Source organism: Etheostoma cragini, chromosome 7 (assembly GCF_013103735.1).
Source record: "Etheostoma cragini isolate CJK2018 chromosome 7, CSU_Ecrag_1.0, whole genome shotgun sequence".
Taxonomy (NCBI): Eukaryota; Metazoa; Chordata; class Actinopteri; order Perciformes; family Percidae; genus Etheostoma; species Etheostoma cragini.
The window spans coordinates 20,276,982-20,349,070 of record NC_048413.1 but is presented as its reverse complement, the minus strand read 5'-3'; the positions used below and the strand labels follow the sequence as shown (position 1 = coordinate 20,349,070).

The 72,089-nt window shown below is 39.8% G+C and overlaps 3 protein-coding genes across 6 annotated transcripts in view; 2 read left to right on the top strand and 1 right to left on the bottom strand.

The window, feature by feature from the left end:
- sema3h (sema domain, immunoglobulin domain (Ig), short basic domain, secreted, (semaphorin) 3H) overlaps positions 1 to 13,623 on the top strand; it is a 54,278-nt gene extending 40,655 nt beyond the window's left edge. The window contains exons 10-18 of one of the 2 annotated variants that reach the window (XM_034877266.1): positions 3,627 to 3,771; positions 3,931 to 4,020; positions 4,302 to 4,431; positions 4,508 to 4,596; positions 6,125 to 6,166; positions 6,873 to 7,027; positions 7,571 to 7,632; positions 8,648 to 8,790; positions 9,043 to 13,623. In XM_034877266.1, coding sequence (XP_034733157.1) covers positions 3,627 to 3,771; positions 3,931 to 4,020; positions 4,302 to 4,431; positions 4,508 to 4,596; positions 6,125 to 6,166; positions 6,873 to 7,027; positions 7,571 to 7,632; positions 8,648 to 8,790; positions 9,043 to 9,531 — 1,345 coding nt within the window. In that variant the 3' untranslated portion in view covers positions 9,532 to 13,623. Of the gene's footprint in view, positions 1 to 3,626; positions 3,772 to 3,930; positions 4,021 to 4,301; positions 4,432 to 4,507; positions 4,597 to 6,124; positions 6,167 to 6,869; positions 7,028 to 7,570; positions 7,633 to 8,647; positions 8,791 to 9,042 lie in introns of both variants that reach the window. The other variant, XM_034877265.1, reaches the window with a different exon arrangement.
- A 5,065-nt stretch (positions 13,624 to 18,688) lies between these two features.
- Positions 18,689 to 28,125, top strand: borcs6 (BLOC-1 related complex subunit 6). 3 transcript variants are annotated; one of them, XM_034876936.1, is made up of 7 exons: positions 18,689 to 18,944; positions 20,010 to 20,638; positions 21,066 to 21,252; positions 21,430 to 21,612; positions 24,718 to 24,881; positions 25,017 to 25,100; positions 25,478 to 28,125. In XM_034876936.1, exons 2-7 carry the CDS (start codon positions 20,024 to 20,026, stop codon positions 25,601 to 25,603), a joined length of 1,359 nt encoding a protein of 452 aa, XP_034732827.1. In that variant the 5' UTR covers positions 18,689 to 18,944; positions 20,010 to 20,023; the 3' UTR covers positions 25,604 to 28,125. The 3 variants fall into 3 exon arrangements, with proteins under 3 accessions (XP_034732827.1, XP_034732828.1, XP_034732829.1); XM_034876937.1 differs by having other exon boundaries at positions 18,721 to 18,944; positions 20,013 to 20,638; XM_034876938.1 differs by lacking the exon at positions 18,689 to 18,944 and adding an exon at positions 18,969 to 19,103 and having other exon boundaries at positions 20,013 to 20,638.
- Positions 28,126 to 30,818: 2,693 nt separating this feature from the next.
- si:dkey-72l14.3 (Glyco_hydro_56 domain-containing protein) lies at positions 30,819 to 43,842 on the bottom strand. The gene is made up of 8 exons (XM_034876935.1): positions 43,721 to 43,842; positions 43,294 to 43,496; positions 36,804 to 37,463; positions 34,941 to 35,189; positions 34,403 to 34,549; positions 33,989 to 34,075; positions 33,186 to 33,380; positions 30,819 to 31,346 (listed from the first exon to the last, which is right to left on the bottom strand). The coding sequence occupies exons 3-8, from the start codon at positions 37,404 to 37,406 to the stop codon at positions 30,939 to 30,941; spliced, it is 1,689 nt and encodes a 562-aa protein (XP_034732826.1). The 5' UTR covers positions 37,407 to 37,463; positions 43,294 to 43,496; positions 43,721 to 43,842; the 3' UTR covers positions 30,819 to 30,938.
- Between the last annotated feature and the right edge of the window lie 28,247 nt (positions 43,843 to 72,089).

The following is a 72,089-nucleotide window of genomic DNA, read 5'->3' as shown; positions in this document are numbered from 1 at the left end:
GGCCTCATGTAAGCCTCAGGTCAAAGGGATAAATGCATACTTTAAGATTTCCTGAAAATAAACACTCTTTGTTACAAATCAAACAAGGGAAAACTACTTAAATAAATGATTTAAATCAAACATTGATTGTGGGGGGTGAAATTCTAACTTTTTGGATAAAGCTGGATTAGGCAACTTTGCACTTTAGTGGCCCTAATTGGCAGCATTAGCTACTGTAGCTGTGTAAAGCTTAAAGGAACTTTATAAGCCAAAAACAAATGCTTTGAATTAAACTGCAGCTGACAGTGGAGGTGATTGTGACATTTTAGTTAGTGATGATTCATGCGGGGAGGATTTCCCACCACTGACCTGACACCTAGTCAATAATCCACAACAGACAGGTGGAATTTTTTCAGGATAAATACAACTGCTCTATGAAAGGACAATTTAAAACATGCTGTTTTGTGCACAAAATAGCAAACCTGATATTTTTATTTTACATGAAACAGGTGTATGTTAACCTATTTGGAGAATTAAGTAGCTATAAAAGTTAGTCTTCTGTCAGTAGAACTAGTGTCTTCTGTCACAGTGTGACTCATTATTGAAACACATTCATATCTGTTAACAAAATTGTGCTCTTTGAGCCTTCATCATCACATCAACATCATCATCAGTGCGCTGACTGTTTACCCGAAACTTATTCATTTACTTTCCTTTCAATCAGAGTTTCTCCCTGAGGTCTCATTTTGAGGAGGCCGCAAGAAACTTCAACGAACAAAAATTTTGAGAAAAGAATTAACTTAACTTATAACACAAATTGCAAAATACAATATGCATGGTCAAACCAGAACAACAAAAGCCTGTGAAACTACAGACTTTATTAAAAACCATGCTAAAACATGGAAAATATGAAGCAGCACTGAAAAGGGTTTGATTGGAGTCCATATGCTTTCTGTTGCTATCTCCAACATGGTAATTTGCCTGCATCTTGTAACGAGACAGTCATAACAGAGTCTCCTTTGGAGACAAAGCACTAACACAAACATAAAACTGCAAGACAGAAGGCAGACAGACAGACAGATGGATAGAAATAAAGTCTGGTACTCAAAAAGAGAGGCTCTCATTAAGACTGAAAGACGGAAAACAGGTGAATAGATACAATTCTACTGAAAAATAGGCACTGGCTGAAAAAAAATGCCTGCAGTTTCTCATTTCCTCCAAATTTACAGAGGGCACCACATGCTCTGAGAATAACCCAATTTCTGAGGCGCCAGAGCTTTACAGTTGGGGAGTTGCTCTGTTTCTGGGTTTTGGAAAGTGTCTGGAATCTCAGTGGGGAACGGACAGAAATCCAAAGCATCACCCAGGGTGGGGTCCCGACCACAGAACTGCAGTCTGCAGAAAGGTCATTCATTGAATGGAAACTTCTCTTTCTGGTTCACTGATGATTGCACACACAGAGGTTTGTGTCCCCTGTGATGAAGTGGAGTGAGTCTTGGCTCTGGATCTGATCTCTGTTATTTGCTTGTATCACTTAGTTTTTAATTGAATCATTTCTTACTTTAATTGACAATCTATTACATCTAAGACTTATTTTTTGTACATTGCTGATTTGGAGAAGCATGTGTTTATTAATTTGTTGGTTTGCGCAGTTTTTTTTTTCATGTACTGATACATATTTATGCTCATTAATTAACTTATTCATTCATACATCCCTTACTTTTTTGTTTGGGAATTTCATCTGAAATACTATGCATAACTGGTCCATTAATTACAAAATGTGAGGAATTGAAATTACACTGAATAAAAAGAATTTAGCAGCTATGCTTGATCACCTTCTGTCCACATATTTGGATTCTTGCCCATCACACATGCTATCTCAGACACCAGTGATAATATTTCCAGAGAAAATGAAGCTGCTCGCTGCTGCACGGTTTGGTTGTTTTTTTATTGGTTATCAGATTAGTTGAAGGGAACAGATAAGTTGTTTGTAAGTTTCTCCATATTATTAGAAAACACACTACATACATTCTAGAAAATGTGGCAGAAATAGGCATCTCAATGTTGTTTGGCATCTTTAAACAACCATATTTGAACATTGTTATGTGTGTTTCACTTAAAAAGTGCCTGGGTTTTAAGGTCATGCTCCTCCACAGCGCTGCAGAGGAGGGTCTGGCTAGTCCACACAGCATTCCAGGATGGGAGAAAACATGCTCTGGTTTATTGGGATTTCTTTAAACCATCACATTCCTCTTGGGCGGTAGACTGGGTAAACCCCATCTACTCTGCTGGCAATTGGAATTTGCCCTGCAGCTTGGACTTGAAACCTGCACGTTTATTTCTCCTGCTTCAGTTCACCATATAGCGGGAACCAAACATAAACTGGCTTATCTACTTGCTACGCTCTTGGCGGGTATACACGGTGACGATAGAGAAGCGACAAAGCAGCTTCTTGGTTACATTCAACATAGCGGCCACCGAAGCGCAGCAACCCCGTTGATGCTGCTGTCGCTTCTACGTCACCAGGATTGTTGGTCTGATTGGTTGAAGGACTTTCCAATTGTTATTGGAGTTGAGTTATTTGAACTATGCCCGTTTGTCACGCCTCTTGTGTAGAGAAAATACAGAGCAATTCTCAATCTCAAATCTATTTAGCATGGCTTTGTCTGGTGACAGCCAGACTGCTTGGGGGGTGCTAGTCACCAGGGGAAAAACGGTACCACTACAAAAAAGCCTCGGGAAGGAACTTGTTTTGGTGGAAAATGTGTACGTTCAAAGGTTGTTTTAGTCGTGCAACCCAAAAACTCATAAATTGAGACAGCTAGCTAGACTATCCGTCTCAATTTATCCTGCAGAGATCTGAGGAAAGGTTAAACCATAGTCCTAATAAATCGACCAGTGTTTAAAAGCCAGACACAAAGGAAGTCCAAAGCAAAGGATATCTGGCCTAAATGAGTGAAATATGGCGGAATTTCTATCTGCAACAGAGCAATCCCAGAAGTGGAACGTCAAGGATATAGGTCTAAAGTCTAAGAACTAAGTTCATGTTGAAAGACTTTATCCTTTCTGAAGTGCCATTGAGAAACTAAAATCCATACCAGCTACGGAGACCTCTGACCTTTCTGAGAATGGGAGAAAAGAAGCTTCACTCCAGAGAAAATTAGACTAAACATACTGCGATGTGTCAGCCATCTGAGCTGAAGGAAACCATCCTAAAACATTATAACACTGCCTTTTTATTTGTTCTGTTTCTGGCAGCTCTGCTTGTCAAACTCAACTGGAATCTGTAATTCAAATACACTTAGCCCAAATCTTAACCATGATCTTAAACACGGTGGATGGGATGTGTTGGGGTGGGGGCTGTAAGCAGCACATTCATCCAAGCTGGACTTTGGGTTGGACCACATTCAGTGAATTGATGCGTTCATGCTGAAAAGCCACAATGACTCACAGATCTTCATTCAGTACATACAGTACATCAATTCATTATTTAATTTGCTGCTTTAAGACTATTGCAACTCATAAAGTAAATTCATCAAAGACATACTCCGCGTTTATTCATGTACGCTGGAGGAATAACAAATGAAAAAATTATAAGTTTGACTGTGATGAATGACAGTTCTCGTTTCTTTGTTGTCTATCCACAGTGATATCCTGAATGGTTCAGCAGTGTGCGTTTACAGAATGGAGGATGTGGTTCGGGCTTTCAAGGGAAACTTCCTTCATAAGGAGGGGCCTCAGTATAAGTGGGCGCAGTTTACAGGCAAGGTGCCCTACCCGCGACCAGGAACTGTAAGTCACTCAAAACTCCTTCAGGCAATTATTTTTAAGGTGAACTACATCACACGAATATATCAAGTATTTATCAATGTCTTCCAAACATTCTTACCCTTTTCTTTTTCTCTCTGTTTCTTTACGTGTCTCTCTCTAATCTTATCTTATCTCTCTCAGTGTCCCAGCAGCACATATGGAAGTTACAGCTCGACCAGAGAATATCCTGACGACGTCATCTTTTTCAGCAGGACTCACCCGCTGCTGCAGGTTTGGCTGATATTTCACTTTTTATAAATGACACTATCTAATTTAATTAGACGGTGGATTATTTTACATAGAGTGCACTTAGTCAAGTGCACTTAGTCAAGTGCACTCTATTCATTCCAATTCTTAAGCAAGATTAAGATATTAAATCAGCAAAGGACACCAGTCACAACACTGACAAAAATTATTCAACAAAAACATAACAAAATAAATGTCATTTTTCATTCACATGTAATGCTTTCTAAATCTGAAAATTAGAAACTTAAACTGTCCCACTGTTTTAGGAAAATGTGCTGCCGCTGGGAGAGCGCCCCCTCCTGGTCAGAGTGGGTGTTCACTACAAATTCAGCAAGCTGTTGGTGGATAGAGTGGAGGCCGTGGACGGCACCTACGACGTCCTGTTTATCGGCACAGGTAGAGTGTGGGCTGTGGATCTTTACTTCCAATGTGTATGTTGAATGTTGTTTCACAATAATGGTTTATTCTGCAGACTCAGGCCTGGTGCTGAAGGCCATCCATCTGCCCAGAGAACACGGTCAGAGTCAGGAGGTCACTCTGGAGCAGCTGCAGGTCTTTCAGGTACAGCAATCTCTTTCTGTACAAAACACAATGCAATCTCTATACCAGGGATTTTGCATGGTTACCATATGTATCATATACTTGAGTACTGTGTACTTTGCATAACAGCTAATCATTCTGCAAATGTACAGTAGTTGTGGTGCTTAACATTTTTTTACGTATTTTATGCTGCCCTTCATGCCGCTATTGTGGTCACTGTCCATCCCTTTCCTTTATTGTAAGAAAATCAAACATTAGACTTTTCAAACTTGATCTAACAGTTTTTCAAACAAACCTAATGTTCACTAATACAAACTACAAATCCACTGTTCATAAAACATGAAAATGAATGGAAACCATTGGCTACACATGAAATGTAGCAAAATACTATTATCCAAGACTTGTTACTTACCAGGACTCAAAAATGTAGCATAAAATTCCACAGCTGCACATAGTTATTGTGTTTGACTGTAAAAAACGCTAATTTCCTGCATCCACAGTTCACAATATTCCCAGTTCAGCTCAAAATTAATTCTACTGAAGGCTCAAATTCATGAAAAACTCGGTGTTGACTCTTGAATTCTCTGATGTGGTTTAGACTTCTTTGTCTGAGGTCTGAGTTTGTTTTTTCTGCTCTCTATTGTAGAGTATGTGTGTTGTGATACCCATTGGAATGATATGGATGATTACCAGTCTATGAGACCAACTCTTCTAATTATTCAAACATGTTTAAAATGATTATGGTTTGCAGCAGCTGCCAAAGCTGTTTAAGGACCGTTCGGTATTTTTGGAATGGACCACCGGCAGAAACAGGGGAGGGTCATGTCTTTTTATTTTTTGTTGAGGGGAGGGTCATCCAACTTTTGTATTCATGAAAAAGAAAAATTTCAATGGCCACCATAACAGCGGAGCGTGATGTATAAGATGAGACAGCAGAGGTTAGTCAAGTATGTCATGGTTGTATAAAAACAATGGTTACCTGTCCTTTTTAGCCCAAGCACAAAACAGAACAGAAGTCATCAATAAATTGTTGGGGAGGGTCATAGAAAAATGTATTATTGCTGAAAGGAGGGTCAAGTTTTTTATGACTAAAGACCCCAAAACTCCTCCGGTAGCCCCTTACATAAAAAACAAACAATCCCTTAGACAAATTATTTTCTCAGTATAAATTAAGTAAATGTGTTAGTTATCCCTCTATCTATCTATCTATCTATCTGTAGTTCTGTCTGTCCGTCTGTCTGTCTGTCTGTCTGTATCTCCGTCTGTCTGTCTGTCTGTCTGTCTGTCTGTCTGTATCTCTGTCTGTCTGTCTGTATTTCCGTCTGTCTGTCTGTCTGTATCTCTGTCTGTCTGTCTGTATCTCTGTCTGTCTGTCTCTCTGTCTGTCTGTCTGTATCTCTGTCTGTCTGTCTCTCTGTCTGTCTGTCTGTATCTCTGTCTGTCTGTCTGTCTGTCTGTCTGTCTGTCTGTCTGTATGTATCTGAGTGCGACAGTTTCTTTTCTTGTTTGTCTCAATTGGAACTGGATTTCTTTTCTCTCTTCCTCACAGCACAAATCCCCTGTGACAGCCATGACACTCTCAAAGAAAAAGGTAACAAATGAGAGAGACAGACAGAAACTCACTTTCAAACTTCCAAACTCCCATACACACACACACACACACACACGAAAATGCACACACACGAACAGGCACAAAATCACACGTATCACTCATCTTTCCACCTTGTATCTCCAAGGACAGCTTCATCACCAGTTGCTATGGTTACACTACTTCAGTGGGTGCAGTAATGAAGAGATGCCACACACACATACATACACACACAGAAATACACCTTGCATTATTAAAATAGTCTGGGTTTCATGAAATAAAAATAAAAATGGTTCACACACATATACACACATCACAATTATGAAAAGCAAGCATCACCATGTTTCTCCCTCTCGCATAGACAGAAAGACACACAGACACACACACACACACACACATTCACTCCCTGTGGCCACACACTGACATTGTTACAGTGCGAGTTGGATGTGTGACTCAGAGAGTGAAGATGTATCTTGTTTAGCTGTTGATTGTCAATGTAGTTTTACAGGAGCAAACTAAATTACCTCTTTCTCTCTTGGCTCTACTTCATTGTTTTACTCTCCTCTTTCCTACTTCCATTCCTCCTTCGCTCTTTACTATCATTTACTATGTCTCCTCCTCCCCCCTGTTGTCCATTGTTTTCTCCTCTGTCTCTATATTTCATGCCCCTCTTCCCTTCCTCCTCCTTCTCGTCCTTCTCCTTTAGCAGTGGTTGTTTGTGGGCTCCAGGGAGGGTGTGTCCCAGCTGGCCCTGTACCAGTGTGAGCTGTATGGCCAGGCCTGTGCTGAGTGCTGCCTGGCCAGGGACCCATACTGTACCTGGGACGGACATGCCTGCAGCCCCTACATGCCCACCGTACGCAGGTAGGGACAATAAATTTGATCTGTTCATCCAAACAACATTGATCTGGCAACGTAGCATGTAGCTCTTACAAGTTAAAAAGACTCACTAAAGTCTGAATACGAAAGGACAAACACATGGAATTAATCTTCTCAAATCTGATTTTAACCACATTTGTTGATAGTTTGAAATGTGGCTGAAATTACATCTGAACTGAAATCTTTCTGATCAAGTTGTAAGCATTTTTTCCACCTGACCAACACTTCCCTATTACAAAGTATGACAAATGGACATATTTACATGAAACTTGCAAATGAGGATGTTTTTGGTGACGCCCTGACCTCTCCTCTAGTGCCAACATCATCATCAGCTAAAATTTCTACTTAGCACACACAAAATCGAATTATGTCCCAAGTGGATTAAACCTAATTATTACTATGTCTGCGTATTGTTCATTTAGTCAAACACTTCCACACCACAGGGTGTAATAAACATTGCAACCTCTTAAACGACAAGCAAGTTGTATTTTTTTTGTTTACTGTAATTTCATGTCTTTTTCTCTACAGAAGGAACGCTCGTCACTTAGGGGAGGATGAGGATCCTCTAACTCAGTGTGTCAGACAAGGAGGTGAGGAGCTAATTTACGAAGTATTTGTTTATTCAGCAGTACTTACTGATCACAATCACACAATCAGCTTAGTGCAACCTTTGGCAGGCAATTACTGTTGCACTTTATTAATGCCTCAGCTACAGTGAGAAACATTTATGGCCTTTTTACACTTCACGGTACCTACCTGACTTGCCTCGAATCTACTCGCCTTTTTTGGTTTTCCATTACAAAATAAAGTCCATAGTACATGCCAACCGGTACTTTTTTTAGTACCACCTCAGTCGAGGTTCCAAGCAAGCTGAGGTGATACCTAAAGGTTACGTGAAAACCTGCAGGCTACTGATTGGTCGGAGAGAACCGTCACTATTCACTGGGGCATCATTGCTAACAACAGACGGGGGTTGTCCTGAACAAACCCGCCGTGTTTAAATAGTTTAGCAAGCTTTTCTTTTGTTTGCTGCCTCAGCTTCTATTGAAACCAATTTGTCTTCTGGCTGTGGCAACAGCCCCATGCCGAGAATAAAAAACAACACACCTTCAACGTTCTGTGTGTGTTGCGTTAGGCCACGGTAGTTTCCTGCTATGGCCACCAGCCACGGCTCGCCTCAATCATGAGGCGGTACTAATCTGCAATGGAAAACAGAAGGACGGGCACCGTGGTCGAGCTGAGTTGAGCAGGTACCATTAATGGAAAAAACGCCATTACATGAATCTAGTTACAGCATCAGTTTTATTTATATGGCCCAAAATAATAAATATATGATTGAATATGTTATTAAGGAGCTTTACAGTCATCATTAATCAGCACAACATACAACCCTCCATTCTTAGAACCTTGATCCAGATAAACTCCTAAAATGAGTAAAACACACTGATAAAGGCATTTTGTAAATAGGCAAACATATAAAATATGTGATAATTTGATAAAAAATGAAAGAGACAGTTCTCGGGGGGAAAAGGAATTAAACTGAATTAAAACTAGACAAAAAACAAATTTATAATCAGTCATAATCTTTCCCTTGCTGTCATTCAGCCGGGCTGCAAGTGGAGGCGGAGCAGAGGATGATGATGGTTGCCGAGGGCAACAGCACCTACCTGGAGTGTCTGCCACGATCCAGACTCGCTGCTGTTACCTGGTACAAACAGGCTGGAGAGAACAGTCCGGAACTGAACCTGGTACACACACACACACACTAAGACATACACAAAATATAAATGCTGCGACTGTCAATAATTGCACAGAGCAGAGTACCTTACAAGTGTATAACTTTGTTTTTTTGTTTTGAGCATCAGTTTTCTCCACACATCCCTCATAACTAATTAATAGACATGTTTTGGACATTTATGTGCTCAGCATCTGATCTCCCGCTCTCTCTTTCTATCTCTCTCTCTTTCTCTCTTTCTTTCTCTCTCTCTCTTTCTCTCCAGGTGGTAACAGGTGACCAGCTGGTAGTGATTGAGCGGGGCGTCCTGATCCGTCAAGCGGAGCTGTCTCACGGCGGCGTCTACCACTGCCAGGTGGAAGAGCATGGCTACCACTGGACCGCCGTCACTGTCCGCCTCGCCGTCTGGAGCCCCTCGGCCAATCGCCTCCTCACTTCCTGGTCTGCCTCGTCTTATCAGAGCGCAGGGACCCAGCCATGGTACGAGGACGTGATGCCGTTGATTCACCCTGGAAACCTCAGCCAGCATTGCCGGAGGCTAGGATACCGCCCCTCACGCAACCACCGTCGCCACAGTGACATCATGGTGAAGCCAAACAAGGAGAAAGAGAGGGGAGAGAGGCACAAGCACGGTGGTGGAAGAGTAGGAGGAGGAGGGGGAGGGGGAGGGGGAGGGGGAGGGGGAGGAAGAGGAAGAGCAGCGGGGAGGAAGAGCAGGAGCAAGCCTCAGCAAAGGGCACCGAGGAGCGCTTGAATGTGTCGCAGAGCAGGAGGGCGGATTTTCAGTGACTTTTACACACACACACACACACACACACACACACACACACACACACACACACACACACACACACACACACCACACACTTATGGGAACGTCCACACTAAGACACACGTGTACACACACTTAACTTATACACTGAGACACACACATACTGTATGTACAGAGACTTTGATTTGCGCATGCACTTATCTACATACAAAAAAGACATCCTTTCATTATAGTGACAAACTTTCAAACTAAGTTACACACACAAACTGAAGTATGTACAGGAGGACAAAAGACTTGTGAATAAAAAGGAAAAAGTAGAACCTTAGGCTGCGTAGCATGTTGAATGAAGGATGAGCCGCACATCCAGATCACTCCGTTGAACTGAGTCTGTGTTGGGACAAGGACATGGCAAAGCATGTTTTGGATTTGGAGCCTCTACTGAGAAGCAAAAATTCCAAAAGTAGATATCCTGCATTTGAAAAATCATCCAACCCCTCTGAAGTGCTGCCTTAAAGGACCATACTGGTGGCTTGATTATAAATCACATACGCACTGCCAATTATTCTCCAAAGCAGAACAGATGTGTTTAGATTGATTTTGTACCTTCCAGGCAGACACTGGTTTCCATTAAATTCAGTATGCTTTGAAATGCATCTCACAGAAACATACAAAATGCTTGAGATTTTGAATATGTTTCTCAAAGTTATGGTATTGCAGTTGCAAGCAACATTTCCTAAACAAATGTTTAAATGTTCTCTGTGATGTGTGTGTTTTTGGGGGAAAATAATTAGCAGTGAGAATTATTTAAAGAGCTTTGAGAAGGTAATTATTTACTGTAGGTTGTGAATAGCAGTAAATAACACTGTATTATAGTAGCAATGCATTCTGCATCTTTTCCCCCCAATTAGATATATACCAACAGTTCACTTTCAGGGAGAGTTCTGCTGGTTTCTTCAGATAGGTGGAGTCTTACTGCAAAATGACTGACCGTGACCGCAAAGATGAAAGGAAGAGAAAAGCAGGGCGACAGCTTTGATGAGGTTACAGATCAGCTTACTCAGGACGGAGAAGCTGTAGACACACACACATTGAAGGAGATGTTGTCATTATGTTCTCCTTAGATTCACAAGTGTTAGCTGGTAAGGTTTACAGACATATCTGGCCGTGTCATGCAACAGAGAGCTTAGTGTAGGTGCTGGAAAAAGTAAACAGGCACCATGGATCTGATGTGTTTTATAATGTCCGAAACAAATGCTCTATCCTATTCTGATAGTCTTGAGTCCCTAATGAGTATAGTGTACAGATATAAGAATTATGATTATTGCTATGTAGAACAAATGTAACATCTCAACATCAGCTCCAGTTTGATCTACAAAATGTAATTTTGCTCTGTAATTTCTGAGAAAAAAAATATTTAGCTGCTATTAGGCGAGGCACAATCAAGCCTTTCCATTTACTTGTTTCAAAAAAGAACTTTTTCAAACAGACATTAAATGACTTTTAGTGTCAAATCCAGGATCATTACTACTAGACATTTTGGGCCAAACGCAGAGATATTTGAAATGATCAAAATCATATTTCCAATGCCTATCAACTGAAATGTAAGAGTCTCTCTATTCATTGGATAAAAAATGGGGTTTTACTGTCACTGGTTACTGATCATTAATTCAGCATATTGAACCATGTAGAATATCAAGATGTTTTTTATTTCATTTTTTTTCTTCAAATTAGTCGTGTTTGATACAAAATGGACACGGAAACAGGTTTCCTAGAGGACCAAAGGATGAACTGAGTTGGCAAGAGACTCTGTACAGAACATGCATGTGTTTTAACCCACGGCTCAGCACCCAAAATGGGCCATTGGTGACTATGAGTGGGTCCAGCCCAACTAAAGAACTGCAGTAATATATTGCTGGTCTTGTAGCTCCAGCTGACGATGACATCTGGCTGTAAATTTTGAAGTAGACTTGATGTATAATAAAAAAGCCTTTATTATTCAAAGTTGGAACTTGAGAAAGTGCTAAACAGGACTGGCGTCAAATGGACTCTGGTGTTTGTAATATGAGCAACTTCAGTAACTTTGCAAGGCAGTAAATTGTGATTTGTTCTTAATTTTAAAATGTTAAACGAACACAACTTGTTCCACCTCTATGTAACTTTCTTCTTAGTGGTATTTATTTTAGTCTGGAGTGTAACTGCTTGTTTCAGAAGTTGCAAGGTCAATTTTTTGGGAAAATACGTCAAGCTCCCAAATTAACCAATTCAACCATAATGTCTCACAAACTGGACGCTTTATCATTTATCATTTGTGTTGGTCTGTCTTTGTACGTATGTATGTTTGTGTGCCCACACATTCAAGTCTGCATGGTACTTGTTACCATCTGCTACTGTTGATGCACCTTCCCACTCCCACCTGTGGAAATTCAGAGCGGTAATGCCAACAACCCTGGTCATTTTAATTTGAGAATCTGGCCCGTCCCACAGGCATTTTAAAGTAAAAGTAACTACTTTGGCTCGGTGCAGAAAAATCTAAACTGTAATGGCTTTCTGTTTCTCTGAGAGTTTATATACTTTTCCCTCAACAAAAGATACAAACAAATCCTGAAACATCAGACATTAGTGCTGTGCTGTAGTTTACAGAGAAAATGGAGAGGGAGAAGGGGAAATCTCCCAACATTAAGACTTTACTTTATTTTGGATGGTTTACTTGAAGACGATGCATTTACATGCATGGTTTAGTTCAATAACAACAGCCTCTCATATTTTCATATATTTAATTTAGTTCCATAATAATGATGCTGAGCATGCAATTCTGTTTTTATTAGAGTAAAGATATCCCATGTTGGGTCCTTAAGGATCTCAATCCATTTGCTCTTCTGGTTGTATGTCTGTCTCTACAGAATGCATCTGTGTGTGCGTGTTTGACACAAGTGGAATCACAGTGAGAGGAGCTGAAACGAAGGTTTAGAGACCAAGCCAGTAAATCTTTCAAATGGGGAACTCAGCACTCGATCGGAGACACCTTTGATGCTGTAAGAAAAATAAACCAGACTCAGAGCAGGGAGAGCCTGCAAAAAAATGAACATGGGCTTGGCTCTTTGGCTTCTTGGCGTTGGCCACATGAAAGAGCCAACCAGTGCTGAGACCTACTTCTGAATGTGTGTGTTTGAGTAAAGACAGAGAGAGTTTGTATGAGCGTGTGTTGCTCTCAGTAACTGTTGAGCGTTGAAAGTGTCTGGTATAGCCACGTCTCAAAATGAATGGGTGTGTGGGTGAGTGTGAAGCTGGCAGAATGATTCAAATTAAATCAGGATCTGGTGTGTTCTCAGACATCTGCCAAATATGTCATTTAGGACACGACAAGTAAACAGTAATTTATGTGAGCATTCAAACAACATTGTATGAGTCGTAGCCACTGACATACTGTCTGTGGGTCTCATGGGGGCTGTTGAATGCCAACACAATCATTGTTATATTTTTGTTATTTCAATCTGGAGATACTTTGTTGCAGACATGCAAAGATTCATTGTACATAATCATATGAAATGTACAGAGTCTTTGGGGGTTGGAATCCATCGTTAAAAATATTTTAAAGGGGTAGAGAAGCCAAACATATCCCCCCTCCATTTCCCATTTAACAGGCTCTGTCTCTGCTCTCATAATTATGCATTAAATCCATCGACCTAGAGAACATGAAAATAATAAAGCTTTGGTCTGTGGCTTGTGGATATTGTGTGTATATGAGTGTGTGATGTGTTTAATGTGTCAGATTCAAACACCTGAGCAAAGAGAAGTAGGCTGAACTTCTACAAAACATTTTGATGGTGTACCATTTTAAACTTTTAGTGTTTCCTTTAAAGACGCTGGTGCAGAGCTGCTCCTTGTTCATTACAACGGCCTCTTGTGTTTCACTCTGTTTCTCTGTATTTACATTTCAGTGTCAATATTCGTCTCTTGTGATTTTCCAGAACGACTTCTTTGCGGAATGAAACTTTATTTGACCGGTTTCCTCTTATGTGCGTAGATTTTTTTTTTTTTTTTGTAAATATGTATAAATGTCTGCTTTCAAATGAGTATGTTTGTGTTTTGTGGTTTTTTGTGCCAATAACAAATATACAACTACGCAGAAAAACACAGACATACAGTAGACATAACAAGTGAAAACCATATTAATGATTTTTTAGTTCTCCTTCTTTTTAGCGCATACAAACGACACACCTTTAAAATCCCATTGGATTATTTTAACCTTGTATTCGTATAAATTTGAAAACTCCTCAACTTTTTTGTGCCCAAGCATGAAAATGACTGAAAATGAGTCCTGATATCCTCTGGATGGTAACTCTTTGGAGTTTTAGAGAATTAGTCTTAAAGCTACTGAACCAAATTCAAAAACATTTTTTTCTTGTGTCTTCTTCGTTTTCCCCCCGCCTTTTTATTTTAATGTTCTGTTTGTTTTACAAACTAAGTTGCTTTTGTTGTAGTGATTTTGGAATTATAAAAAACTTTGAAAGGCAGAGTTAGGAGACTTGTTGAGTCAAGATTAATCTGATATTGTAAACCTGTAGTCAGACCTCAATGCTGCTTCTCTCTGTTCTTATAAAGCAACTTATTTAATTTAGGCTTTTTTCTTCTGCATTTAAGGCCTTTATTTGACAGGCCAGCTGAAGACATGAAAGGGGAGAGAGAGGGGGAAAGACATTAAGCAAAGGGCCACAGGCCAGAGTTGGAGGAGTAAACCTCTAAACAAGGGCGCCTGGTTCACCAACTGAGCTCTCAGGGCGCCCACCATATTTAATCTAAATACATGTCTTTCAGTAAACTAGACCAGCATACATATTCAACATGCACACAAGCAGGTTTGGACACAAATCATTAGTTATTTTACAAGGATTCATTCCATTTCAGCTACGTTATTTCTCAGCCACACTGTCCATCACTGTCTTCACTACAAAACAGAAACATACCATACAACACCAAACCACCATCCATCCCTGCCAAAGTGACCCCACAGAGTACCGTCTCATATGACCAACAACTGATATGTTCTGATGAGCGGTCTTCTGGGTGAAAGATGCGTTCCAATCGAGCCCAACAAACCTTTACTTCCTTCACTGTTTCCAGACCCTTGTGGTTAACGAAGGGGTCAGCAGTACTTCATTCTTGTCTGCTGTTTGATTGTAATGTTATGTATGCACCCTACTTTTGAAAGTTGACAGGCTCTGGTCAACTATGTGCAACTGTGGCTTTACATCTATTTTACTGCTGCACTTTACTTTATAAGCATAATCATAGACAAGAATCTCCTTCAGGAAAATGATTGGCCTGATAGTGTTTCAGTCTGAGAAACAGGATATCACAGAAAAACAGACAACCATGCATTTAAAATAAATTAGTGTGTTGTATATACATTCCTTCTTCATTGTATCCTACAAGCCTCTACTCTCTAACAGAGTACCAATGTGATACCATAATTATCTTGTATATAATGTATGTTCCTATTATACTGTAATGTAGCCAAAGGGTAACACATAGTCTTGCAAACTAGACCCCTATTTCAATAAATACACTAATCGGTGTCAATTTAGCCAATGATTAATACTCTCTTTTTCTTTTGGCAAGTGAGGAGTGGAAATATGTTCTAATTGCTGACTAGTCGCTATTCAACTTCAGATGCTCATGACAGATACTTTTAGACAGAAACACGTTGATGTTTTTTTTGTGTACTGAGAAAATTGAGAAAATCCAACTGTTTATAAAGAAGAAATTGAGAAATAAGGCTGACTTTTCATTTTCTATACCTATTGAGTAAGTAATAATCAAAATCCTTCAAAAGTCATTTTTTGTTTCTCTTCACCAACCCGACCCCATGCCGTGTCAGTCCTCAGCAGTACCAGCTCTAAAAGAAACAGGTTTGGTTTCTTTTGGAGCTGCTACATGTTTTCTTGACTCTGGCAATGACAGTGCCGGTTGGTCATTTGGTACAGACATATTCAATTTAGCCCCGCCCACAACATTTGAGGTCTGGAAGTTCATATTCCAACCAGATTCTGAGTATGACGACGTCAGGGTAGACATTCGTAGTCTCAAGATGAAGAATTTTAATGACATTGGACTTGTTTTTCCAGCACTATCATTAGTTCAAAACCTTTCTTTGTATTTAGTGCAAGGAAGCAAAAGCATTCTAATCACCAGCAAGACACACATAAACAGACACACAAACACACACAAACAATCAGACAAAAGACATTGACAGAGAGACAGAGACACAAGCAGAGTTATCATTTCACACCAGAGTGAACAACAAACAGAGAACTCATGAATGATTTTAGTGACAATTTTTTCACCTTTTTCAATTTTACAAAAGATGATCATGATCAAACTGGGCAGATATTGTGTGATTTCCAAGCAGAGTCAACCCTATACTGCCTTAATACTAATCATGCAGGGCCAGTCATATGCCCCATGGTAAAAGTCTGAGGACAGCTGTGGTGGGTTTGTGCATAAATGTGACTGGAAACAGCAAAGGTAGTTTAACGTTTCTAAACCAATCTTACCCTTGTGAAGATGGTGAGGCGGTGACAGATTTGGAATAAAACCCAGTGCAGCCTGGCATTGTCACTGACGATTTCACAGCCACACTTTCAACCGCTATCTCCAGACATGTATTCCTGTTACAAAATGAAAGATTCACCTCATCAAACCACCAGGACCTGCACCTGGAGCTGAACTTATCAATGCCAAGTGACTACCAAAATAGAGGAAATTTAGTACCAACCTGATGCAAAGCTGTCAACAAAATGGATTTTACAGGCGTGGTTACTCAGGATAGAATTTTGTGTGTTTGCCCTTTTCCTTTCCCTCAAAGGACTTAATAAAAACCTACATCATGGTGGTATTCACCAAACAACACTTCAGTGTAGGAAAGATGCAGTCAAGAGGAGAGGCTTTTGGCATTTGCCACACAGAGTGACTCATCTACCCATTTTACGTTTTTTTCCCAGTGCTCATTCGACCACAAAGTCTTCATTTCACCCTTTTGCTCATAAAAGTGCCTTTTAGGTGTAATAACAGGTTTGTGCACTTCAGCGCCGTATTCCTTTCAGTGGGACAAAACTGTCTGCTCATGCTTAAGATTGAATTTTACAGCGAACTGGCTCTGACGGTTTTCTGTGACTCTCATACTAATTCCACTCGACATTTAAATAGTTCATGGTAGCTGAACATGCACACATTAGACATCTCTGTTTGACGATGTCCTTTCGTCTGACTTGTAACCACTAGATCTTCCGGTTGAGCATTCTTGATGAATATGTTTTCTTCTGCACCAGCAACGACAACTTTCACAAAGTCCTTGAAATTTCCTTTCCAGGCCACCATTTCCCCCATTGACATTTGGATAATAAAATGTAAATATAAAAAAATATTATGCCGAAGATTGCCTTGGTTTAGAAAACACCTGTGGGAGCATTCCTAGTGATTACACCAAGTGAATTTTCCTAAAACCTTGAGTTAACTTAGTTTACCACTGACACACGTCACTTAGAAGAAAGGTTAGAAGAAAACTAATTCTCCTGAACTGCTGATCCATAGCATTTCAAACGAAAAGATTGCATTGCAATTTAAGGTATGTGAACCCTTCTTTCTGTTCTATGCCCCTTTCTCAGCCATTTTAGGGCAACTTCCTGGTAATGTGAGTCGAAGAGGAGCATGTGAATGCAGCATTAGTTTGGGTCTTTGTGAGGATAAACTCTCATTTAAGGAGAAGCAGGTTCACCTCAGGTCCAACCTGCCCTTGAATTGGGATACGATTGATATTTGTGATTTATGGGAATATGATTTACAAGCCCTCACCGTCATTTCGGTTATCAATGTGCAACACGCAGTCTCCAGCTTTTATTTTGAAAAAATAAATATCTTTGAAGGAACGTGCTTTCAATTGACTTTATATGCCTCATTTCCCTAGATGTTGCCTTTCTTGTGGCAGTTACTTGTTTGTTAATTAAGCTTCTCTGAGACAGTGTTCTCCTCACAAAGAAAATCTGGTGAAGGTCATGGTGGTTATTGAGTGTTCTGTTGGGACACTCTGGAAACCATTGGCTTATTTCAGAAGTCTAATTGTCTTTAGGTAAATTCCTCAAGCTTTGATGTTTGGCACCAAAAGGAAAGGGAACGAATGGCATGAAACAGCCAAATCCCCATCAAGAGAGAGAGGGAGCAGCTGGCCTCAAAGGATGGGGTGGATGAGAGATTTTACAAGATCTTTAGATGTGGTGACATTGTGTTTTTTTAACTTCTCTCCTCCTCTGCAGCCGTGTTTGTCATTTCTGACCACATTCAAGGGTTTAAAAAGCCGCTGGCCTGGCTTCCACTGTGAAGCCAAAAATGCTTAACCTAGGCCATCACATTATTTAAATAATTTATAAAACGTTTCTCAAATTCAATAATGGGTTATCAAGCAAAGCAAGAACAACAGTTTTGCAGTTACACTAATTCAAATAGACACAACTGCGTGACATTTGTCCTGATTGTCCTTTTACTCAATGGACTGAAATTAGTAAAACACCTATTTGTAGGACTATACTGTGAGCATGACATCACAGGAAGGGACTATATGCATTTGTCTGATGAGAAGATGAACTATATACATTATATTATAATGAAAAGAGTCTGTTGAAGGCCAGTAACAGAAAATTAAATAGGCACCCTGTAAAAACAGGAAACGCTGATCCTTGTATTGTATGACATGGCTGCAAAGGGTATACAATAGCAGCAGCTGTGTTTTATATATCCTTAGAGACATAGTAATTCTTGAGGAAACAAACATTCTCATATATAACTGTTGAGTATATATATGTAAGGCCAGGTCAGGCCATCAGGATGCTCTACTGCTATACATTTTCATAATGAAATCACCAACTTGCAACTTGTCTTTTTGAGAAAAATTATTGTCTTAGGGGCTGCTGTGCATGGTGTTTGTCTCCATCTGTGGGAGAACAGAGATACGTGCAAGATGAACCGTGATAGTGTTGATAGAGACAAATAAACTCACACTGACAAAACGTGCGGGAGTGAAGTGTTGCTACAGACTGTACAGTCATTGGGTGTTGCTCAGCATGAAGCAGCACTGCTCTGGAAATATTCAGATCTGTTTTAAATACGAATTTACAACAGTAAAACAATTGTTTTAATCATTTCAATAAATATCGTACTCCACGATATACAGTTGTGTCAATAGAAACGAGCTGCCATACTAACAATAAAAAGGACACTATTATAGTCTTGCTTGAAACGATTTTATTTTAGCAAGGCGGAACTAATCTGTTGAGATTCGAGGGGAAGGGCTTTCTCATCGGACTCGGTTATTGCTTACATTTTTCTGAACAGGAACTACAGTGGTGAGTGTTTTCTTCATTAAATTAGGCTGTTACACTGTAGTATGACCTTATCAATAGCTACACTGATTTAACAATCACTTTCCCTTTGTCGAGTAATAGTGTGAGACAATAATAGACGAGCTGTGAACGCCTTGTGATTTAAAGGCCTGGACAGCTAACGTAACCCGTGCTGCGCTAACATTAACAACATTATCGTTAACAGCGAGCTAGCTAGGCGGCTAATGGCAGCAGTACATCAACTTCCTCAACGCTGACAGGCAGTCATTTATGACTTCTCATTTCTTTGTTCCTGTTTGTCTGTTATGCAACGTAGTCTATGGACTTCGTTCAATCTCCACGGTCGTTGTTTGTCTTAGGGTATGCAATGCAGGCTAGTGTGTTAACAGTTAGTTTAGTGTATAAGCTAATACTAAGCTAAGCCACCTAATATGACGTCATTTTACATTTGAAAATAGCAGCATAAGTGGCTCAGCTGTCCCATGCAACAGCTACTGTTATAATTCAATGGTGTTGTCCACGATACAAAAGGGATTCAAAGGTGTATAATGAGTCACAGTCTTCACTTACACACACACATAGGGTTAAGATCTCTGGATATCTGAAGGCTCAGAGTTAGCCAGTGGCATTGTTATGAACCAGTGAACAATACTGCTTTATGGCACACATGAATGTGCATTATGTTTTGCTTCAATGTGATTTTTTTTTTAACCTATATTTTGCATACATGTAATTTACTTGATCAAACCTTAACACAATGGCTGGGAACTGAAACTCAAAACTAATGAATAATGAAAACTGTCAGACTATATTTTATTGTTGTGAAGTCCTTTCTTTTAATGCTGATGCATCCAGTAAGTAAATAGGGGTTAAACGTGTTTATATTCCCCAAATAAAGGATTTTGTTGCAGATCAGCTATCAGATACTGTATTGACACTGGTCTGCTATTCTTAATGATCAGCCCTAGATAGCAGAGGTACATTATAAAACCCTTATGGCATATGGTAGAACACTCAAATTGAATCATAGATTAAATATAGAACCTCTTACATTCTCTTTTTCTCTAGCAGCAGGTGGAGGGATGAGTCTCTCCCCTGTGATTGGCACAGAAGTGCCAGAAACAGCTAACGGGGTTGTGACTCCCATCTCTTCAGAGAACGGCCCTCACATTCCGCTCTCTGTGAAATATGGGGGGAGCCGAGTGCCCTGTCCTAGGGAGACATCAGAGGAGAGAGCGCTAGGATACACAGAGAACAACGTAGATGTGGAAAACAGAGTTTACGACGCCGAAGGCCGCTTGGACACAGAGACTTGCAATAATGGGGGAACATCTAGTTTATCGTTACACGCCTCTCATGTGACAGACCCCTCCCTTCCTGCTACCACATGCACCGGAGACTCAGAAGACACAGAATCAGGCTCCAGAGACACAGACATTCATGAGGCCACTAACACGGTTGAGCCTCCTGGTGCAGCTCTGCTGTGGGACCCAGCACAGCTAGCACACTCCAAAGAGTCATCTCAGCGAGGAGGCCCTGCCACTACGGACAGGCAGCAGACAGATACAGAGACTGTAGATGGAGACACTGACAGCCGAGACGAGGAGGAAGATGGAGAGAAGGAGAAACAGGATGAGGAGGACGATGAGAAAAATGAAAAAAAGTGGATTAAACCGCGTGCAGGAGAGAGAACAGAGGTGAGTGGACTTTAGGCTTATATTCATCTTGATTAAACTATGTGTGGAGGGCATCATGGGATTAAGAAGGAATAACAGTCAACAGATGAGCACAATCTGATCTAAGGTAACTGCAAGTAAATGTTGCAGAGCCATCAGGACTAAATGCTGAGACTCCAGTGTGCTTTAAATGAACAAGTTGGCAAACTACAGCAATATTGTAATAGCAAAGTTGAAAATATTAGTTTCAAATGGCTGAATTTGAGACTGAGACAAGAAACTGTAGATTAAAGAGATCTGACGGATTGTAAACGACAAGAAAAGCGTGTCGCTCTTGGGCTGGTTTCATAATGATTTGTCAGCGTGATTTATTAAGCAGTCATTTAACTTTTCTTCCTCATTTCCTCTTCTACTCCATTCTCTGTTCAACTCCTCACATACTTTTTAGTCTTCACGACACTACTCCTCCTCAGCTCCTGGTCCCAGCACCTCTTCCTCTTCCTCTTCTCCGCCTTCACTTCTTCCCTCTGAGGACATCCCCTGCCCCCCACACGTCATGGCCCAGGTCTGGGTACGCAATGTCCGGGGGATGCAGGACAGCAAGAGCCTGGATGAAATCAGCCAAGCGTGTGGAGGTAGATATTTGTTTTGATTTGTTGTTCACTGCAGTTTGGCTCAATCATCATCTCTTTACTTCTACTAATAAGTACACAAACAAAACATACAAAAATAGTGACGATTGTAGTGTTATTAGGTAATTTCTGGGTATCATTGTCAACTTCATTCAGCTGATGTTTTCCTACTGTTCACAGGTGGTTCAGGGGCCCGGGGAGGGGGCAGAGGTGGCCAGTCAGAGGGCAGACGGGCCACAATCTCCTCAGCTCTGGAGCTAGAGGGGACGGTCAGCCAAGAAGGTGACCTGACTCACTTCATCACCAAGAACCTGGAGCAGAAAATTAAGATGAGCTCCAAGCCCAGTCTGGACTGCAGTGACTGTGAGTATGGAGCTGAAGAAAACTTGACAAGATTTAATTTAAACAAATAAAGCAAATTTTATTCTTTTTAGTATTGTAAGTCATAACCCAATTAGGAGAAAAGCTACTTCAGATTTTAATAGTGAACATAAAGGTATTCCTGTACTGATGCAGAGGATTGTGCGTAGTGCATCCAAGGAGGTTTCTTTCATAACTGCAGTATATTCGAGGGGCAAGAAGCTCTAACTGATGAACTGTTTGTATTTTCATCTGCAGAGGGAGGTGTCAGACATGGCATTTCTGCAGGTTAATAGCATTTTTACAGGCAGTGGTGCTGAAACTGCAGTGCAGGGTGTCTGACTTGCAGTCAGATGCATCATCCCTGCAGAGGCTAAAGGCCCAGTCAGCCACTGCTCATCATTTATGCATAACTTTGGTCAAGTAGTAATGTATGAATGCAGAATGGACGCACTATATTAAGCAAATTAATTGCATTGTCTGTTGTCCTATGATTAACCGAGTGGTGCTTAAATAAATCATTGTGATTGGTCACAATGCAGCAGCTTTGTTAAGTTGCTGTGGTATGGGCAAATTGTACTTAATTTAATGATTTAAGACTCAGAAGTCTAATTGTTTTCATTCAATTTTTTTTTTCATTTTACAACTTGTAATCTTGATCATACATCATCATCATCAACTAGTAGTGTATTTTAACTTGATTAATGTAGATATTTGCAGGAGTTCTGCACCAATCCCTTAGAACTGGGCTATATAACAATATTATATTGATATCTTAGATTTTGGATTTTGTAATATGGCCTAAGTGTTGTCTTTTCCTTGTTTTAAAGGTTGCATTACAGCAAAGTTATGTCATTTTCTGAACTTACCAGACTGTTGTAACTGTTGTATTATTTGCCTTTACCCACTTAGTCATTTTATCCACAATGCTGATTGTTTTTGTGATTGAAAAAGGTTGTGGCCACCATATGAATTTTCAAAGTAAAGCTCTACAAATAGAAAATTAAAACGTACAATAGGCAAGTTGGAGAAAAATAAAAATACTCAATTAAAACTACCTTACAGTTGGATTGAATTACGACATTGTTGTAAAATGTTTGTAAAGCACTTGAATAAGAAATTCATGTTGTTTAGTTTAAAACTAAGGTTGTCCAAAGGAAATGGTCAATAATAGTGTGATTAAAACTTACTATTTACATTATTTACAGTACTTGAGTTACAGCTGATATGTGAAAAGGTACATAACCTTAGTCGTTTAACAGGAATTTAGTTTTACTGCGAGTCGTCACAGGAAGTGCTTTTATTTATTTTAAAGCAACCTACACGGAAGCTTTCCGTTTTGTACTTTTGCGAGCTTACTGAGACGAACTTGAGACGCTAGTTGCAACACGTGTTCATAAAGCTTAAGTTGTTCACTTTCTAGTTTGTAAAACTGCAACATATTGAACAAATGACACGGTCGTCATTCAAAGCCATTCCACTACATACATAGTTACTCTCCACAACTGATAAATGCTGTGATATTATATGTAGCATGCCTCAACACTGTTGAGCGTCACCAACACACAGATGTTGTCCGTTCCGTCTCTGGCTCCGACCACGGGGACACAGGCGGGACAGCACCTCGCTTCAACGCGGCGTCATAACTCCTGAAAATAATATCCATGTCGCAAATGTATCTGTTTCTGCAGTCATCTCAATCACTGACCACAGCAAAAAGAAACAATACTCACGGCTTTCTTTCCTGTGAAGAATGTTTCGCGGTGTTGGTGAATTCTTAAAATGTTGCGTTATGATGCGTTGTAACTCACGTTACAGAGATTAAAGAGTATAATATTATTGAAATTTAATTTATATTATTGCGTTGCAACAAAGACGAATACATTACTGTAATTGCGTTACTTTTGTAACGTGTTGCTCCCAACACTGCTTACTGGTAGTTGCACGCACACAATCTAGGAACTTAGTGGTCTCGGCCATGGTCTTCACACCGTGCGCTTATATTGTTAAAATAGGACTCTCTCCTTGTTCTGTATAGTGCGGTACAATTTGAAGGCCGTAAAAAGGTGGACTCTAGGTTAGAGAATCCTTCTGTCTGACATACGTAAATCTCAGGTGGGTTCATTGAATCCCAACCAGCTTGATCATTTTTAGATGAATAATTAAATTGTGACAAACACTCACGATGCCCTTGCTCTCAATATCTCCCTACTTGTTGCTTGCTGGTTAAATTAGCCTAAGTGTGTGTTTTAACAAGCGACAGAGATTCAACCCCACGGAAATGGACACACTTTCTCCACAGCAATTTCAGAAATGATATCTTCTATATAAGTTCAGTTCAGCAGGTTGACCTAGTCCAGCCTATCCATTAGCAGCCATCTGTCTTGTCAAATTTTCCAGGAGAAAGACACTGAACCGCTGCCCTACTCTAAGGGATAACCCCTCTGGATTCGAGCGTCGGCTAAACTGTCCATTCAATTTAAACACAGGGACACAGTCAATATGGCCTCTGTGGCAGCTCATTCCTTCTACCTGCTGATTCAATTAGGATGGATGACTCCGACGTTGTTTGGACTGGAGGGATTTATAACTCAGGTCCTGCTGCAGCCTGACAGGAATCATTTTCAGAGATGAAAACCTGCATTTTTATTTTTTTCTTGGTCCACTAGCCACACGTCTTTTTCAAATTGTGTTCTTTTAATTAAGTGCCATAATTTCTTTAAATTTGTACTGGCTGTCTTTTTGTAAGAGTTTTTTTGGCTCTTGTGTATAATTTGTGTGTCATTTTGGCTAGTTTGGCAAACACAATTTTTTTGAGGAAGTCATTTTTAGCTGACACGTGCCTCTTTGTGGTATAAATCATTTTTTTGTCAGAAAAGTAATCTTCAACCATTTTGAAATGCAAGCATTAGCTGGTTCCAGCTTTTATCTTATTTAAATCATTATTTGGGTGTTTAAATAAAACAGGTTCTTTAAATGTTTGAACTTTTAAAAAAGTTTAATAGATAATATTGTTTATAGATTAATCAGTGGAAAATAAACATTACCATATTTACAGCCCTACCTGTGTATGTTATCCTTCTAATTATATAATAATTTTTTTCCCAGCGGACTGTTCAGGTCCGATCTACAGAAGCCGGGGGTTGTCACGGAGACTAGCGGACATCCCTCCCATTGATCCGGCCGTTCTGTTGGATCTACAGAGACACACCCAGGACGTGGCACACAGTGTGGAGATGATGATGCGGAGCCTCAATGGAACCATTCAGAATGTGAGTCTGAAACTTTGTCAGTTCATGGTACATTGTATGTTTAGCTCCATTCTCTGTCACACTCACATACTGTATATTTCTCAGCCATACCCGTTTGTGTAATTGATTGATCTCTCCATCTTTCTGTTCTTTCAGATGACAGCTCTGAGTGTGGGCTACATCCAGACCTACAGAGACTCAGTGGACAGCCTAGGAGAGTCTGTGGACATGAGTATAAAGGTGTGTGTGCGAGTGTGTGTGTGTGTGTGTTTGTGTGTGTGTGTGTAACTAATGGGTTATAGACTGATAATAGCTGAGCCTTTACTTTCAGCCTGTCCCATTGAGTTGTTGTCTTTTCCACATCCTCTTGGACACACATGCAGTATGACCTTCATTTGTTGGATAAGCTATCATAATAACTTGATCTTTCATGAATGATGTAACTTGTAAACTTGAAAAAAAAATATTTGTTGACCAAAGCCATTCAGCCATTTTATGAAAAGATGTCACAAAGTGCCACCCAGTCATAGTTTTTATTCTTGTCATGTTTCCATTGATTTATACAACCATAATTTGGCTGAGATGTGTATTAAAGCATTGTAATTTTGCTCCCCCAGGGCATGTATACACTGATGGCTCGCTGCGAGGAGTTAGATCGTTCCATGCAGCCCATACACACCCTGGCTGCACAGATCCGTGACATCAAACGCACCTTGGACGCTCTGGAGACGATCTGCAAGTAACCCCACCTCCAACATCAAGCACATCCTGAACCAGGCCGTGTGCAAGTAAACCCACCTTTCTGCAGGTAGCGCACACACACACTGCAGTGAAGATTAAGTGCACCTCTGGATTCCTGGAACCATTGCTACTAGGCATGCTGGATGATTGGCGCTCACAGTCCCTCCGCTTGTTCATCATTTGAAGATGACCATGTTTGTGTTATGAGATGTCAACTGAATTGCGCTTGATTTTCCCAAGAGAAAGGATTGACCTTTCTCTTCTATTTTCTTTTTTTTTTTTTAAAGCAACCTAACTTCCTGTAATGAAGTTGTCGTGAAACAAAATCTCACAAATTAAGCCGTTTTGGAGACACTTGGTCAAGTGCCTGTAAGACACACAAAACATGTGCACACACGTGAAAACAGATCCTTGATGATGTGTCCTCTTTTTCAACTTCAGTCCGCGGAGCCCTAGTGTGTCATAATCCGTCCAGCCTGCTTTGTTCAGATTGCACTAACCTTTCCTACTCACATGGGGGCGATGTTTCTCTCTCTGTCTCTCTTTTTGCTGATGAATAGGTCAGTATGAACTGCTCAGAAGAAAGTGACTTTTGCACATAAACAGAGAGTCTACTTTTCAATCTTATGCAACAAAGATCAGATTCTTTTACTGCAGGCACAATGAGGGGAGGGGAGCAGCATGTCTGCTTTTTTTTAAATGTTAAATGTTTATTTAGTTTTCTCATCATGCTTGCTTTTTCAACACTGCTACTCTGTGTTAGTAGTAACTGACCAGTAAAGCCAGCTTTTTTTCCACTGGTGGCCATGCTGGAGAATTTTGCGATTTGGCTCAAATGTTGCTTGAGTCTACACTCGAGGCACTGTCAGAGGTAAAGGAAGTAATTTAACCTTTTCTACTCAGATTCTCTCAGACTGTTTATCAATTACCAACTGGCAGCCTTTAAATCGCAGGTCTGCTTCTCTAATTTAAAGCTACTACTAGCCACGTGTCCTAAAACCTCACCTTCCTCCTCTGTGTCAATGCAATCCAAGATGTTTTGGAACACATAACTATGGAAAAAAAATCTTGTGTAGCCTTCTCAGTGGCTTTAAATATTTAAAAAGCTTTAGGTTCTGATTTTACTTTTAAATGTTATCCAAATAAAAACACTCTGAAGTGTTTTCTGAAGTCATTGAAAATCTAATTTAATTTCCAGGCATCCAAGTAGCTAACAGAATGCTCAGTGTCATTAATTGGGTTGTGTCATTTCCGTTTGATTCAGCCAGTTTAAAGAAATGATGTGCATTAGAATAGCTCAGTTGAATCCATTTACAGTAATGGCAGCCAATATTCAACCATAACAATACATTTTAGGGTTTGGCTATAACTAAGTTTTACTCCTGTGAAATGGTGGATACCTTTATTTGGATCATAACTCTGCATTTATTCTGCATTGACTTCATTTGATTCTTTGGGGGGGGGGGGTCCTGTCAATTTAATTCAAATCTATTACGGCATGCTTCTGATTGTACACCAAAACAGTTCAATTTCTATGCAGCATTTTCAAGAAGCTTTTGTTTTCTTCAACATTGAAAAGATTGGACACAAAGTTTGGAGGATTATATCTAGGAAACATCGCTGGAGACAGGACAAAGGCTTCGCCGGTGAACTAAAGTGGACACATCAGATTTCCTTGAAGTGAGTATTTATTAATTTACTCGATGATAAAAGCCACTGAAAGACTGCAGTGTGGCTGGGCTTAGTTACTTTACCAACCTAAAGCCATTTGCTCTCATGGAGCATTATACTTAATGTAATGAAGAGACTGTGGTACATCTGTCTTTGCACTGGTGGGTAGGGTAGCCTTGTTGTAAGTTATTGTACGCGTACAGGATTTACCAACTTGGACGTTTACCTATTACTGATGGCAGCCAGCGTGTCATTTGTTGGATTTGGGGATATTTCACCTACAAAATGTTATCAGAGCAATACTACAAGCAAATAATTACACATTTTAATCTTGGCTCTGCATTGTTAAACTGTCTCTACATGCTGCGCTGCAACTCTATGGGGAAAAAGCTAAGATAGCATTCTGTGTAAAATCTGCTCTTTGTCTCATCGTCACTTTCAACCTTGTTGGCTAAGATTTGGGAAATTGTTGGGAAATACATTAAAGAGGAAGGGGAGCATCTTTAAAAAGCTTACCTGAAAAGATATAATTATACTGGTTACCTTAAATATGCTGATGTTTACTCAAACGTGTCCGTGGCTATAAAGATATGAAAACTCTTCTGCAGATGAAGGTAAATGTCCAGAGTGGACCTTTGGGAGTCTTGGTAGAGTTTTGAGGTGCAAAAGTATCCTTGAGATGGGAGGAAATGTCACTGTTAATAATATAAATGTATTAAATTCCTTTTCTGTTGTACAATCAGAGGCACCTGTGTAGATATGATCTCTTTCTGTAACTGAAAAAATGATTTAGATAACCTTCGTCATGAGTGTATATTTTAATGAAAAATAAATGTACATGAGCTGCAAAAACGTTTCTGTCTTTTCTTTTGCAGTGTACTGCCTCAAGGAGCACTGAAGGGTGTAGATGGGAAATAAGCAGATATAAACAACAATGACTTAAGAAAAATGATATACTCATAGGCCTATGCAGGTTGTCTGTCATGGACTGAAGTTTGATTTCAGATTTTAAGGTTTGACCTTTGAATGAACAGATACTGCATTTATTTATTTACATTTTAACCAAAATAATAGATGAAGTTACTTGCATATTGGAGAAACCAATGGGCCTTTTTTCACAGCAGGAAAAGCACGGGTGTTACTAATTAACCATGGCTCTGTTTTAGTGTCCTAGTAAGCTCTGACAATGAGCCAACATGCACGATGCTAGGACTCTGAAACTGAAGAAGCTAAATTAAGTTTAGCCATCAATCATTTTATTATGTAAACCGGTGCTTTTTTCTGTCGACTATTGCATAATTTTACCAGAACTAAGGCAGAGGATGCTAGAGAGCAGTATAATTTGTGATGGAAGCCACAACGTAAAGCCCAGATGTTTTTGACAATATGCAACATTTCAAGGCCAAAGTTTACATATTTTTCCATTACTCCCTCTGAAATTTCATTTAGATATTATGATTCTCAACTAACTAGTGAAAAAAATTTACAAAATTCATACATGTCTCAGACTTTTCTGATGCCACCCCAATACAATAAAGGTGAATGGAATTCTATCTGTGTTGCTGACAGAATAGAAAAATTTCAGCAGCACATCTTTCCAAAAAAACATTTTCTAGTTACCTAAGAAAATGTACAAACCTCACTGTCAACATTTTTCATTGGATCTACTTACTACTGAAAAAATAGTCTTTGTGAAATCTGTTGACATCATGTTATTTGTTTGTCTGTTTCCTTTCTTTTTTTTTTGGTAATCTGGCCCTTTAACCCAACACATCTACTTAACGGAAAGAAAAACTCCTAAGTCCAATAGGCCTTATATTTACGAAATAATTTCCATATAACAAAAGACTGACAAAGTAAATGTAAAAACATAATGTGCAAAGACAAAAACAAACTCAGTGCAAGTTTCACATGTACAGTGGGGCTCAAAGGTTTGGGCACCCCAGGAAAAAGAATTGTATAAATGTGCATAAAGAAAAGTTGGAAATATCTCCTAAAGGCATCAAATGACAGATTAGACATTTGTATAATGTTTCACAAAATGTTAGATTTTCTTTCCGTCACTTACACTTTCAAAATAACGGAAAACAAAAAAATGGCGTCTGCAAAGGTTTGGGCACCCTGCAGAGTTAATACCTTGTACTGCCCCCTTTGGCAAGTATCACATCTTGGAAACGCTTCTTGTAGCCAGCCAAGAGTCTTTCAATTCTTGTTTGAGGTATCTTTGCCCACTCTTCCTTCCAAAATTCTTCCAGTTCTTTGGGATTTCTGGGCTGTCTGTCACGCACTGCTCTTGCCATAGCTTTTCAATTATGTTGAGGTCAGAAGATTGAGAAGGCCATGGCAAAACCTTCAGTTTTCCCCCTTTTGATGTAATCCTCCGTGGATTTTGAAGTGTGTTTAGAATCATTATCCATTTGTAGAAGCCATCCTCTCTTTAACTTCAGCTTTTTCACAGAAGGCATCAAGTTAGCGTCCAAAATTATCTGAAATTTTATTGAATCCATTTTTCCTTCTACTCGGGAAATGTTCCCTGTGCCACTGGCTGCAATACAACCCTAAAGCATGATTGATCAACCCCCATGCTTAACAGTTGGACAGAGGTTCTTTTCATTAAATTCTGTGCCCTTTCTTCTCCAAATGTACCTTTGCTCATTCCGGCCAAAAAGTTCTATTTCAACCTCATCACTCCACCGAACGTGTTTCCACAATGCATCAGGCTTGTCTCTATGTTCATTTGCAAACTTAAAACGCAGATTTTTGTGGTGAGGATGTAGATGAGGTTTTCTTCTGATGACTCTTCCATGAAAACCATGTTTGTACATGTATCTCTTTATAGTGGAATGGTGCAGCACAACTCCAGTGTCTGTCAGGTCTTTCTGGATGGATCGTGCAATCAAACGTGGGTTTTGATTTGCTTTTCTCACAGTTCAGCGAGCTGTTCTGTTGGATATTTTCCACCATTTTCAGTTTTGTTAACAACTGTTTAGAAGAACCCATGGTGCAGATTGTTGGGGCAAGGTCAGATGAGTCTGGGCATTTAAAACCTTAAGATTGACATCACCTGTTCTTTCTCGGTGATGATTGAGAACAATCCATGACGCTGTCAGGTCTCACCTTTCCAAAGAGGGCGGTGCATGCTAAAAAATCTGCAGGGTGCCCAAACTTTTGCAGATGCCATTTTTTTTGTTTTCTGTTATTTTGAAAGTGTAAATGATGGAAATAAAATCTAACTTTTTGTGACATTATCAGAATGTCTAATCTGTCGTTTGATTTCTTTTGGAGATTTTTCTATCTTTTCTTGGCTTCTTCATGCACATTAATAAAAAACTTTACCTGGGGTGGCCAAACTTTCGAGCCCCACTTTATCTGTGGTCATTGTATAACATGGCTGATTTGACATGACAATAAATCTCCTTTCTCTTAAGAGGTTTAAATACAGCCTGTAGAATCTGAAAAAGTGACAAGTGTGAGTATCACTAATGTCTCTTGGCACATTCAGTGACAGGATTGGAGTTTTGAGCTCTGAGAGCTGTCTTTTTTTCGTCTACAAAGCAGCACACCTGCAGCTAGCAGAGATTTAGTGTCTTGCTCAAGGGCACTTCAGGAGGGCTCATATTGCAGTTATAGCCCAGACCTTTCAGGTGAGGCTGGTTTATCCACATTTTAATGTTCCAAGCATACACTTACAGCCACCAGCAACAGCAGAACAGTCAGGTTTGGGGTACTCCATGGCTTTGTTCCACCATCTGTAGTTACTTCCAGTGAAGGCGATGGACTTCCAGTACCAGGTGAACTGCTTCCTCTCAACTCAATCACAGAGGCCCCTTTTGTTCTAAAAGCTGTTGTAGAAGCTATGGCTGAAGTGGTTATAGTCCCCATTACATCTCCAGCATTCTCTTTTACTGTACCCACAACTGACGCTCCATCTTGGGGGGACTGCTGGTCCGAGACGTCCCCATCTGCAGTCTTGTACCACTGGCACTGGAAGTCCTTCTTCCAGATCTCAGCTGGGTCTGGATCAGCGGGTTTAGTGTTTGTGTCTGGCTGATCTGTGGGTTTTGCTGCCTCTGCCTGAGATGTTAAAAAATGCTGTTAACATTGGCACACATTGCTGCAATAATGTTTATAGGGAACAGTGGAACTTTTTATAACATCTGTCTTGAAAACAATTCAAATTGAAAAAGAAATAACAAACGTTATGTTATAGAAACATATTCATACTTTATATTGTGTTGTACTTCTTTTGACAACTGAATATTACCAAAGCCCCATGCAGAGATTTCTAAAAAGTGACAAGTGATACCAGACAATACAATGTTCCTGTGTTTAGTGCTCCAGCGGTTCTTTCTCTACTCACAGCTTCTGTTTCCCTCTCTGCTTTCTTTCTGTCTAAACACAGCGTACCTCAGACTCCCTGCTGTATTCTTACTTATCTTTATCAGTCGTGACTCAAAACGAGTTGCTCTGTTTCCAACTTTCCACACAGAAAGAACAGTTGAGAAATTTGTGTCTCTTTTTACAGGTGCTGTTCATGTGTTTGTGAATCAACTCTTCGGTAGCAGAAAAGGGAGGAAGTCAAAGAGACAAAGATTTTCTTACAAAGCTTTCATCTTCTCAGCACTTTGTGCTAGCACCTCATATCTCACTAAGATCCTGCTGTCTTGTGTTCACAGGGTCCTATGTTCTTGATATAAACTAACACTGGCTTCCACGATCAGGTTATTGAATTCAGACAGTAACCACTTTAAATAGGATCCTACCAACAGTTAGGATTAACAGTATGCAAATTTAACCTCACGGTTCTGGTTTTCAGTATTATCACGGTTTAAGTGTGTTCAATGCCTTTAGCAGCAACTTTTTTCCTGCACATTCCGCAGACAGGATAACTATCTTCAATCAACTGTCCTTCGGCATTCTTATAATAACCAAAATATGCCCATGCTTCAGACTTAGCCCTCTTGGAGGGCTGATAAAGGTCCTGAGCGCTGTCATTTCCTCCTTACACCATGATTCCAGCTTCAAGTAGCAGTAGGAACTTATCTTATAGAGAGAGAAACTAGATATGGTACATAGTTGCATGAGCTGATGGAAAGCATTGTCATAGCCAACAAATAACTCTTGTGAGTCTGCCCTAACTAAATTCCGCTAAAATTAGAGTAACTTTGGTTACATTTTAGTTACACCAAGTTTTGCAGGCCCTGGTGGATAAGCCAATCACATTTCTAATTGCTAACAAATGAAGGGGAACGTTTCAAATGCAGTGTGGATGTTAAAAATGTGTTTTACCACTGTGGAGATATCAATGTGTAAAGAAAATTCTTTGACAATTTTTGTATACCATCTGAAGGCTCAAAGCTGTGGTAGGTAATTTCAGTATTTAGCCCAGAGAAACACACATTGCAGAGAACATAATACCCTTTGTCTTGTTAATATATCATATTAAGAGGCTATTACATAGGAACCTGGGGCACATAGGAACCTGGGAACATGATACACCGTTTTTTTGCATACACCTAGTTAAAATCAGCCTTTAAAATGACCATAACCTTGAATCAACACCCCTCTAAAGCTAATTTAACAAAAACTGAACATTATCTTCTTCAAGAATTTGAGAATTATTATGGAGCAGTTGTGTTAGACTGCAGTAGTAGCATAGTGTAGCCAATTAACTGGAAAATGAAAAATTTCCATCTGTCATAAGACTCTTTCGGGTCATCACACCAAGCACAGAAGGAGTCTGGTTTATTGCTGAACAACCGGTCTCTGTCAACAGCTTTTCATCTCTTATTGTAAGAGTAGGCATCAAGCTTGTGCACAGGATTAAAAATAACTACAATAAAATACATAGGCAGGGCTTATAAATCTAGCACGGCTAAATCTTGAAATCTACTTAAAATTAAATTATCTCACCTTCTCAGTCACCTTCTCCACTAATTCGGATGGGGGTGGGAGGTGGAGGTATGCAGAGCTTTCTGAATTTTGGCGGATGCATCTGCCCTTTCCCTGGCACAAAGAGGCTGAGCAGAGTCGAGTTGCCGTGGTTACGTTGATGGAGTAGGGTCCCAGGACCTTACGGACAAACTCTGCCAGGTCCTGACACTCTCTCTGAGAAATAGACGGGTAGAATGTATGTCTTTTTTAAACTACAAAGCAGGTTGAGGTGCTATTTAAATACTGTGAAAGTGTCAAAACAGTCCACAGAGGAATACACACATCCCTTCTTTAAACGAGCAGTCAGGCCTTTTGTACAGTTGTGACAGCTATACTATATAAAGGTAAAAAGAGCTGTAACAGTCCCTCCCCGGCTGCAATTATGGTGCAGAGACTCCGAGAGTGCTGAACAATCGGAGCAGACTGGGCTTTTTTGGTAGAGGGTCTCAAAGAGACTGTTGCTAAAAGGGAGTGCTTCAGACAGAGGGTGAATACAGGTGTGTTCACCAAGACAGTATGATAAACGTAATGTGTTTTGAACATTTAAGCATGTAAACATGTTCTAGTAGAAACCCAAAAGATGAGAATGAACCTGAAAATGAGCGTAAAAGGACACCTTAAAGACGTATCTAGATGCACCTCTTATGTTAAAGAAAATCTTTGCCAACACAAGGCATCTTTGTAAAATTGTGTTTTTATAAATTGAAATCCTAAGGGAAAAATATCAGTGGATAAACATGCACGTGGGTGTATGCACTTAATGTAAATGTATAGTTGTATACCTCTGTCTTAGTCTCACTTCTCTCCCAGATGACAACTCCAGCTGTTCCCATGGCAGCACTTTCTCCTATGGTGCTGACCAGGTCTGACTGTTAACAAGAAGTTATGCAAAGAAGCTATAAAAGTCACAGCACAGTCTTTTTCAACTGCTCTCTTTGTATTTATAGTATGATACAGTATAAACACCATTACACTTCAAAATGAGGCCTCCACTTATTTCACCCTAAATCCCCAAACACCTTCCAGCTTTCTTATTATTCGCTTTTCCAAGCAAAACAGTGTGACTTCAAAACAGGGAATAGTAAGGGATTTGAAACAGCATGAATCTACTTCTGTCCTTCCTTTCCATTTGTTGTGCTTTATCATTGATTCGTATGCAGGGTGCTTGGATCAAATACCAGACATTAATATCTCACCTGTGACAGGAAAGTGTTTGTTGAGGCATAGACACTCTTGACCAATGGGAATACAGGAAGATCAAATGCAGTCCCAGTCAGAGATGATACTCGAAGTGATTCTCTGATTTGACTGGACAAATAAAGCCTGGCTCCTGAGGTCCCACTCTATAAACAAAGGGACAGATTACAGATTTGTACCTATAAACCACTCAGTTTTTGGTGTTACACTCGGGGCTGTTGCTCTGTAGTTGAGAAAAGCTTGAGTTAGACAGTAGTTATGTTTTTAACAGCTCTTGTGGCTTAGATCTCTCTTTCATTCCTACTTTTTTTCTCCTCCTTGTATCCAGCGAAGTGCAAGAACTTATGTGGACATAGGCTTTAAAAAGGTTTTTTTTCTGTTTAAGTTACAATCAGGTTTTATTTGCTTATTATATTGTTTATTTCTCTTAATTATTATAGTACGATTAGTTTAACTGCCAGCATGAGTTTAAACTATCTTGCCCCAAAACAAAAATGTAAAAAGGTACACAAAGAACAAGACAGTGTTGTTACCCACCTGCAGCTTCTCCAGGGTGAGGAGAGGGTAGAGGGCCGAACATCGTTTCCAAAGCCACAGAAGCTCGTCATTAAGAGCCATCTCCGTAGCAGGGCACTGGCCGGTGAAATTGGCTAATATGGTTTGGGCAGGATCACCGTTGTAGCAGCTGGGGTAAGGGGAGACGCCCCATAATGCTTTGGGCCTTAACCTTTTGACCTCCCGTAGAGTTTCCACCATTACTGACTGGGCTGTTGCCTCGAAGTCCACCTGTGACAAGATCAATAAATCCTCTTTCAGTCCCCTCTAGACATTTCCTCTTTTGTGATGTAAAGACTTGCCGTTTATTAAAGTTTTTTTGAATCTCGAAAAAGGAAATGGCCAAATTATCAAACTTAACCAAAGGTTTAGGGGATATAACAGTATTTACCGTGATATGTTATAAATACGTCAATTGTTTGTTGAAGATCTTGCCACACCATTTCTACTGACGTAGCTATCATTTATTAATTTAATAGCTCTGTACAATGTTGCAAATAATTGAGCAGTACAGCTTTATGAAAATAGATAGTTTGACACTTTGGGAAATTCCCTTTATTCTTTACTTTTTTACTTGAAGATGAGAAGATCGATACCCCTCTCATGTCTTTTAATTAAATATGAAGCTGGAGACAGGTACTCTTATATGAGCATCTCTGAAGCTCACTAATTAACACGCTTCATCTCATTTGTGTAAAAGCGACACTATGGTTATGTTGGAGACTATGTCATGACCAGGCGCAGTCGGTTTCTAGAATCTCCATCAGTTGCCTGGCAACATCACAGTGAGTTCAAGATTCCTTTGTATGGATTACACAAACATATAGCATGTTAATTAGTAACTTTGGTTACCTTTAGAAAGAGCCAGGCTGGCTGTTTCCCCCTGCTTCCAGTCTTTATGCTAAGGTAAGCTAATCAGCTGCTGGCAGTAGCTTTATGGCTGGTGTACAGGCATTAGAGTGGTGTCGGTGTTATCTCAAAATATTTGCAAGAATCCAAAGAAGCAGGGAGACCTCTAGCTAACCTGGTAGAGTACGCGCTGCTCTGCTCCTTGTTATCCCCTTTCCTGGCATTCTTGAGCTATCATAAAGGCAATAAAAGCCATAAATAATAATCTTGAAGAGAAGAAAACAAAGAAGTGTATTTCAGACATTACCATCTGGTTTGCTACTTCAAACATTTCCCAACTAAAGTTCCTGCAAACTAAATTAAATTAAATGTTTTATCTATTGTGAGACTGTTACACCTAATTTAGCATGGTCCTGTCAAACCACAAATTAACAGTTTGTGTCTATCTTATCACACATCTTGCAGGAGTTCACAGCCACTTACCCTGTTAACAAATCTTAATGTTTAAAAAACCTATCCAAATGGATGGAATTTACTGAATTAATTCCGTTGTTGTTTCATGTTCCTGCTGAGTTATCATGCAAAGACCCACTTTATCAGGGTGAGTCATCAATTCATACTGGAACTCTTCTTCCTGCTGTTCCCTACTTGCCTGAATGAAATATCATTGTCAACACAATATTGATAGTGATATGCCAAGTTGCACTGGGTATTTGCATAAAAGATTTTCTCTTTACTAAAGAAGAAACCCTTTTGGAATTGTTTTTTCCCCCATTGGAAATTTGCACTCTCCACCATCTACAACAACTTTGAAAATGTCCTCTTCACTTCCACCCATGATCCCGCAACCTCTCCCTTATCACTCTTTTCTTTTCATGTTCCTTTATTTCCCATCTTTCTTTTAAACTGTTTTCTGCCTAGTTCCTTTCTTCCATAGCTGTCCGCTCTTTCTACCACCTACCCTTTTAATTACCTCTTTCCCTGAACTTTCCTTACCTGTGACCACTTCTCCACCTCCTCAGGGGTCCAGTGAGGGAAGAAGGTCTTCAGCAGGTTTCTCGATGCCTCCAGATACATTGCCTGCCTTTCTCTGTTCCTTGACCACTGGGGGACCCACTCTGCATAGCGCAGCACCCCCAGCCCAAGGTACCTTGGGGCTGGTAAAACTGCCTCCAAGTCCTGCTGTGTCTTTTGGAGGTGGTTGTCCAGCCGCGTGTGCTGTGGTAGCCCACCGTTGACCGGTGTGTCCTTGTCTATAAAATAAGGGTAGTTCCCCAGTGTGTCCTCGTAAAAGACGGCCACACGGCCCTCCCGTTCCATCCCAAAAGATCTTGGATCTGGCCGACCGGAGCAGGAAGAGTCAGGGATGCCCCAGAAGATTATAAAAGGCTGTCCAGACAGGAGAGGGGGGCAAGCTGGCTGTTGTGGACCAGCAATACCTAGGTCAGCAAATGCAGCAAGCAGGAGAAAGAAGGGCAGTAAAACTGGATGCTGGACTTGAAGGATGTCTGATGAAAAAGTGTGAGTCCTGAGAGTGTAAGGTTTTGGTTTCAGTTCTGGCTTTGGGTCTGGACTCGACCGTGGCTCGGCCCACGCCATTGGAGCGGCCACCTTTGAGGCTGTCACCCCTTCAGGCCCTCACAGCCAATCATGTTCCTGTAAAACACACAGCAGAAGTCTATCCTTCTTCAGTCTGTACTGTGATATGTTCATTGTAAAATAATGAGCACCAAGCATTGAAGGTGAGCAGAATTATTCCCCTGCATCATTTGTTGCTGCTGATGATATTTAACAAAACTGACATTAAGTGTTTGGCACCTACAAATCCCCAAATCACATATTTTATCCTGACTAACCATGATATTTTGAAAGCTCGCCACAAACAAAAGCCTCATGATTTTGTCTGATATCCTGACATTTGCCTCTATCTAGTCTTTTAGCTGCAATCTATTTTGTCATCTCAGTCTTATCTGAATGCCTTAAAATACTGCATTACACATTTCTTATCTTCCCTACCAACTGCCATCTCCCCCTTTTTTAAGTGGGTGAAGTCAAATATGTGACAGATTATAGATTTCTCATGGGGTCCCTCAGTCACACATGTCATGAAGACATTTTTTATATACTCAGTCATAAAGGATACAGTAGACACTCAGCCACTCATTCACATCATGAATTGGAAAATCTTCATTTTGAAGAAAAACTTGAGATTAAACATCTCAGTGTCCACCAGACGCAAGCTATTGTCATAAACTAGGTCTGTCAATCGTTTAAAATATTTAATCATGGTTAATTGCATGATTGTCCATAGTTAACTCGCGATAAATCACAAATTAAACGCATATTTTTGTATCTGTAAATATGATTGCTTCATGCAAATGTTCATTATTTTTACAACAATAGGCCAACCTGAGAGGTACTGTATGCTAAAAAAATATGCTGAAGGCATAAGATGGCAATTTAACAGGACAATCTCCCAAAGCTATTTGGGGTAAAATCTTGTTACTTTGTGCAACATACGTAACTAATCCTGCTGTACCCATTTCACACATGCAGAGACACAAATCTGGCATCTACAGGTAAGTGATACAATTGAGAAAACTTAGTTTTGGAAATAGAGTTTTCAAAATTTGCAGGCTCGGGATTGAAACAAGAAGTTTACTGTAATGTTGCCATGGATTCAGTAAGGTACACTGTGGGCTACAATCTGAGCCCCATTTTGTTAACCCTAATTTAGTAACAGTTTGGCAAATTGGAACCATTGTAAATATGCCAAATTAGCAGTTCCTGTTTGCTGTGTACCCATGGAGGTACAGACACTATCATGGATATAGAAAAAAATTATTGAAGGACAAGGTCTGGAGCTATAAGAAACTAATTTTTTTCTCTGATTTCTAAGTGGATTTATGCATGTTTATGGATGAAATCCACAGGAATTATAAGTCACACTGAATGTCAAAATATATGTATCATGTCTCCGTTTACATATGACTTTGTTACAGCCACTGCTGCTGCAACAGACCACGTGCATGTTTTTAAGACCACCGGCATGCCCCGGTCCCTTTAATCTCACACATTATCTCCCCCTGTATGCTCCTACAGCTTCTCTGGGCCTTCCAGTTTGAACACCTCTGGTTTAGATTCAGATAATGAACACTATTCAACTTAAAGATATTCCCTCATTTGGTGTTTAATTGGCTGCAAAGGCCATGGCATATGATTCACATTGTTTTTATATACATCAAACTATTCAGTTAACCCCAGTGCCCTGTATGGAAGGGGTTTGTTAAGCCTCTCCACTCATTTATTCAGGTTTTCCTTTTTGCATGCATTTTGTCAGCTTAATGTTTTTAGATTTTTTGGGGGGGGTTGATTACAGTCATACTGAACTCTTCTGTATCATATTGTGTCCCATTCCCCTGGAGGTAACCAAGGGCTGTAGCATTTCCATGTTCTCCAGCTTTTTTTTTTCCTCTACAAGGTTGTCACATTTTGGTGAAAAAGGTCTAGCAATTGCTTGTTAGCAGAGGAAACCCTTCTCTACAGCGCTGATAGATGCATGCTCTCTAACAAGCCATTAAAAAGGGAAATATTACACTATGTGACAAATGTCTGTTGGAGACAAAGTGCAACTCAAAATGCCATGGGATTCTTGTAACAAATATACTACGTGCAAATGAATACACAAGGAGGGGAAAGAAGATAATATATCAACACCCCTTAAAGTCTCGGCACACACTCACAGGTGTTTTCTATCAGCCCGGCTGATTAGACCTCTAGTCCGGTGGCGCTAAGGAAATTATGTGATGTCACCAAACTCTATGGACCAATAAGAAACGTTCAAGGTGTCCCGCAAGAGAGTGAGGGATTTGTCAGTCAGGTGCCATATGTACTCGCCCACACAGTGTTGAGAAAAGGTTTAATCAGGCTAAAGTTAAAACACTTGTGTGTGTGTGCAGGGCCATTTACCTTGAGGTTGAAACACACGATAGGTTTAATTTTAACAGTTAACAGTTTAACATGTTCAAAGAAGAAAATAACCTTTTGAACATAAACATTCACATGTTGATATTTAAGTAACCCTTTTATTTTTTTAAATGTTGCAAATTTTAAATTGAAGGTTTACCAGATCACCAACATTATACAAGCCTACAATACTAAGGAGGTCAAAGTTCACAGAATGCAGCGTCCTGCTGGCGTCCCAGTGTTTCTAAATTGATCACCTAAAAACGAAATCAGGGGAGAATGCATTCACAATTGTTTTTATCATCCCAAATGTGTAGAATATGAGCATGCCGATTTAGTAAGGCCCTATAATTGTATTTTTATATTTGTCATTGTCCTAAAGGAGATTTAGAGACTCACTTTTATTGTCCACTTACTTAATTATTTACAGTCATCACCTTGAACTGCTACCTTTTTTTAGTTAAAATAGCTGCAATCTCATCATACTGAAAGTAATCCCTCACTCAGTGCTGGTGGTGGTGCATGGTAAACGTGATAGCTGGCTAATCTGCTCAGACAAGCTGGTCTGTGTTTACTCATCTGTCTGGGCCGAGGCTGAGCCTGAGCCCACTACCTCCGCAGCTCAATGCAAACACCTTCTACCAGTCCTACTCTCTGGAGTGTGTCAGGTTATATATTCGGCTGCACATTAGTTCAGAGGTTAACTTTGAAAAAAGACTTAATTAATTTATACATTAAAAATCCTTACAAATATTAAACATTTCAAAAATAATTCATATCAATATGGTATTTTAATTAATTTAATATTTTCAATTTTTTTATTAATCCCCAGTGGGGAAATTACAATTTACACTCTGTTTACACACTTTGTTAGTATGTCCTTCTGCCAAGAAGAAATCAATGAGCACATGAATCTAGCATTTTAAATGTTTAGGTACGGTATTTCATTTTTAAATGTTTTCATTTATATCTCACAGTTCATTTGTCTGCTCCTCTTCCATGAAAGCCACCGCGCTGTGCCAATAACACAAGGAAAGGAAAATCTGGTATTTATCTGGTACTCCAATTTGATTCTGTCAACAATCAAATAATCTGACTTTGAGAAAAATATCCTTTACAACAATAAAACCCTGCTCATTATGTTAAATTTAGACAATGAGATTTTGGAAAATCCAAGCTTGCTGCCACAATGGCTGGCTGCAGCTTTCTATCTCTGACATAACTGCCAAACGTTGGCCACAGTGCAGACCAACAGTGTCTTCTACTGCTATGTATTTAGCGTACTCTTATAGTGTATAACACCATACAACGCTGTGTGTTATTTTAAACCTTTCCGGAAAAATAATCGGGGAACACTGTCATGTTTTGTCTTTAACACATGCCTTTAAAGTAAAGAGCAGATTCTCCGTATTGGTGGTAAATTACTGGCATTCTGCTTTGCCATGTTCTCTGATCGTGCTGTTTGTGGTGCCACTCGAACCAAGAGGAAACACCGGAAGGATCCGATCAGGACATGAAATCAGCTGAGATTAGAACGATATTTGCGGCACTCCAATCTAATGCCCAGAAAAGAGCAAGTGCATCCATGCAGTTTAAGTGTTTAAGAGTTATAGACCATTTGACAAGTAAGAGACAAGTAGTCCTCACAGCCTCATGCTTTTGTATCTTTGCTATCATTAATGTTGTCTGACAGAGTTATTTATTTGGCACAGCAGTCTTCCTGAGCAGTGTGTGCAGACTATATTTTAGTGTATGTTCACGTTAACTGCATTGTTGGATGTAGTTAGGAAGGCCATTGTTGCTTTTGTTTGCTCACACAGATGAGTCTAAGGATGTCAGTTAAGCTTTTGTCACATAGCTCTCAGGTCTTAATTTCAGGTCCTTGTCCAGCACTTTGGTTCTTAGCATGGTACAATGAACAGTGAGGGTCAGATTTACAGATTTAATTTTTCTTTAAATTTCCGTGGCCCCCCAGGCATAAAATCCCAGCCAGTGTCATCTGGGATCAGCTTCAACCATCTTTCCCCAACTGTAAACTCCCAGGCGTGGTCTTGATTTTAATGGCACATTATAATGCTATGAAAGTCATAATGCTGAATACATCTCAAAATGTGTTGATAGCTGTAATAGTGTCACTGGTTCTACATTTCTTTTGGCTTTTAACTCTGTCAGACATTATGTCTGTACACCTGTGATGAATCCGATATACCAGTCATGTCTCCAAGTTTCCAACCATTTCAGAAGTACATATCTCCAGAAAAATATGTTGAATATGATGTGTTGACGTAGTCGTATACATCTTTGTAATAATGATGAATGTTCAGCAGTTTATCCACTAACACTACGGAGGTGAAAGCATGTCAGTTACACTTCAAAACACTTAAAATATTTGTTAAATATGAACCACAACATCAGTAACTATTCTATAAAAAGAATTATAATATTTTATGACTTTTTTTAATGGCTTATGTTAAAATCTTGTTTTTTTTGGACAACTGACTTTATCTTAATTATTTTATGGTTTGTAGTTATTTCAAAACCGTAAACTATAACCTCAATTAAAACAAAACAGGCAGTGAAGTACAGTACAGTTATTTAGGTAAAATCAAACAAACTTGTTGCCTTTGTATTTGAGGGGAAGTGTTTAAATCTTAATTTGCTCAACCTTAGTTTAATTTATAGCCATGCCATTTGTTGGAACTATAGTTTCAATTTATCTGTTGAGCTAACCCCGGCACATTTACATTGATGTTGTTAAAGGTCAATTTTGATCAATGTGCTACCCCTGAAAATGAATAAACAAACAAATATGCAGACATTTTAAAACATCTGCAGTTGTGTCCAGTCCTATCCAATAGAGGTCAATGGAATGTTTGGATAATGCATAATGAATAATGAACTCACAGTCAACAGTTATTATTTTGTATCAAGCATTAGAAATAGAGAAAACTTCTACTTACCTTTTTACATAACTTTTGTTCTGAACACTTAACAACTAATACATCCATTAATGTAGGTATTTAATTCTGTTTTAAACAGTAATAAGCTTCTATTCAGAATTTAAGAAAGGTTTTTATTTTTGATAAACACACAATCATTTCTTAATGCCGATGATTAAAAAAGTGTGCCTCCCCAAAAATACAAACCAAAATTATTTTTACTTCCCTCACAACCCTGGCTCCAGACCTCTGAATGGCCGCCCACACTGAACAGAATATGGACTTTAAACAAAATAGTAATTCAGTTTAATTATGAGGCTCGTCCCTGACCAGCTGCCATGAATGTAACAATAACATTGCGCTTGATATATTTGAAAAGATTTGTGCTGGTGTGTTGTCTACATAGCCCAACAGCTCATTCAATTGTGAATGTATTTATGTCTTAAATTGGCATTTTATTTGTCATTTCTTTATGTTGTTGTATTTAGTTTTTTCTAAACATCTGAAACTGATCAAAAAGAATAATAAAATAAGGTAAATGCTATAATGTCTACCGTCAAATCAAGTCAAGATGAACTTACCAAGGCCAGGGTTGTTCCTGCATTTACTCCTCACAGTCTGGACATAATCTGAGTTTCGTCTCCTGACACCGCAAAATTTTATTCCTCTTTCTTCGGTTTTATTTGTTACTTTTCCAGATAGAAAAAATAAAGAATCCTGTTGGATCAGTGAGGGCATGGATAAGCTGTACATGTATAACATTCGGCAAAAAGAAGTCAGACATCTGAAAGACAGAGATAGAGAAAGAGAGGGAGGGAGGGAGGGAGATAAAGAGACAGGAATAGACAAGATAATTAAAAAGAGAGTATCAGGAGTGGAAGAGGGGAGGGAAATGAAGAAAGCCAGAAAAGAGGTAAAAAGAGGTGAAGCAGGAGTTGAGAGTCTCACCATGAGATTGAACGATGGGTGGGCAGGTGTGTGCGTGTGCGCGGGCGTGTGAGACCTCACCTTCACAGCCAGGCTAAGCTTCCTTACTGAGAGAAGGTAAGCAGGGTCAGTGTCCACCACGGCAACTCACATGACCATCGTCACTGTTTGTAATCCCATAATCCTCTGCTCTACCGCTACCACTCTTGGCTAAACAAACACCCGAGCTGTGATTACACCTGTCCTCCTCCTCTTCTTCTTCCCCCTTACTCACTTCCCTCCTCTTCTTTATCTTTTGTCTCTTCTCATCTTCCTCTCCTCCCTTCTCTCACCATTGTTCTTTTTCGATATACCTGTATTGCTTTCAATTTCGTCCTTACATTTTCTCCTCCTCTTCTTCATTCTCCTCCCCCTTCCACCTCTTTCCTCCCTCCCAAATCCCTCTCCATGATCTCTTTTCTTCCCCACTTGACTCCTTGTTGTTTTTATAATTAATTTTTCTTTTAAGGATTCCGCATCCCCAAAAAACACAAGCACCGTCTGGGTTGGTGTGACAACAATAAACCAACTCTCCCTCTCTTTACTTTTTCCTCCGCTTTTACTCTCATCTTTTCCTTTTTCACCTTGAATCACTTACACTTTCTTTTTTTCTCCCTAGTTTCCGGTCCTCTTACATTATTATCTTTCACTCTGTTACCTAACACATTCAGCTCGTCCTCACCCAGGAAACGACCATAGGTCGATTATGCAATCAGCTTATGATGACCGACAATTGCGTTTCTTGTCAGGTGGGGACCTCTTGTGGTTGTAGTATTGCGAGAGCAAACAAAGAAGCAAGGTACCGAAGTTCAGGTTGGAGTGGTAGCTGTGGTTTCACAAACAAACCCTGGTCTGAATGTATGTGAGAGTCAACACATTCTTTCTGTTGTGCGACAATGTGGAAGTTCTTTGAATTGCCATAATTTTAATTCCACTTCCTGTTATTCCAATTCAAATATAAAATCAACTTCCTGTGGGACGGAGTCAATTTAATTTAAATTCCAATTCATGAATTGAATGGAGGCCAAATCAAAAATTGAGACTTTTGCACAAGCCTGTGCTAAAGCACCACACCAGACTTGGAATTGGCCGGGCTCTAGAATCTTTGGTTAGAAGGATCATACCTGATTGGGTCCAGAACCTTGTAGGGCTCTGCTGTTCCACTGCTGCACTAAATGCTCTTAGGGGAATTATTAGAATTGTTGGGGCTTTGTAAATTATAGAGTGTGGTCTAGACCTATACCTGGGAAGTGTCTTGAGATAACTCTTGTTATGATTTAATACTGTAAATAAAATTACATTTAATTGAATAGAATAGTGGGAATATTGGCAAGAAGTAATGTAATTGCCATGGACGCGGTGCTATATGATGGTTAGGCCAAATACCATTTAACTGAATACATTTATGGATAGACCCCCAAGTTCATGATAAGCCATTAAAAATAATTTAAGGTTTTACAGGAAAAAATGAGAGAGGAATTTTGTTGTAAAATGATCCCCAAAATACTTTTTGTTGACACATAACTGGTATTTAAAGACAACTGAATAATGGAAACAGGGGGCACATTTGTTTGTTGTTTTGTTTGTTTTTTGCCATTTGTAAAGTTAGATTAAGCTGACATCACTGTTGATCTTTTATTGCTTCTGTCATGCACTTAGCTTACTATCGCTCAGGATAATGAATGTGGCAGTGTTAACGGACGAATGGGTTGATCTTACATATTTTACATGAGCTATATTTGAGTTGGACACGTAAACTTACACAACATGTAAAACATGCAGCTCCACCATATCTGGCTTTTGTGCAACAAATGACATATTGATATTCTCCCTCAACCAGCCTCATTTCTGCCTATTCTCTATTCCTCACTACATCATCTTTTCCTTCATTGTTTTTGTCTTTTTTCATTTTGCCTCTTATATTTCCATCCCAGTGCTTTATTTAGGCTCCATATTGTTCGCATTCCATCTCTCTCTTCTAAGTTACCTGTCATTTTTTCCATTAGAGCTGTCACTGCACACAATAGCTAATAACCTGGTCGAAGAATCACACCTGTGCTCTCATTCTCTTTATATAAATTCCCCCTTTTCTCCCTTGCCTCACTGTTGGTCTTTTCTTTAGATTTTTGCCCTGTTACCTGTCACAGTTTCTGATTCTCTTGGTGCTACATGTAGCACGATTCTTTTGTTTGTCAAAAAGTAAGACTGTTCTTTTCTGCAGCACATTCATTATAATGCAATTTCTGCAATTCAAAATGCAATATAAAGGCTGGCAATTCTCTATGTGATGGACTCACTTGTTTATATCAACATGCTGTAAAACATACATATCAACATGAATATGGCAATGATTTATTACACTTAAAATGTTGCATACAATCTTTTATATATACATTGTTCATATGTTTCATGTGCATGTTGCCTGTGCTTATTGATGTGTTTGGAATTCAGTGCATTCCTCACTGTAGCTGCATCTATCTAATGCTCATTTTCTAACCTTTTATTTAATTCCCACTGAGGTTTCCTGCACTCAAAAATCATGTATTGCACCACAGGGAATTCTGGATAAAAGCATCTAACACATGCCAAGCAGCAGACTGTACCTGCATTCTGCAAATCTTTATGTCAGCATTTCTGTTGTGCCTATATGCTTGCATGTTTTCCAGTTCTTCAGTCATTGTATACAGTGTGTCTCCTATGTATGCATCAGTGATTTTGTATTTGTTGCACTGCACGCCATGCAGATTGCACTTACAGTATCTCTTTGCTTATCATTGTGCATCTAGTTTATTTGCAGTTATATCTGTTTCTTTGTGAAATAACATTAGATGAGTGTAAATAAGTGTAAATATAACCGTACAATATGCGATTTCCGCCAAAGGTTTCCATAGGGGTCTCCCAATCGAAAAACACAAACTGTTGATGGCGTTGGTTAGTTGGGAGTTGTATTGAAGTTTTAATGATTTTAAGTTTGTTAACGTTTAGTCATGTTATGTCATTCTAATGAAATAGCTGCAGTGTTTCCCACATAATTACTTCTTATCTTATATTTGTTGTGGTAGCTAATGGTTAGCGAGCAAGCAAGCTAACATTAGATAGCAACTAAAACCACAATATCACAATATTTCACATGTCAGTGTCTCCTCTGGGATTTTTCCAGCACTGCAGAGCCTGCATGTGTATAAGTGTGGGGAGCGTGTAGTAGAGTGACGGGGATTAGCTTTAGAGTAAATACCGAATAGAGGCATGGAGCATCTGTGCTGTACTTTCTGACCACGGTTGGAAAGCTTTAGCATGAAAAGTTTACCCTGTCCTTGGTTTTATGTTGTTAATGGAGAGGGAGAATCCGGAAATGAGTAGGGGGAAATGTAGTCTCGCTTGGCCAGACCCTCCTCCAAAGCGCACTAGAGGAGAGTCTGGCTACTCCACGTAGCATTCCGGAATGGAAGGAAAACATGCTGTGGTTTATTGGCATTTCTTTAAACCAATCACAATTGTCTTGGGTGGTGCGAAGCACCGGAGAAATGCCGCAGTGCGCTGCAAAATAGACTCTGAAAGAACTTGTTTTGGTGGACAGTCATGCAACAGAAAACTCTAATTGGACAGATAGTGTAGCTAGATGTCTGGATTTACCCTGCAGAGATCTGAGAAAAGGTTCTTCTTGCCAGCACTTGCAAATACGGAATTTCTTGAAGCAGTTAAGTTGTCCATTTTTATCTATTTTTTAAATAATAAGTACAACTGGACAAAGCAACTATTTAAAAGTAAATAAGCTTTAGGCTTTTATTAACGTTACAGGTTGAACACACAAACAAGGCTGTGAAATTTCCGTCCACTAATGTCTGAGCCGACACTTAAGAATAAAATATTTATAAAACGTTCAGCTATTTCAGTAATGTTAAGTTAACGTTAGAAACAGCTAACGTTAACGTTAAGTCTGAGGGCGGCTGCGCTGCGATGATACGGGTAGGTGGATGCTCCTCGTCATCAGATGAAGATTCTTCATCTAATGAAAGTGACGGGTCATTGATCTCTCCCCAGTCTGATTCTACATCACCCATGTCATGTCCAAATCTAGCTCGCTCTAGATTCTAAAAATGCAGCCGCCTTGTCAAAAGACATGTAAATAATATGCGTTGCTAGGCTACTGGCGGTGCCCTGAGCGCTGCACAGCAGTTTTTCTAAGGAGTAAAGTAATTTACTTGTTGATGAAGTCTGAGGACGGCTGAAGAGGTCCCTCTTTGTGTCAAATATCGCCGCAGGTAGAATTACATTGTTGTTAGTAGTTTAAAAGCCTCCTGCCATGTAGATGCCAAGTAGAACTTGTAGCCTATGGTAATTGTGTTGTTGTGTTTGTACGTTTTGTGGATGTATGAAGTTGAAACAAGGGGTCAGAAAAAAAAACTGAGGTGGCAAATCCCTCTTTTTTCCCCCTCATGGTGCTTGTGCTTGTCAGGCTACAGTGTAGGGTACGGTTTAGGGTCCAGTGTAGGGTCCGATTTGTATCTAGATGTACCTACATACGTATCCGTGGAATCGATTTAACACAGGACCATAAATTGGCCTTTACTGTGGCTATGTCCCCAGGGCTGTTGTCTGCTCTTGTCCCAAAGAAGTCTCTTATCGGAGGAACGGTGGGGAGTGAGGCAGATAGACTGACTCACTACCCATACAGCTGACGTTACATGCCAAATGTAATCCTGAGCAAACGTGACACACTGTGTTAACCGGGGTTCTGTGACATTGTGTGATTTACAGTTACTCTCTAACATATTATCTGTTGTTTTCAAGATTTCCCATATTTTTCCGGGCGTTACAGCAACTAGGCGTCAAAGATTACATGGCGCTATTGACAGGTAACCAAACAACATGTTCAATGTTACTGAATAAAACGACAGATTTCTCTGTGTTTGAACAGTGTTGAAAACATAATGTACTGTAAGTACCAATCTTAACCAAATATGTAACATAGGTAAAGTCGTTTTTAGACATTTTAATGCAGAAATATTACATTTATCTTTAATTAGTTTTTGAGGTGTTTTTTTCTTGTACAGCACAATGTACCTGTGTCATATTGGTATGAGGAGGTCTTCTGCCTTCTTCAAGGTCGGGCAGATGGCACTCAGAGTACAGGGATTATACAAAGTCGACCACATCAGGTTAAACACTTATGGACCATCACAGACATACTGTATAAACACACCTGCACGCCAGTCAGATTATATTTATTCAATACCCTTAGGTCATCCGCTTTGATCTGAGGCCGTGTTTCCCTGTAAAGAAGATTAGCAAGGGGATGATAACGATGATGATGTTGATCTCCAAAGCTTGTATATGCGGATAGAAATAGGACACATTGGGAGCAGATAAGGACTCGGGAAGCAGATAAGAAAGGAGGAGGAAGATAAGGAGCTAGGAAGAAGGATTTGCAGGTTTTAGTAACATATAAATCAATTTACATTTTGCCAGATGATGGTACATGCTGCTGAGCTGCAACTTGCTCACCAAGACCTGCAGTATGTGGCATTTGGACACTCCTGAAGCTGGACTCAAGCGTGAGATTGAAATAACGGAAATTATGTCATACCATTTATTTCCCAGCACATCCCAGAGTGAACAACATCCAGCGTCAAGAAAACACGCTTGTTGACTGTGACCTGCTTCCTAAACAGGGTTGTCTGCCCTAGTTCATCATGAACCACTCATAAATATAAAGTCTTACTGAAAACTGCTAGCTTGCTAGCTAATTTGTATTTTGTACACATTATTTACCCTTTGATCATTTTCCATGTTTTGAAAAATGCCACCTTTTTATTTACTCATTGTGAGCTATTCTGGTCTACATTTAGGACATTGTGGATCTTAAATCCTTCATAACCCAGTGCATGGCAGTCAATTAGGCATTCAAAAAATATGGAGAAATTGTTGACCCTCCTCCACATACTCTTCAAAGTTCTTCTGGTGAGTTGTTGGTGATATCCCATATGTTGGAATTGGCATGAAGTATTTAAACAGCATTTACAGAATTTGTACAGTAGCTTGATAAAACCTCAGCCTTTGGAAACTGGATCACTTACAGGAGGACAGGAGGCAACCCCCAAGCATTATGTAATATGTCATCATTTTGAATGATTTTCACACATTCATTATGGTTACTCACTTCAAAATTGGCGAGCTTATCAATGCAACCACAGTCTGTGTATTCAATGAGGGACCTCAATTCTTGGTACGGCCATTATTAGATGTAGGCTCAGCACTTTCCTTCCTACAGTATTTAAAATAGACATTTTTCTTATGGCAATTCAGTCTATGAAATATTGTTTCGTTCAACTAATCTTACTCTTGAACATTATATTATACACACATTATTATGAAGAACTGACAGTAAAGACACACATGGCACAACTCCACCTAAATGTGATTCCTGTCAATATCAAATCACATTTAGGTGGAGTCGTATGGAGTGATCTGGTTGCATGACAGCTCCGTCTGATGGCCAGAGAGAGAAAGAGAGAGAGAGAGAGAGAGAGAGAGAGAGAGAAAGTGCAAATGAAAGATTAGGGACACACACATACACACACACACACACACACACACACCAGAGTGAGTGGTATTACAGTTTGGCTGACGTTGCGGCTCTGAACTAAAAGATTTGCAGTGTGAAAGCACCTCTATTGTGCTTTTTAGTGTGACAGTATCCAGTAGGAATGTGAAGCTAACTGGTCTTTTCTATACACAATAGATACCATCGAGTTCAGCGGGGACACCAGCCGCAGAGTTTAGAGCTGACGTAAAAAAAAATGAGAACAAAAACTGCAGCTTGTGTGTTGTAGTCTCAAACTAGCAACAAAAAAAAACTCCCAACTTGTACTGACAACAGTTAGTACAGTTTTACTACAACATGAAGTCAAACTAAAACTAATCTGTTACAGATAATTTTGTAAGGAAACATCTTACTTTTGTTATGTCAAGACAAGATGCAATCTGTGTGTGTGTGTTTGTGTGTGTGTAGTGGATTTCTACAGGGGAGTTAGAGAAAAAAAGCTCTTGACACTGTTTGAACTGGTCTGTTAATCCTCAGCTCTTCAGGTGGTTTGTCCCCATAGAAGCAGTGTGTGTATTTCATTGTGTGCGTGTGTGTGTGTGTGTGTGTGTGTGTGTGTTTAGGGGAAAGAGGTTAATAACTACAGAGAAGTTTGGATGGGGGTTAATGTTGGAGTGTGTGTGTGTGTATGTGTGTGTGTGTGTGTGTGTGTGTGTGTGTGTCTGTCACAGAGGTATGGCTGCTGTGAAGCTGAATGACAATGGCGGCGGATGTGGACACGACAGGAAACTGGAATGCGGCTCTTCAACAAGAAAGAAGGAACCGAAAGAAAGGAAGTAAAGAGGAATAAAGATGAGAAAAGAAGTAGAAGTGAAAGAAAAAAGAGGAAGAAAAGAGGAAGAGAAGGGAGGAAAGAAAAAGCTGTTGAAGTACATTGACTGAGTTGGAGGAGGGGAAGCAAGATAGAGGGAGGGAACAAAGGAGGAGTCTGTGAAACGTTCTTTGATCTCTGTCTTGTTTAAGAGGAAAAAGGAGAGGAATTACAATGTGTGTGTGTGTGTGTGTGTGTGTGTGTGTGTGTGTGTGTGTGTGTGTGTGTGTGTGTGTGTGTGTGTGGTTGCGCACCCATCCAGCAGGCCCCCATCCTTGTTTGTCAAATCTTCGACAGAAGTAAATTGAGGAGTTGAGTGTGTGTGTTCTTACATTTGATGTATATGTGTGTACTTAAGTTTAAGTGTGTGTATGTGTGTTAAGGCCTAGGCGGATGTTTTCTGAGCTCAGCAGCCGTATCGGAGTAAGGACAGAGAGAGAGAGTGAAGTAGGTGTAAAAGGGAAAAAGAGGGTAGAAAAAAAACCGTGTCCCAGGAATTTACAAATGAAAAGAGAAGGTTTTTCTCTTAATGCGATTAAATTTTTCCATTTCACCGCTTCCCCGGTCGACAGTTTCAGCTCTTTAGGAGCAGAGAGCCGCAACGCAACGCTGTCTTCAAGACGGGGTGGGGTTTGGGGTGGGTGGGGGGTTGGAGGGAGAAAGGAGCTGGCAGGGGGTAAGCAGGAGGGAGAGAACGGAAGGCTGGCAGAAATTCTACATTTCGTAAACCACTTTGGCAGTGTTTCGTCTGGTTAACAGTCGTGCCAGTGCAGTGATTCAAGCTGAGAAATTAAATTGAGAAAGTGACAGACGGAGAGAGACACAGGCAGAAAGAAAAGGGAAAAATCCAAAAGGATTAACACTGGATAGGCCGAGCATGTTTAAGTTAAATGTGAAGGGGTTTATTTAAACTTTAGACTGTTTACAACATCGTTAAACAAGGCGAGGACAATGCAATTTGAACTTGAGGAATTTCCTTTGGTTCAGATTATTTGATATAGTCAGTAAGTCACAGATACACTTTAGTTTTGATGTCAAGGATAACAAATACATGTTCTTACATGTTTCCACTCTTGATCTTTAATACAAAAACTAGCTAGCAACCACCAAACATACAGCTAAGGTTGATGGGAGTCTCACTAGATTTGAAGATATTTTGGCAAAAAAACTAATACTAGACATATGAAATCTTTGACCTGATGATGAAAAGTAGATATAAGTGGACATAGGTATTTGTACAACATTTCAAGGCAAGTCATTCAATAGTTGTTGAGATATTTTAGTCAAAACCAAAAATGTCAACCTTATGGTGGAAATAGAAGAAAAGTCAGGAGATAACCAAAGTCAGGAGGATTTTTAATATGGGGATTGTGAATAGCTGTACAAAATGTCATGGTAATCCATAAAAAAAAGCACATCCATCAGTGTATTTAACAACATTATCCATTACCATCAGAAAAAACGTCAGTTTTTAAGCTCTTTCATGGATATGTCCTGGACAATTACCAAAAAAATCCTAAAACTTTACTTTTAGTAAAGGCAGCAGCTTCTGTCATTCACACATGCAACACCACAGCATTATGTCAATGCAATGTGACCATTTAAACACCACCACTAATACTGTTTAAGCCCTCTGTTAGTCAGTACACATCAACAAAACAATGTCCTTTTAAAGTATTATGACCTTGTGTGTGCCTACTGTTGTATACAGTAGAAATTAAACTTAAAGACTTATTTAGCATACATAATACAACTTTGCCTGGTGCTTTCACCAAATTTGCAAAAATTGCAAAATGCTGTAAGGTTAACTGTAAACTACATTAGGCAACACCAGAACAGTGAGTGATGATGATAGAAGACAAAACATCAAATGTGCTGTTGTAAATAGTTGATATGCCTGCCGATGTATGCAGTTGTGTACAACATCTTCTCAGAGAATCATGAAAGTGTCAAATGTTCCCCCTACTGTTGTAAAATCTGCTTCATGCATATTTGTTGCTGCTGAGAGCATTGTAGGGTTTTCATACATCACTGCTCTGTTGGGTATCACAGAAGATATACTGTATTGGTTTTCTACTCCTGCTGATAGGCAGCAAACGTTGTGTACCAAACATCCCACTGGAAAAATATTTCCGTGTTGGAAAGACTTGTATTTGTGTAACTAGACCTGAACAAACTAAGTACACACATTCAGTGACCTGAACTGATCTACAGGGATTGTGACCAAAGACGACAAACTGTCTGTGGTAGTGATTGGGTGACACAGTGAAGGCGACACCCAGCGAGGCGTCAAATAAAAATAATTTACCACTTGGATCATTGTTTGAAAATCTTAACCATTCTGAAGAATTTTTAATAGGCTGCTTCATGGCCTTTCCCATGTGAACAAAATGGATCTGAGACACATTACGATGAGATGAGGTGTCTGAAATGAATGTCTTCAAGTTCAATAACACCAGAAACAAAAAATAGCTGTTTTAGAGAGAGAGAGAGAAATACTAATTCCGACAGCAGCCGATCCATGCGATTTGTGAGAGGCGGTTTGGCTTTTAAGAAACAAGCACTTAAAGATGGAAGCGAGAGGTACCCCATCTGTGTGTTTCCTGGAGAGGCTCAGCAGCAGCAGACAGACACCAGACACAACACACCTGTCTGACAGATGCTGCTTGCTGGCAGCACTTTAATGTAATTTGTTCAAGTGTTCTTATATTGACATATGCTGCATGTATGACAAATTTAAGAAGAGAACAATGGGACGGTTTGAGTGTGTCTCCCTAACTAACTTACAGGGAAGTTTTTCATTAATGGTAGCCACATTCTCATATACTTCATTGATGGTAGCCACATTCTCATGTTCTTTTTAGCAGGTAGCAATATTACGTACAAAGTGGTTTCCTCCACAGTGAAATAAACAATTTTAAGCTCCACTCACAGTATGAATGAAGCCTGGGCAGTGCTCTGTGCCAAAGTGCCTGTTTGGCCAGTCTCTCTTCCTCTGACGCGATTTGCAGTTTTGGCCCTTCTCTATTGTCAGACCGAAACCACTTATGTGTGAACAACACAGCAGTCTTATATGTGGTTTAATAAAGCACCCAAAAGGTCACACATCAGGTAAACCTTGGTTGAGGTTCTACAGATCAGATTAAGTGTGTCACACAGATGACGAGTGATGTATGGTCATGAAGGTTGCGGATTTGAAAGGTATTATCCCTTAAATCATACATTAAATTCAAGGTTAAAACGGCAGGCTAGTAAATGTACTGTTTTTGATTCACTTCCTATATTTGGGTGTTATTAAACTGAAACCTACACTGTACATTATCACCACTCAACAAGTATACAGCTGATTTATTCTCTGGCTACAGCTGTCTGCTTTGAGCGTATTCACGTCACACTCTCATGTAGGCCAACACAATAAGCACTGAGCTATTCCTTAAAGGAACTTCCTCACGCTCGTAACACAAAGTTAGCCTGCCAAAGCTTCCTTTATTTGGTCCGAACCATCCAAAAATGCTTTCACACTAGAAACAAAGTGGACTGTGGTTTGGCTTGATACGGACCCAGACTACCTCTTTTGGTTGGACCAAATTTCGGCTGTTTGGTCTGGACCGAGGTCGAGGGGATGTTTCACAGCTGTAATTTTGGTTTGATAAAACTGAAAAGTCAGAAACTCCGGATCAAACGAAGTAGGTGTGAAAGCCCCCTTAAAGTGAACCAAACTTTACTGCACTTGGAAGTGAATTGAGACCCCAATGTTTGGTCCACACCAGAGTTTGAAAGTATTGTGGCCGACAGGGGTCAAACTCACTGTAACCTAATGAAACACACACAAATAGACAAAACACAATGCCACACAATGCAAAAACAAATACAACAAAAAACACCGCTACCAGATTACACAACGGAAGTTCTCCAGGCCTAGCCAATGAACTAAAGACACACCCACAAAACGAGAGAAAACATGTCTTAAACTTGACTTAATATTTACAGGCTATGGTCTCAAAGCACTTGCACACCATTTCACAACAGTGCACACTGCTCTGAGATTGAACGTGCGCCGTCGCTCTCTCTCTCTCTCTCTCTCTCTCTCTCGCTCTCTCTCTCTCTCTGTCTCTCTCGCTCTCTTTCTTGCTCTCTTGCTCTCTTGCTCTCTCTCTCTTTCTCAATGGGGTCAAAAATCATCTGTTCTACTTAGCACTCCCCCTAAAGGCCTGATGTACTTCCGTTGTGTAATCTTGATGCAGCGTTTTGTTTTGTTGCATTTGTTTTTGGAGCTTGTGTGCTTTTCTTTTTACATTGTTTCTGTATTTGCAGCACATTTTTGTATTTGGTTGTTTTGTTTGTATTTGCATATGTTTCATTAAGTGACAGTGTGTTTGCCCCTGTTGGCCACCGTACGAATAGAGCTTTTACACCACCCCAAACAAACTAGGCTATTCAACAAAACGCTCCAGGTTTCAGTTAAACTGCTCAGGTTTGAAAGCCTTGTACACCTGAAGTTTGTTTGTTTGCTATAGGAACAGGTGATACAATAACACAATATAGAAGGTTAATGACTTGAAAATGACTTGAATTGAGAGCAGGGCTATACAACCTTCCAAAATACATAAAATATACTCTTTATTCTCGACATCAAATAGCTGCTATTTGCTGTGTGTACAATATGATTAAAATAGTTTGTGAGTAAACAGAAAAGGTTCAAACATTAAGAAGAGACATTTTCATCCTTGTGTAGAAACAGCAAATGTTGTCTGAGACTTTGGCAACACTCAAATTCATTGTTTCTCTTTACTGTTTTGCCCAATTCTGTAATCACAACAGTCCGATTTGGTGCCAGAATGTGGATTAGCACTCACCATGCCAGTCAGTGTAAGTGCCCACACTTTGACTTTGTAGTATTACATAGCAGCCATCTTAGATCCAAAGTCCTGCTTTGTGGGTGTTGCTCAGAAACGTGTGTCTCTCTGCCAGCTGGCTGGCCAAAAAGTCACATATCTAACCATGGAGATGTTAAGGAGGAAACTGCAGTGTGTCTGCAGCCAAAGCTTGTTGAGTCCAGAGAGCACAAAGCACCAGACCTGGCTGAGTCCAGCAGTGTGTTAGAGTGGCAAATTGGTCTCTGTGCTTCCTCTAAAACAGATTTCTCCCTGTACATTAGTTAAAACGGCAGTGGACAATCATGGCTTCAGCTCTTGTAGCTGTATTGGAAATTTGAAAAGTTATCAAGAGTAAGACAAACACTCACGTCCCATGAAATGCAACTCTTCTACCTGCTTATGTCAATCCTGACCTGAAACTGAATGACAAATTATTAAAGATTGTACTCAGGATTAGGATTAAGAGGATCTGTTTTTAAAGATTTCTGGCTTACCATCAGACAGTGTCGGACTTTTCCCTGATCACACAACAATGAAATGTTCAAATCCGCAATTCACAGAGTTGGAAAAAAACAAACGTTTTCTTTGCTTCTTTAAATCCTGCTCACCTCTGTCTTTCTCTAGTACATTGCCCGCCTTCCGACCAAGCATGTCAGGTCGGCCAAAATGAAGGCCGCTGGCCCTTCTGACAGACGACGGCGAGGAACACACCAAACAGACTCCATTCACCAACCTCGCCAGAATACAGAATCTACTTTTTTGAGTGATTTGTGGAGCTCAAATACATAACACACGAGTCATTACCTATTTAAGACAAACCTCACTTTATGCTATTGTTATTATGCGCAGCAGTATATTTTACAGAACAGATTGCATTTAAATTACAAAGGTCGCTTTTTTGTATCATTTGTTATTCTCTGGCCCCCCCCAAGGCTTTCCCATGCCCACTTTTTTGGCATCTCTGTGCACCAGAGTGTAACAGCCAGCCATCCAGCCAATGAACCAGGAAGCCAGCTATCCCGCCTGCCAGCTCTCTCCTCTCAGGCCGACAGACACTGGAGGAATGGGCTCTGCTACTGAAAGCTAATGGTTCATGCACCCTCTCAGGGCTGAAAATGGACTGGAATTTTGTTTACCTCAAACACACTACACCACCGCACAGGAAAAAAGATCCAAATACAGAAACTCAGTTTGAGACTTATTTTAAAAATCGAGAGACATTCTGAGGTAAACCCATCTCTGATACCTTCAGATAAAATGTAATTTATTTGATTTTTTTTTTTACAGATGAGACAAACATAAACCAAGTGTGACAGGTTGATAATAGACACATATCTAACTCTGGGCACACAGTATTGGTGTTGTCATCAATGACTCGGCCAAACAATCTGAGAATGAAAATCCCATCAACTAAACACAGCCAACAGTTGCAAAATCTAAACAGGATCATTAAGAAATCTGCAATGATGCATTTTTTGTTCTTTTTAGTACCATGTGTGTACTGCTGATAAGGGAATGTGCTTGGCGCCCTTAAGTGACATGAACATTTTTTTATTTAATCTTAAATCTCTGTCCTCTGTTGTAACATTGAAGTATTATCTTGTTTTTCTATGTTCCCTTGAGGACAGAAAAGGGCCCCTGGAGGAGGTATGTTGGCGCCGCAAATTACATTTGACAAAAATGTCTAATTTGCCTTTTTATTTCAAAGAATGTGGACATCAATCTTCACGTGTTTAATGCTTGACAAAATCTGTTGCAGACGGCAGGCGGTTTTACCACACAAACACAAAAAGTTAGAAGAGGGGCCAATCTTGGCGCCACAAGAGACATTAGATTTGAGTTCCTTGTCCAAAATGTAATTGACGGAGTAGCATTACATGTCAACTGGGACATTGAGTCATTCAGCAAAAGACTGTTGATGTCTATGTTGAAACCTTTCAATGTTTATCATGCAGTGTGGCCCGAGGTATTCACAGATGGGGCCTGACGCGCCATTGAAAGATCAGATCAGAAGACTGAATAGAGGGACAATAAAGGTGAAGTGGGAGGTCCATTCAGGTCTATCCTATTCAAAGGGTTTGAGTTTGATGATGAATGTTGTTACAAAGGTCAAAGGTTGTAGGTTCGGCGAAAGAGGAGCGTGGTCAATGTCATGATCAAGAGTGTTCAAGTTTATGTGTAACTTTGTTGTCAGTGAATGTTTAGAGAATATAAACAATGAGAAAGGGTCTTGTTTACAACTTTTTGTACATGGCAGAAATATAGGGAAAAGTTAGGAAAGTATAATTTGGACTTTAGGGGTTAAGATTCCCCACACAGTGCAAATTGATCCCCAATTTGTTGCTCTTTGAGGTTTTGTTGTTTTCATTTTCAGTGCCTTTTAACATGGTCATACTCATGTGGAAATCAAGCAAAGTCACAGGCAAAAACAATGGGAGAATACTTTGATGCTAAATGAGCTATATCTCTCTTTTTGCTTTGAAAATGTTGGCTTTTAATAGGTAGACAAGAAATGGCCATTATATTTATCAATGATGATTTCTGCAATGAAGACATTTTTATCAAGAAATTGGGGGAGAAAAAAACTGTACAAAAGGTACAGGCAACTGTTAAAGTGTTCACTTGGTTGTACAATTTCTTCCCGTCCTTTGGCTCTTTTAAAATTAATCAAGTGCTCAAATAAGTCCTAGGGTCTGATTTGTGAACATGAGGTGGAAGTGAGTGAACAATGCAACACTTACTGGAGTAGAAATGCCTCCTGAATGTTCAGTCAGTGCTGTAAAGGGTTGCAGGATGAGTAGTTGTAGCACTCTGGCTGGCTTAACCAGGCATGCTGGGTATTGTCAGTGACCTTCAAAGTACTTTAGACCAACATGAGACTCTAGTGAACCTGCTCCACTCCCCTTGTTTATGTGCATGTATAACTTTTCACAAAGCCTTTTTAATAGCTGGTAAAAGTTTTAACCTCTGTACGATTGCTGTTTTAGGACATCTTAGGCTTAGTTTTTCAGGTTTATCGCTCCATTGTCAAACTTGGCTCAGCTTTTATCAGTCCAAGCTTTGTGTAGGCTGTTATCAAATGAACACAATAATGTAAATGTTTTGGTGCGAACAGTGCCATGATGACATGTTAATGTTAGGAAGCCACCATGCCTATCATGTCCTGTTTTCTCCTTGTTACACTGGCTTCCGATTAAGTTCAGGATCCAATTTGAAGTTCCTGTTCTTACATACAAAGCATTGCATGGTCAGGCTGTTTATATTTCTGACCTGCTCCATTCATACACTACTAACAGGTCACTCAGGTCTTCTAACCAGTGATTACTAGTGGTCCCGCCCACTCGTTTGAAAACTAAAAGTGACCGTTCCTTTTAAGTGGTAGCTCTGACTCTGTGGTACGCATTTCCTATTAACTTACGTTCTGCAGTCTCGGATGACGCTTTTAAAAAGCAGCTGAAGACACACTTGATTCAACTTGCTTTTGTCTCATGTTGTAATTTGGGTTTTTTAGTCTTTTACAGTAATCTTTTAGCTTCATTGGCATTACATTTGTTTTTGCTTGTTTAATTTCTGTTTTGGATCCAATCTATATTTCAGGAAATATTTATTGTGTGAAGCACTTTGTGAATCGGTCTGTAAAAGGTGCTATATGAAATAATTTATTATTGTTGTTATTATTGTTTATTATTATATTACTATTAATATTATTATCATCCTGCTCTACTAAAGCATGTAAAAAGCCAATTAGGCGAGAGCACATTTGTCATACACTTATCCTACAGTTAACTCCAGTCCAGTGTGAGACTTGTTCTTATTAGAGTTTTCTAATGTAACAGGCTATGTTCGGTGTATCCAGGGGCTTTAGAGCAGGTGGCACTGCCCAATGTAAGTTGTGTGCAGATTTAAATGGTTTACGGCATAACGTGACATTCTGAAATTTGTGAAATCCAGAAAATAATTAAGGTTGATTAACTAAGGTTAGCTCAAAACGCCATTCAACTGACTTGTTGTGTTGGATTGCTAACTTGTAGCCAGCAGTGAACAAACTTCGTTATATAGGTTAATATTTACTGCATTGTCATTACAGAAGTCTCTCTTTAGGATCTTGTAGGCTACTTGTCGGGACGTGACACATGCTCAACTCACATCTGTGCTCTACACCAAGTGATGCAATCACAGCTCACATCTGCACTCGTTGCAAAGTGACGCATGCGCAACACATATCTGCACTTAACTCACATCGGCATTGACAGCAGATGTGCTTATCACACAGCTTTGTTGAATACTTAATTCTGATCGGTCAACAACAGCATTCTACTGACTGTTATTTTTGAATAACAGACCGCTTCTGATGATTGACTATGGATGACCATTTATATCAAAACAATAATTTTTCAATTATTAAAATCCTTTTTACATCAATCTTTGATTCAAAGTTATCGATTTCTTTAGTTGTTTTCACAAGGGTTCTATACCCCTCCGTCTTTGTAGGGATTTAATTTGTATTAATGACCAGCTTGATCTACATTATCCCTTACGTAGAACCAGTGGTGTGCTGGTTACAATGGGAAGCACTTTAAAAGAAACAACAGTCACAGGCATCGAAACACAGTGTGGTGTGGCAAGTTTGTGACGTGCCTGTCATGGTAACCATGTGAATCGCAGTTGAAACCTAAATGTAGTTGAAAGACGCTGGGAAAATAGTGAGTGAATTTCTTGCTTGAACGTTTGATTTTGTGCTTGGGTGAGCATGTCTGAAGCGGAGACGTCTGTGTGCTTGTGTGTGTGTGTGTGTGTGTGTGTGTGTGTGTGTCTGTGTGTGTGTGTGTGTCTGAGTGTGCTAAACCACCACTTGCAAAAAGATTTGGATGTTTTTTGATGCAGAAATGGCAGCACAGCAGTGCGTGTTGGTTAACTTACTCTCCTTGCTGTGTTAAACACACACACACAAACATACCAACTGCCTGCATGTGGTAGCTTCAGTTAAGTCACAGTTGTCTTGTCACCCCTCCTTGCTATGAACCTATTTGACCCGGCCACACACACCTGCACAAACAAAACACAACACACACCAGATGCAAACATGTATTTGTATCCCCAAAAGGAAGTAAAAAAGATCGAATAACACAGTCAATGCCTCTTTTTCATTTTTTGACACACACTAAAAACACACAGCTCTTTTCTTACCTCCTGAGGTGTAGACATTCACACCCCTCGGCAACTCTGACAACAGGACTCATCTGTCATCATGCACACACATATATACGCACATATAACAGAGGGGGAGAATTTAATGACAATGTGTGCATGTGTGTGTGTGTGTGTGTCTGTGTGAGCGTGTGTGTGCAAACAGCATGCACATTCCTGGAGCCACTGACCCGGGCTCTGTGGGTAACCATGACGACCACTGCTTCACCATGGAGACGACCGTTACTCCCTTTTACTCGCCCTCCTCTCCTCCTCCTCTCTTGCTCCCCACACTGTTCCCTGTTGTCCTCCCTCGGTTTCTCTCTGTTCACCAATGATATCCGGTGATCCCAACACCACCCAGGTGTACATTCTCCATCACTCTCTTGCTCTCATTGTCCATCTCTCCTTGTCTCCCCCTCATGTATTTTTACTTCCTCTCATGTTCCTTTTGTTTCCTCTCCTCTTGATTCAGTGTGCTTTATGCACACAAATAAATCACAATAAGTGTGACCACTAAGATTAGAAAAATAGTTTGATTAAAAGATAAGACTGGTAATATTATATATTGTTCTTATGTCATCAAATCAAACAAAAAGACTAAAACTAACAATAATTTGATTCCACGGTACTAATACGTAGCTGAAGCCTGATCTAATTTATTTCTCTGAGCTCCATTCTGACGATTATAAACACGTAAATGCGCCTCACTGTTGCTCTGGGTGACAAGTTCCTTCTTTAAAGGCATACTTCACGATTAGCATTAAGCTTTGTATCAGTAGAAACTCTTTGTTATTTTCCAATGGCCGTGCTTCCCCCCGTAAGACAATTTTTCTCTCTATTCTGTGTCTGGAAAAAAAACTCTGACGCAGAAACCGTTGTTTTTATCATCTAAGGCATTTTTGCCCAGAGGTTATTGACTTAGGGGGTGGTACTGTCAGTACCCGATGCAAATTGAGTGTCAGCCATCTTGAAGCTAAGCTAAAAAGGCTCTCTCATTTCAGCAGAAAACTTTTACAACAATTATGTGTATTCAAACTACTGCACATGTGTACCATCGGGATACATTGGTACAGATTGGAGAATATGCAGGAAACTTTAGTACTGATGGAATACTCAACACACTAAGTGAGCTTCGCCTGCTACGGAGACCAGTACCTCAGCCTTCTGTGACGCTAGATGCCACTAGCCGGATAAGGGGACATCAAAAGCGACGTGCGTGAAAGCGGGACAAAGGCAGGAGTTCGAGCTAGGTGGAAAGCTAATGCTAGCCGGTCACGTGTCCCATCCATCCTGCTTGCAAGTTTCCGCTCATTAGACAACAAACTGTTTCACACATGGTTGAAATGACAAAAAAACACATTTGAGTTGACTTGTCTATTATGTCTGTTACTGGCTTGGGAATGGACTCGTAGGGAAGCGAAGCAAGTGCATTCTGGGAGTTGCTGTCTTTCATCTACATGAGACAAAAATACATTTTCTGTCTCTTCTCGGTCTAGAAGAAACCAACTTCTAAATAAAATCACATTTCTACTACATAAATGGCCCAATTTAATACATATTCATCTTTCCAGCAGTGAAATATCCCTTTAACATGACCCCCCCCCCCACACACACACACACACACACACACACACACACACAAACACGCACACACATACAAACACAAACACATGCACACACACACACACAAACTGTAGTTTATATTGAGTTCTCACGTACACCTCTTGCTGCATACACACTCAAATGTGTATTAATTCGCTGTGTAAAATAGTCCCCAACAAATGTACTTTTTAATCCTATTTGAGTAATGTGTGTTTGAGGAAATAGTTCAACCTTTTTAAAAAGACTTTCACTACGGTGTATATCTGTTATCTATTTACAAAGATTTATGTTTTAGTAGTTAATAGGCTTAGAGCTCAATGCACAGAGAGGGCAGGGACGTTGGAAAGGGTTGGGTGATTTGTTGACAATAAAAGGAACAGTGTAGACTAACGCTAGCCTTATTCTTTCAGGTGTTTGAATGTGTTTATGTACTGTACTATCCAAACTTCTCAATAACCTGGCTTTAATCAAATTCAAAGATTGTATTGGTTCAATTAAACCTTTCCCAGACTTTTCCTTACAAACAAAAGAAAAAAAACTAACACTGGTGAGTCCAGCTTTCTCTTTTTTGTTCAGCAGAGTGAGTCAACAGGTTTTTCAGCCACTGATCACAGCTGCCATTTAAAGGTTGAATCTATAGCTTCTTAAACAGTGTGTGTGGACTGTTGTCCGTGATGTAGGCCCACTTCATGATTTAGGTTGTGAGATTTGTCTGTTTTGGAGATGTTAGATGATGTGATAAATCATTTGTTTGCTTTGTACCATAGCTGCATTCACACCACACAGTGACGTTTTCTCATCCACATAAAATAGGTGGGGGCTGAATGCTTGACGACGGCCGGTTGCTGATCTGCTGTAGGTGAGATAAATGCTAGCTGTCTCTGGATCTGAACTAATTGCTTTTCCTCCCAAAGTTTACAACAAAAAATCTATGACTTTATGAAATGCCCTGATAACTGACGACACTATAAGCATTGCCTCCGTGACAGAGGTAAGTATCAAGTACATTGCTAAAGGGCATTTTGTGGATATCTTCTGTTACTACTTAGCCTGTGCATGTACACAACCAGTCCACCCACACTTAGTTGTCACAACATCTTGAATCACTACTTCCTGGCCCCTACACATTAATGTGACGGATCTGATTTTTGTGGGCGGTAATGTCTGACCTTTACTCAGTGACGTTTCAGACAGGATGTCCTGGAGGTACGTTACAGCGCAGACAGGGCAGACTGTCGGGGGTGGCTCATAATGATATACAATAGTTATCTGCAAAATTCATCCTTAGCAAATGTTTTATTAATGGGTAGTGAGAGAAATCTTTCCTCAGCTGTACTCTGAATTGAATTGGTAAGAAGAGCGATGAGCTGCTTCTTTGTGTGTCTTCAGAAGTGAACAGCTTCTCTCTTCACCTGCTGTTTGCTGTGCTTTCAAAAAGTCAATCTTTTTGAAATTTAGAAAGGCAGGCTCATTTTAAGATTGATGACGATGAATCTTTGAAATCTTATTAAGGACACTGAATGGATTTTGCAGGCCTCGGGGTCAGAAAACTTGCACTACCAATAAAACACCACAAAAAAAACTTCAGATCGAAGAAAACCCTGCAAATGTGAAATGTGAGCAGCAACCTTTTTTTCACCTCCTAAAGGCAGCTTCAACAGCTCTTAATCAAACCTGCTGTTTACCTTATTGTTCTATCACTTTACAATTAATGTTGCAGCTATTAACATACAGCAATAACATATGCCACAACAGTGAGTTCACATTTATAGAGGATGCATTGTGTCTAATAAAAACATAAACATAAATCTGTTTGGACGGTGTGGTTTTCAGCTTTTACCAACACGCTGAGCTGATATCTGCTCACACTGACACATCCTTCACACTTTACTTATGGCATGATGTGGAATGACACTGAATGTGTCAAAAAGTGAATAAGCCTTGGAAATATCCTGCGAGGGTCAGTGGTTCAGGACCAGTACCATGTTGTAACAACACCCCCATATATCATATGTGATATCAGCCCACTTCTTTTGTCTCATCAGGTTTTTCTGCTTCTTTTTCTGACTCTTATACTATTCTTAATCTCTCTAACTCTGAATACATTTTTAACTCAAACATATGTCTTCTGATGTGTGTCTCAGTGGACAGTTTTCATTTTTTGTTTACGAAAACAAGACCTGGTGTTTGGGGACATATGTTTGGAGCTATTGATTGCCAGGTGTCTCAGCCTATCACACTCAGCCTCGGAAGTTGGTGCTTACTTCTGGCTCCGCTCCTAACAATTGATGTGTTAAACCCAAACTCCAGGCTTAAAGTCCCATCATCAGGAAAAAACGTGTTTCTTTACCAATGCTATGTTCTCTTCAAATACGTGGCTGCTTCTTGTAACTATCCAATTCTCATGGCTCTTGTCAAGGTTGTTTGTACTGTATGATTATTTTAATAATCTACTTGTGAGGATATTTGAAGTGATCTTCTGATTTTCATGTAACAACCTCAACCATCTGTCATTGCAGAAAATGAAAAGCTTTGCCTGTCTGAACCCTCGTTTTCTTTAGTTTCATGAAACTCACTGTCACATTATTATCCAAATCTGTCCCCGTATCACAGAAAATGTGTAGAGGTTGTTAGAAGCTTTACATGTTGTAACTGATGTTGTTGATGAATTCATAGGGTAATTAAACCCAATTAAATTCAATTTTAGGCCAAACAATTAAACTCATTTGTGACGTGAGGTGAAATTTTGCCTCTGCTTCTGTCTGAACAGTGTTAGATTTCTTCCTCATCCTGTCTCACTTAAACTGAGTCTTTAATAAAGCAGAAACACCATTAAACGTAAAACATATTTAAATAGTACAGGTGAAATTTGAGGAAGCCCACACTGTCTCCATTCATATTATTGCAGAGCAGTGGCGTCATGCAACAACAAAGGTGACACCACAGGTACTTAAGTCTTCCATTGCTGTTTTTTTCTTTTTCTTCCCCCTGTCTTTCTATTTCATCTCATCACCTCCACTCCCCCTCTACATTCATCTTCCCTGTCTGTTCATCTGAACCATTTCGCTCCTCATCACCCTCTTTTTTCATCTCCTGTCAAATGATCTCTGAGACCTGTTTGATCCCCAGACCAACTCCCTCCTCCTCCATCCATCCCGTCGATCTTTCAGTCTCGCTCTATTCCTCAATATCTTCTCACTCTCTCTCTTTCTTATGCTTATCTGCAGCTGCCTTTTTCTCAATCTTTTTTTTACTGTTCTGTTGTCACCTTACATGTCCTTTAACCTCTATTTCCCTATTGTCCATTCCCACCTTTTTTTGTTTCTTTCCCATTGCTTTTCTTTGACATTACCAGTCTCTTTCTCCCCTTCTTTGACCCACCTCTCATCCTCTTCATCTTCCATTTGACTTTCTCCACTATATTGAACTTTTCTGTCTCTCATCAGAGGCAACAGAACTTTGGCTTCTAAACATTGCTGGCAAAAAAAAACACAAAGGCCATGAGGATTTATCACATGACAGTCTTATGTCAGAATTTTTCAAAATGATCAGTTTTTTCTGCCCAACGTACAACCAGTATTGTCACATTTAACCACCCAGGAATATTATTACTGGTGGAAAATTTTGTTAAAATTAATCTGCGATGTATACTTCAAGTCCCCATCGTCTGACTTTTCTTGTACGACCTTCCCACCATTTTTGCCTGATAGCTTGAAATTCTCTCCCTCACTCTCTCCGTTCTTTTTATTGCCAGCACTATTTCTTCACCTCTTATTTATCATTTCCTTTTGTCTCTCTCTTATTGTCTCCTGTCATTAGCTTACCAGTCTTTCTCTCCACTCTTCTGTCAGTTTTTCTTTAAGGCTCTTTGACCCTCTTTTCTCTCACACTCTGTTCCGTTTCTCCTTGCTCCCTCCTCATTGACATTTCACTCTCTATCAATGGCTCTTTCTTTCATTCTCTGTCTCTCTCTACCACCACTCGGTTTTCTTGCCCCCCATCTCACACGCACACACACACACACACACACACACACACACACTCTCTCTTTCTCTCTTTCCTCATTCATATTCCACCTGTGTCAGTCTCCTTGAAGTTGTCTGAGGGAATCAAATCCACCTTCAAATTCATATTTTTATTCTTCTTATTCCCTCTCCGACTCAAGGTCTTATTCTTTTCTCTATTCTTCTCCTCTGTGTTGTGTGTTTGGCTTAGTAAGTACGGTAATGGTCGGGGTAGATTTACTTGAGATTTTGTTGTTTACACTGATCCAAAAAATATGAATCAAATACTCACATAAATACTGTTTATAAAGCACATCAGTAGAGGTACATTACATACATGTACACACAAACATTAACATACAATTGCATTGTATGAATTCCTTTTGAATACCTCTCCCTAAAATCAGAAGATAAATCCGACAAGGACAAGTTGAAATGTAAGGGAAAAAATAATCACAAACAGGATGAAATAAAGAGGAGAATCCGGTCTAGTCTCTCTGTAGAGGACAGTCAAGGATGCTTGCAGCTTTAAAGAGTATTACCAGTGTTATTTGATTATTTCTTTTTCCCATTAGGAAGCACTGTTACACACTTCTGTTGCCAGTAAAAAGGCTAAACTACACTTTAGAAGTGGACTGAGAGGTAGACTTTTGACCTTGAATAGTCTTGGCTTTTCAATGTGATTTGATTTTTGAAAGGACAATGGACAAATTTAATAAAATAACCTAAGAGCCAAGGTCCACTAATGAGTTTTTACAGCTTTCAATCACATCTCACAGTCTTCATTAGCCAGTGAAGATGGCTCACAACAGGTGGTTTTACAGGCTAACCACTGTCTCTCCCCACGTCACCAAAGTTCCTCATCCAGGTCAAGTGATGAAACCTGAGCCGGCTCCGATCACTAAACAAAGACTGTGTGAGATGTGGTTGAAATCTCCAAAATTAATGGAGCCAAGATTATTTTCACAGATGAAGACTTGATTTCCACGCTCAAAGCAATAAAAAATGTTATGCTTGTTTGCACCAAGCAGCAACCTTTACGGCTGAGAGATAAAGTCATTGCGAAAGTGCCAAAAACACTGCAGTTCCTCTAACCAGTTCTTTGAAATGGCCAATTGAGGCTGGAACCAAAGGGTAGTTGATCCCATAGACCCCAATGTTAAAATGGCCAACTTTACAGCAGAATTACACAAATACTAAAAACATCTTTTTGTTTATGTTTCTATAGCTAATTTTAACAACTGTACAGGGGCAAAAAAAGTAGCCTACATTTTATTGAGTAGTAATGTTAGGTGGTTGCTTTGACTGATAGGTGGGTGTCGTTACAGGAGGCTAACCGCTAGCTGTCTGCTCTGCTGAGCATTATCATCACCTTGGCAAAGAAACTTGAGTCACTGCACTTGACCTCCCCATGTTGTGATGTGATGTAATGTTTGTGATGTTGGTGTGTTGGTCCATTTTGGGGACTTTTTCATGCAAATATCAAACAAGTAATATGACTTGCTGTGCATTTAATTGTACCAACAGCCTTTGGTTAGCTGCTGCAGCAACTCGAAGCAACTCAAATTCAGTTGAACTTTCTGTTACGTAGGTTGGACCCAGCCTACTGTGACTCCTGATGCTAGGGTTTCCTAGGGTTTGCACATTTTGCTAGCAAAAGGGATGACATATGGGGAGAGAGGAGAGTAGAGTTTGTTGCTTTGGAGTACCGAACGTGTAGCGTTGTGTTATCTAAAAGATTTTCAGGCTGAAGTTTAGGCTAGTTGTGCCATACATACAAATGGCACCTAAGACTCCGTGTCCATACACTGCAGCTTTCAGACCACTAGGTCTGCAGTGACCATTTTTAGGAAGGACTAATGCCAGCTAAAGAGGAGAAGAAATTCTATACCAAAGCATTCTCCTAAAGAAAAAGAGTGGAGAGCTGCAGACAGAGCTGAGGTAAGCTTTTTCTATTAGCTATAGAAACACAGATCTCTCTATCTAACGTCTCAATCTTCCAGTAATGTAGTCAGACAAATACAATCAAAATCTGAACCTGGCACTGGCAAAAACAAGCACTGTAAGTGGACGTGCATTGACCAATAAAGGACCAATTTCAAATATTTTTGTTCACATTAGGCAAGGAAAGGCAGCTTTATGTATAGGATTAGTCACTTAGACACAAAGGCATTGGGAAATAGGGTTAGTTCTTGATTGAAAATTGCCAAAATACTTTTTAAATAAATAAATTATCATTCCAGTACAATCTGCAGTGTAAGTATAATAACAACAAGAAATTCACAAATAATCACTGTAAAACAACAATCAGCTTATGGTGAACCTAGTCTTGGTTTGGTCTTGGCCATGCCAACACTTTATGTAAACACCAGCTAAATTTGACCTTTTGTCTACACTAAGCTGGCAGTTTTTACACCCTAAAACCGAGTCTCCTGAGTGAATGTACAACAGCCATGTGCTTTGATGTCGACGAGTAAAATAGAGTGTTTGGGACATTATCCTGTGTACTGTAGAGTACATCTCTAGCCCATTCTATGATCATTCATTTCAAATGTCAGATGATTGTGCAGCCCAAATGTTTTCATTAATCCGCCAGATAAAGTCATGATAATGAACAGGTAGTTTTTATGACCCGTCATCCAATAAAAACAGCTTAGTTCAGTCGTATTAAAATGCAGCCTCTGTAATCATAGAGAGCAAGAGGAAACAGAACAAAGGTTCTTCCATCTGAGATCCAGCAGAGAATAGGGCTGTCCACACTCACTTAACCAGACTTTGCCTGCAATGACTTGTTGGTTGGAAGTAAAGAAAAGAAAAATAGGGATAAAGCCAACTGCCAATTGTTTAGTGTTTTCAGTGTTCTGGGAAATCTTTCTAAAAAAATACTTGAAATCGTCCGTCATATTAACACGGAAAAATGGCATTTTCAAATTTAGCCAGCTGAGCATGGGCCGTGCATCATTCTTCCCCCTTTTCTCTTTGACAGGCCGGTGGGTCTCCTGGTGAGAGCTGACCTTTCTCCTGAAGGAGAGAGAAAGGGGGGCAGCAAATGTTACAGGAGAGGTAGTGATGTGTTTTAATGAGGGAATGTTAATTTACCGGGATAGAAAGATAATTGTCTGTTTGTTGTCAGAGATGCATACATATTTGGTCTGTTAGGAGGGATTGTGAAATGTGTGTGGGTGTGTGTGTGTTTGTTTTATAGTTAATGTGTTATAGTTAGTATAAAATAGTTGTGGTTGCATGCTATGCAAACAATTTACTAAAAGCAGCTTGTCTCTTCACTGACTCTACATTATGCATTATGGTTGCATATCCATTTGTAACAAAGTGGGAATCATCTTACTGTCTAACATATCATAACCTTAAAGCTGGTGATGATAATTCCACAAGAATATTCCATAACGTAACATACCATACATTGCAGAGCAACCTGTAGAGAATATATGCAGTGCTCCAGTTCAGCAATTCAGGCTACACAATTTTTTTTTGCTTGTCCGGTAATCCGGTAACATTAGCAGTTGGCGCATGTTAGCAAGGTGAAGTTAGCCAAGACCAGTCGGAATCATTTCACCGGCTGTGTCTCAATTTTATTTGCCAGTAACTGACCTGAGTACTAATAAAAATATTATGTGAATATGAAAAATTAAATGACTGAAAATGCCCATCCCTACTCGTAGTTGTGATGAATTAGTGTAAAGCTTACAGCTTAGCTGTTCAGGAGGATATTAGCCAATTCTGCAACCTTTTGGCTCAAAGCTGTCTCCATTATTTAAATGCATCGCCAATATTTACCCGTGGTTTACCATGTCTATGGTCATGCAACTGTTTAATATATCTCTCTTAATCCAGTTTGTTTGGTTGCTGTTATCATGGTTGCAGCACATTGTTTTTGCTTGTTTGTGTTTCCTGTTTGGCAACGCGGGTGTCAAAATGGGAAGTTGACAACAACACACAGGCCAAAACAAGAACAGACATTCCGTCCCAAAATTTCAAAGGAGAAAATGCAGGCTTTAGCATTGTTTTCAGAGAAGATTGTGTTTCAACTCAGCATGTCTCCCTAATATCTAATCACATATTGTGGTCCTGTTTTGATTTAATATGGTAAATATATTACATATTGCTCCTTTAATAAACCAGCTACTGCACCAGCAACACACGGGTGTTTGAAGTGAGAGGAGGCACAGCTTTCCCCTTTAAAACAAACCTCCTCCTTCTTCTTACTATGCACAGCTGCTCTTTCCACCTGTTGTTAAAGCAGTTGGAGGCAATGTCAATGCATCTTAGAAAATGTAGGAACTGAATTAGAGACAAAAAATAAACACTTCATCTGAAAATATCTCTTGGTGCGGTGTGAACATATTAGACAGATGATATCTAACAGTGTAAAAGAATCTGAGGGAGGGTTTTTCCTCTGATGATATTGAGATAAAGACGTATTTCCAAATCCTATCCATCATGTCTGTTTGTGTGTGTATTTGTGTGTGTGTGTGTGTGTGTGTGTGTGTGTGTGTGTGTTTGACAGAACGTGTAAGATACTGCAGGTGTGTGGGTGGTGGAGACAAGAATTGGAAAGAGAGAGAGAGAGAATGAGAAAGTGAACAAGAGAGAGAGTGAATCATTCCCTGAACAGACCACCTCGACAGCGTGATATCAGATGCATTATTTGATGATTGGATCGCTGGCTACAAAAGCTGATAGATCTCCGCCTGAAATTGATTTCTGTCTGGATGTGACACACACACACACACATACACACACACACACACACACACACACACACACACACACACACACACACACACACACACACACACACAGGCTATGAGACAGAAAGCCAGGGGAAACTAATTACCAGTTCACGGAGTGTCTGAGAAACCTGAACCTCAATGAAAACACCTGAAGGACTGGCAGGCTGGCAACTAGAGACAAAATAAATTGGGAAATTAATGTTCTATTATTGGACAGAGAATGTGTGTGGGCTGTTATTTTCAAAGGGTCTAATGATTTGATCGCCTTTAGGGGGACTTTTGGTCCTTTTCAGGGGCAGTTATATTGATCTTTGAATAAAAATACAGTTGCATTACATATTGGCAAATACAGACTGAGTTTGTGAGGCTAAGATTTATTTTGTTTTAAATTGGCATGTATACGAAAACAAGTAAATTAATTTTCTGCTGCTTCAGGCTGTTTAGGTTAATTTTTGTCCCAACATTCTTTATTTGACGAGGATTTTATTAATGTTAAAAGATAATAATGCCTTTTTTATGACCTCAGTTTAATGTCTTTTTTCATGTAGGTATGTGTGTGTTTGCACTTAAAT

Bases quoted from the DNA above. Each gene is read 5' to 3' on its own strand.
- borcs6 (XM_034876936.1), top strand. From the start codon at position 20,024: ATGAGTCTCTCCCCTGTGATTGGCACAGAAGTGCCAGAAACAGCTAAC. The intron at 21,253-21,429 runs GTAGATATTTGT...TACTGTTCACAG, and splicing joins AATCAGCCAAGCGTGTGGAG to GTGGTTCAGGGGCCCGGGGA. The intron at 25,101-25,477 runs GTGTGTGTGCGA...TTGCTCCCCCAG, and splicing joins CTGTGGACATGAGTATAAAG to GGCATGTATACACTGATGGC.
- si:dkey-72l14.3 (XM_034876935.1), bottom strand. From the start codon at position 37,406: ATGGCGTGGGCCGAGCCACGGTCGAGTCCAGACCCAAAGCCAGAACTG. The intron at 35,190-36,803 runs GTAAGGAAAGTT...ATCTTGTCACAG, and splicing joins AGGTGGAGAAGTGGTCACAG to GTGGACTTCGAGGCAACAGC. The intron at 31,347-33,185 runs GTGAGATAATTT...TTAACATCTCAG, and splicing joins TGGAGAAGGTGACTGAGAAG to GCAGAGGCAGCAAAACCCAC.